We start from the raw sequence: 70,988 nt of genomic DNA, 5'->3' as shown, positions 1-70,988 counted from the left end.
GCTGTTACAAAGTTAATGTTTCCTTGATTGTGGCGTTGATTGAGCTCCAAGATTGTACTAGTTGATATATTTCCATGAATGGCTGTAACTGTTGCTTGTGACGACCTGGATGTTGGGTCGTTGGTACGATCTGATGTTGTGGGACGAGCTGAAGTAAGACGTCCTGCCATGTGGACACGTGCTCTGTAGTGTAGAACGGAGGGTACTTACAGTGTACAACAGTTTGGCTTGCACTAGAACAAACTACTCTTTAGAACAGCAATATAACTCTCTCTAGCGGCTATAGTAAGAAGAGAAGAAGAATAGGCTGGGGTTTGCGAGTTTTGTTTCTCTAGATGTGTGAGTTGTTGTTTCTGGGATCATCTCTATATGGATGCATGGTCCTGAATTTATAATGGTAAGGTCGTCGGTTTTCCAGATATGAAAATGACTCATACTGTTACTCTAAGTCGGTTTCCAAAAGAGATAAACATGGAAGAGAAACCAACTTGAAGTAGAACACCGAAACTTGCTGCTGAAGCAAAAGCAAAAACAAGTTTAGGCAATTGATCAATCCACTACCCACTAGACGCAACAGTAAGCCCAAGCCCAAGCCCAAGCCCCACCCGACGCGACTCGGTGCGGTGCGGGCAGGCGCGCGCGCGTGTGACTTTGGGTGAGTCCTCCCTCCTAACACAAAAGCATTTGTACCCTAAGGGCACGCCCTTATGGTAGAGGAATTCCTCATATACTTCACTTGCTAGTGGTGGATAACCAATGTGGGACTATCTTCAATGCACTAAAGTGGAGAAAACACTCTTTGTTCATCTCCTCTACTTTGTACACACACACTAGTATTTAGAAATACAATAGAGATTCCAACAATCCCCCACTATTTCAAAATACTAATAGTCCCCCATTATTTTGGAATAGGATATTATAAAAGAAATGGGTTAATGAAATGCAAGAGAGAATCGAAAAAGCAATGCCTAAGATACTGGTGTTTTACGGGCTTGAACCAGTCATAGGGTAACATGTCTTAGAATACGTGAAAGTGGTGGATTAAAAAATCTTTGAACCAACATTCCCTTGTAGTAAAATAGATCACATGCACCCACATTGCTCTTTCATTATATGCCTGTTCTGCGGTGTTACGCTTTTTGGCCCTTGCGCTGCATGTGTTCCATGAATGCTCTAGAGTATTTGCCTGTATACTCATAAGAACCAACCCAATTCTACATTCACGTAGGTGGATATCCGTCAAGTGTACATTGCAGTTAAAATACACTATCTCATTATAGAATGGACTATGGATTCCAATAAGAGTAAAATAACTCATCCTTACTCATTTCAATTCAAGTTATACCAAATATACAAAAATACTATCTCGTCATAGGGTGGGACGTCTCAAAAAAGATGATAGCATACTAGAGCGACTAGGTGATTTGTTTTTCCCTTTGAACCTACTTCATGGGATCTCCAATCACATAGGTGGGGTTACCGTCAGTGTCGCCCTCTATCTTAGGCAAAAGTCCCATCCCCCTCGATGTTTCAACCACTTGCCTCCTGCTAAGCGGTTTGGTCAGAGGACCGGCCAAATTTAACTCTGACCTCACATAATCTAGAGCCACAACTTTAGATTCCAGTAGCTGCGTTACAGACTATAGTCTCAGACGGATATGTCTGCTTTTCCCATTATACAATCTGCTCTTTGCCTTTGCTATTGTGGCCTGATAGTCACAATACATAGGTACAGCTGGAGGCAGTTTTGTACCAATAGGAAGATCTGCCAAGAGGTTTCTAAGCCACTCAGCCTCAGCACTTGCTTTATCTGAAGCAATAAGTTCAGACTCCATGGTTGAACGAGCTATCAAGGTCTACTTAGAAGATTTCCAAGCGACTGCACCTCCACCAAGGGTGAATATATAACCACTAGTGGACTTGATATCATGAGAATCAGATATCCAGTTTGCATCACAATAACCCTCTATCACAGGTGGAGTTTGTCTAAAACGTATACCGTAATTTATTGTTCCTATCAAGTACTTGGTTAGTGTTATTAGTAGGTATATGCACAATCCTAGGAAGAAACATTGGCAAGCTGTGAAATGGATTCTACAGTACATTCTTGGTACTGTAGATGTTGGTTTGAAGTTTGAGAGGGATACTAGTCAGCTCTGTGTGGGTTATGTGGACTCTGACTATGTAGGTGATTTGTATAAGTGTCGGTCTACTACTGGGTATGTATTTATTTTAGCTGGTGCTCCGGTGAGCTGGAGGTCTATTTTATAGTCTACGGTTGCATTTATACATGAGATGAGAATATATGGAGTGACTGGGGCTATGAAAGAGGCTATTTGGTTGTAGGGTTTGTTGGATGATTTGGGAATTGTGCAAGATCGACTTAAGATTCATTGTGATAGCATGAGTGCTATATATTTGGCCAAGAACCAAGTTCATCATGCCCGAGCGAAAGCACTGTTTGATGTCGCGGTTTCACTTTGTCGAGAGATTTTAGAAGAGGGTAATATCTTACTTACTAAGATAGACACCAAGGAGAACCCCACTGATATGTTAACCAAAGTGGTTTCTGGAGTCAAGTTCCACCATTGCTTGGACTTGATTCGTATCCTTCATTTGAGATGATTTGCCTCTTATGAGCATATGTGAACTATGATTGGCTTGATCCCGTTTAGAGGATACGTAGGCAACCATTATGTGGTGCAGTCGTTGTTGGTCCTTCGGGACATTTGCTTGGTTCTTCGAGACATTTGTTTGTTTTGGTTTGGTGTAGTGGATTGGCTTGCTCGAATTTGATAAATTCTCGCCGAGGTGGAGAATTGTTGGGATGATGGGCCTAATGGGCTTTTGGTAGCCATATGCCGAAATGAGCCAAAATTTTGTATTCCTCCGAAATTTCAGCTACACTATAAAAACAAAATTAGGGTTTTAACCAAAGGGTGATGAAAGATTTGTGAGTTCTTCTAAAAGGGGACTTTGGGTGTTCTATTGAACAAGGTGAGTGTGTAACACTATTTGATTCTCTCAATTTGAAACTTCTTATTTGGTTGTGGATTAGGCGTAAGCCAAACCATTTAAATCTTTGTGTCTCTACGTACTACTTGGTTGGTTATTTCTTGCATAGTTGATACTTTGTTTGCTTTGGTTGGTTGTGATTCACCACTCCTCTCAAGTTGTTGTTGTTGTTATCGCCATTTGTAGTTGTTATCGCTTCCGTTGCATAACAGATGTTGACGATGATTCTGTGGATTTTCTCTTGAGCCGAATTGGTTATAGCGACGAACTGCCATCAATACCTAGCAATCTTTCAAGTGAAGCGCGAGATTTTATGAAGAGATGTTTGGTTAAGAACACATCAATTAGGTGGAGTATCGACGACCTACTTAGTCATTCATTCCTTGTTGTCGACAACAAGAAGAAAAAAATAGAGGTAATGCAGAACGAGGGGTGGCTTTCCTTTGGTAGAAAAAAATAGAGGGAAAGTAGAAGCAGCATTTGGGATTGTTCTGCCTCCAAGGACCTCTTTGGTGCGCTCCTAATGACTAGTGGCTTTCCTTTGGTAGTATTTATGACATATACAGGCCTAAGGCTGCAACTAACAACGTGCAATGTGTGAGATGCAAGAAGAGAAAGATAAAGATCACTAAGCTTTTCTTATTCATTAATAGAGTTTTACAATGTTCTCTCCTTCCTCTCTAGTTTACATGTGAGAAAGAGAAAAATAAAGTGTGGGAAATGAATCTGGTCCTTTTTTCTTCTTTTTACATCTAGTCCTTTTATAGTTTGCTCCACATGGCTTCATCCAATAGCTTTGTCACGTGTCCATCCTTGTCTCTTTCCTTTATATCTAAAATTTATATAAATATATCGGCTCTCTAGCTGATATTGTATTAGAAATTAGTGAAATAATGGTGAATATCGGTATATACGATATTTGGCTACCACATCGCTCCCCCTCGAAATTTTCAAATTTTATAAGTAAAAATTTGAAGATTTCGAGAAGCAATAGAAAATAAACTTGAAATTCGATTTTATATATTTTTATTATTTTTTTACTATTCACCCGACACTATTCATCCAGTAATGTGCATCCGCTAACACTGCACATCCGATATTGTACATCTGATACTATATATCCGATACTGTGCATCTACCGATACTGCACATCCGATATATCCGATATTGTGAATCTGTCGACATATATAATTTTGAAACGAAATTTTTCGATACACCAAAAAAGAAGGAGTATCAATTGATACTTAATTATATAACTTTGAAATGAAATTTCTGATACCAAAAAAAAAAATATCAACTGATACTTATATCATATATAAACTTGAAAAGATTTTTTTTTTGCGATACTATATATGAATTTTTTTGACATCTGAGATGACATCTTTGTACATGAAAATTTTGACATTTGAGATGACATCTTTGTAAATGAAAATTTTGATATCCGATATGACATCTTTGTACATGAAAATTTTGATATCTGATATGACATATTTGTAAATGAAAATTTTGATATCCGATATGACATCTTTGTAAATGAAATTGTAAATGAAATTTTTTATATCCGATATGACATCTTTGTACATGAAAATTTTGACATCCGATATGACATCTTTGTAAATGAATCTTTTTATATCCGATATGACATCTTTATACATGAAAATTTTGACATCCAATATGATATATTTGTACATGAAAATTTTGACATCCGATATGACATATTTGTACATGAAAATTTTGGCATCCGATATGACATCTTTGTACATGAAAATTTTGACATCCGAGATGACAACTTTGTAAATGAAAATTTTGATATCCGATATGACATCTTTGTACATGAAAATTTTGACATCCGAGATGACAACTTTGTAAATGAAAATTTTGACATCCAATATGACATCTTTGCTAATGAAAATTTTGACAATGTGCTTAATATCAACATTTCTGCCGATATCAGGGCTTTGTGTGCCTAATACCAACATTTCTGCCAATACCAGGGCATTATGTACTTAATACCAACATTTTTGCTGATACCAGTGCTTTATGTGCCTAGTATCTGCCTTGGATTTTGATACTAGGGTTTTTGACGATATGCCTGATACCAACACGTCTGTCGATACCCGGACTTTATGTGCCTAATACTAACATTTCTACCGATACCAGGGCTTTATGTGCATGCCTAATACTAATATTTCCGCCGATACCAGGGCTTTATGTGCCTAACACTAACATTTTTGCGGATACCAGGGCTTTATGTGCCTGGTATTTGCCACGGATTTTGATACTAGAGATTTTGACAATATGCCTGATGCCAACATTTCTGCCGATACCAGGACTTCATGTGCCTAATACCAATATTTTTGCCGATACCAGGGCTTTATGTGCCTAATACCAACATTTCTGCGGATACCAGAGCTTTATGTGTCTGGTATCTGCCACGGATTTTGATACCAGAGCTTTTGACGATATGCCTGATGTCAACATTTCTGCTGATACTAGGACTTTATGTGCCTAATACTAACATTTCTGCCGATACCAGGACTTTAAATTGAATTTGATTTGAATTTGAAATAGAGTCCGAAACAAGATTTTGTTAATTAAATTTTTTGAATTTGAAATAAAATTTGGTTTTCATAAAATGAATTTTTGAATCCGAAATAGGATTTTGACAATTAAATTTTTTGAATTCGAAATAGAATTTGATAAATGAACTTTTGGAATTCGATAATAGAATTTGATTTTTATAAAAGGAAATTTTTAAGCTCTTCCTCCAATCTCAAGTGATCGATCTATATTGACATTAAAAAGTCGACCCCAAGTGATAATTTCATATCGGTATTTTCTTCAGCTTAAAACATTAATGAAATATTAGAAATATAATTTTTGTCCCCAAGTGGTTTATATCGGTTCCAAGCAATTAAATGATATCGGCTTCAAATGATTTTTCATATTGGTCCATCTCCAAATAATTAAATGATATCGGTCTCCAAATTGTTGCAACTCTATATCAGCAACCAAACCATGTGGCAAGCATGGACCAAAATATCGCCGATATATCCGATATATCGCCGATATATATCGGTATTTTGGTACACCGACATCGATATTTCCGACATATATCCACCGAATATAGAATTCTTTTTTTCCGATATATATCGAAATTTTCGATATGAAACTTTATATCGCCGATATAATCGATATTTCTGATATAATCGATATATATCGGTTGACTTTTTGACCATTTTAAAATATAAATCTGATATTTCCAATATATTTCCGATATATATCCGATATTTCCGATATTTCCAATATTTTCGATATTTTAAATAGTTTGGACTGGTTACCAAAAAAAATGAATATATCCGAAATATCCGATATATTCGATATATATCGGTTTTTGGGTACACCGATATATTGATCGATATCGATATTTTGGGCCTTGGTGGCAAGTAGTTCCAAAATTCCAAAAAATCGATATCCCATACGTCATTTCACAAGTAATCTCATCCGAACTCATCAGTATCGAAGTTGGGCTGTTGGTATTTGATAAGTATCGGTATCGATATTTTGTTGTTGGGATTTTATTGGTATCGGTATAGATTGATTTCTCCTGCTAGCTTGACTCGGTATCGGACTTTCCTCAAATGATTTTACTGGTCTTGGTATCGACTTTTCTCATGTCACTCCAGCATCGATATAGACTTTGTCGATGCTCATTTCCTCTTTCTTCTTTCCAGAGAAGCAACACACAATTTAACTTCCAATCCAAATATGATTTTTTAAATCCAATCCAACTTCCAATCAACGAAGCAAAACAACTACAACAAGAGAGACCATCTGAAGATCGAAGCAAATTTTCAGCATATTGTTTTCTTATTCTCTATTATTGTGAGCGGTTTTGACCACGAATCGAAATTAAAATAAAAAATAATGAATTGAATTTATTTGTGTTCCATTAGTAATTTTAGAAGCAATTTCTCTTTCATAAATAGAAATAGCGAGGAAATGAATAAATAAAATCCAAAAACCTATCTTTGAAAGTTAGTTGTCTTGATCACTTTTGAAGCTTTGTGAAGAAGTTCTCTCGGTGAAAAGTCGGAAAAACTCAATTGAAACCAAACGATCTCCTTTTCATCGAACATAGATTGAAATCGAAGAAGAAGAAAAGAAAAGTTTTCTCTTTCTTCGATGCGACGCCAATATGAGATGCAAGAAGAGAAAGATAAAGATCACTAAGCTTTTCTTATTCATTAATGGAGTTTTACAATATTCTCTCCTTCCTCTATAATTTACATGTGAGAAAGAGAAAAATAAAGTGTGGGAAATGAGTCCTTTTTTCGTCTTTATACATCTAGTCCTTTTATAGTTTGCTCCACATGGCTTCATCCAATAGCTTTGTGACATGTGTTCATCCTTGTCTCTTTCCTTTGTACCTAAAATTTATATGAATATATCGGCTCTCTAGCCGATATTGTATTAGAAATTAGTGAAATAATGGTGAATATCGGTATGTATGATATTTGGCCACCACACAATGCAAGGTTGGAAAGCGAAGGAAAATAGCAGATGAGGTCAAAGAGGTTAACTTCGCCACTCTATCGTCCTTCATCCCTTCTTATTATATTGACAATGATAAGGAGGCGAGAAGCTGGGAAAGCATACAAGACCAGAGTGTTATCTCCATTTGCTATTGCTAGATTAGTGATAAATATCTAATGGGGGGCTTAGGCAGCAACAAAGGAGTTGCAACAACAGGACTGAGACCGGGTGAAGTATGCAGAAACTGTTGTACATTCCACAACTTAAATCACCATAAGAAGGAATTGTTTTGGCATCCTTACAGAAAGCTACCTTAACATTGCGGCAGCAGATTGGGCAGTAAGGCATGAAGGAAGACTAGAAAAATCAAGAGAAGATGCTGGTGGAAGGAAGATCCATATGCTGCATACCTGCATTGGTGGGAGAATCCTTATACAGACTATTATAGATTTACTAACATGTAAAGGAATTCAGATTATAGCAATAATTATGTTGAATATGTATAAAGGAAGAAATTTTATAAAGCTATGCCTTAAACTTGTTTATTTTGGGATTGTGCCTTTGGCTATAACTCCACGCCATGTACTTTCTTTTTACCTATTAATCCAACTTACTGTTTACTTAGGATGTTCATAAACGTACTCCAAGGGATATGGAACCTTCCCAATAATTACTGCAATTTCAGGGACATTTACCTCTTGCATTGTGTAGTACTTGTTGGGGAATAACGATACCAATCGATCTTCACTACACAGATAACTTGTAATATGAACACGTACACTACTACTCCAGACAAATTCTAAATATCCACTACAACCAACCAAGCATGCCCAACTCTCTAAACAACTATTAAAAACAAATAATAATACAAAGAAAATATAAAGCATACCACAATACAAAGATGTGCCATGGTTCGGCCAATGATGCCAACTTCCACAAGAGCTAATCCTTTTATAACGTGGGAAGGAAGATTACAATCACTCCTCTCAAGTCTCTCCACCTTACTAAATCACTCATCTCTCTTTATAGGTTTTTCTCTCTGCAAATGTTATCTCTCAATCTTGATTGCTCTCAAAATTGGGTTTCAATTTTCGTGACTCCTTGTGTTAGGTTTTCCAAAACCTTGTTTTTGGTTTTATACTGCCCTTTCAATTTCGTGGTTACTATAGCGAATTAGAAACTGCAAATATAGGCATAAGCGTGGGCGCGCTCTCGGTAAGGCCAATGTCGAGCGTGCACACCCTCAAGTGCCTGCTCCGTTTTCCAATAACACGGGCGCGAGCACGCCTTGGACTTAGATCAATCTGAGCGCGCGTGCTCAGACCTTTTCAAGCAAACAACACTTCTTTCTCTCCTCTTCTTCCTCATCCTCATGTGAGGGATAACTCCAACAATCTCCCCCTCCCGAACAGTGAGGGGGGATACCTCCATGCAATTTCCAAATTAACAGGAAGAGTGTGCTACCATTCCGGCGGTAGCACAACAAACATCAAACTTACCTTTCATGAGTAGTGGTCAAAAGTACTAATATAGAGATTGAATTGAAAAACAGTTTCCAAACACTGTACATCAGGAAGTAGATAAATGAAGAAGGCACTTGTACTAAAGAAGTGAATAATAGGTACTGAGCTTTGGTAGCTTTTAAAACCATCTTCTACCACACTTTGTTAGCTTTTTCTATGTATTTTGCAGAAGTACATAAACATCTAAGTTGGATTTCCTCTTTAAGCTTCAGGGGATGACAAGATTTTCTAATGGACAGACAACAATAGGTAGGGTGAGGATGGTGATCAAACTTGATTTTACCAGTACATGCATAGATTTTTAATTTTCTATTTTAGGAACCTTTGCGACTTCTCTAGATTTCGATAGATTTATCCTGGCAAACTTAGCTAATTAGTACTCCTTACCTACTATTCGCTTTACTACTCTAAGTGCAAGTGGTTTGGTTTAATTTCTTTTTCTTCTACAGTCATGACTCAGTTTACATGCTTCATATTAATGTTAGGCTTCTCAACAGGGTAAATTACAACTGTTGCATATTTGGCTTGAGTGGAAAGTGCAACTGCTGTGACCCCAGCATTGCTACTTGCTTGCCTTCCCTCAATACGCAATCTCAAGGAAGAAATTACAAATTTCTAAGTGTGTAACACTATCTCTTGCTCTCATGTTTCAAAAACCAACTCCAACTGTGACTCTCGCTTGTCTGTAACCTTATCTCCATCTTGTAAGTTGGTAGAACTACATCTTCTGTTAGGAATATACAACTTAATTATACTTACTCTTTACTAATTACCAAACTATACAAACCTTTTGTCTTGTAAGTGTCTTGTACTTCTTAATTAAATCCGAGCCTAGTGTAGAACTGTAGATACACTATGTCCTTAAGACAGATTTTCCCCCTCACGGTGCTTGAAGGTTGATGGAAAACTGTCTCCCAAGATAGAACGGATTTCCTTCTATAGAAAGCTAGCACTTCAATTCTATAGAATCAGCGAACACAACATAGTATTTGATTAAGAACAGAAGGAGAAGAGAAAGATCAGACCTCTATGTGATCTGGTGTGTCTTTCTCTCTAAATTCATCAACTATTTATAGGTGAGTGGTGCCTCTTCGAAATAACACAGTGACTCTTGGGAAAAAATAAACAACTCTTTGAAAAGTCACATGTTTCAAAAAGACACACCATTTCGGCATAAATCACTGTTTCGAACCAGTGCCTATTTTGAAAGGTCACACCTTTTCGGCATGATGCACTATTTCGAACCAATGCACATTTCAAAAGGTCACACCTTTTCGGCATAATACACTATTTCGAACCAGTGCACATTTCGAAAGGTTGCACTTTTTTGGCATAATGCACTGTTTTAAACTAGTGCATCCTTTTGAAAAGGTTTTTCTCACTTTACATACTGTTTCAAGAGAAACCCATTTCATCTCAAGTGGAGTAACTTGGGAGACAAATTACTCATTCATATCTCAATGCATTTGTGCAAAGCAAATCCATTTTTCTAACATCTTCCTCATTACAAATTCAAGATCAAGACCTCTCTGTTTTAAAGGAGGAGGAGAGGAAAATGCAAGGAATGAAAATGAGAGGGCACTAGAGGCCTTGGTTTCGAACCCCGCTATACACAATTGAGTTACTCTCTTTAAAAATAGGCTTGCGGGGCCCACACATTTTTGGGCAGGTGTTGACTAGCAAAGTCAGTAAAACCTCTAGGTGATGATACTAGAGGTCGGGCTCGAACCCCGCCAAAGATCAAAAGAGTTCTTGATCTCATTTAAAACAAGCTTACCAATAAAAAGAAAAAAAAAAAGGGGGCACCGGTCAATAAGGGGCATAAGTATGAACTATGAAGGCTCCGAAAATGCATCATATATTTATATCGTATGCATGTTTACATATATCTAAAAGGAAATTTTGTTTCATTACCTTGAGTTGTTTATGCATGGCACACATTCAATCTGTTGCCTTGTATCATATGGAAAAAGTGTGAACTTGTCAAGTTCATTCAGTGAGTCTGACATCTAGAAACACACAACCCGGTTTGAACTCTTTGTACATCAATAGAACCAGTTCTTGAAGACACTTACATATACTAGCTAGGCAATTTTAACTCGTCTCTCTATTCTATCACGAAACACACATTGCCAGTTTGCCACCATAATTGGACATAGTGAAACCATGTTTTAATATGCTTTTGCAAGTTGTTCACTAGAGTCTTTCCCCTTTGTATAAATAACGAACTGACAACTACTTATCTTTGATTCAGTGTTTAATGGGTAGAATTATTTTCGATTACAATAATCTATCCTACATATTCAAAACAGAGTTTGATCTAACCACAACATGCATAACAAACACGCGCGTAGACTACTATACATTTTATATATCATCAGTATAAGTAAATCACCCTCACATATAATATGTTTCTAGACAATTTTGATCAGTAAACCAGCTTAGTTTAGAATATAATGGCTAAAATTATCCTTAGACTCCAGTAGTTATAAAATACTAGCCATGCAAACCGGCCCTATAGCCAGCCTGTTAATTAAGGTTTGTTACTTTAGGTCTTTATGTTGGGTCCTGTTATTTTGTGGCCTTTTTTTTTTTAATAGTTTGTATGGATAGGCATGTTAATTTAAACCTTGTTAATTTGTTTTTCCGCAATCTCTAGTTCAAGTTTCTGTTTAGCATCCAGTTGCTTCTCTAGTTCCAATATTTTCTTGAGGCGACAAATGAGGATTTGTTTGGGTAGTAGAGTAACAAACATGAATTTAACCTTCCGAACTTTATGAAGGGATAATTGATAGCAAAGATGAAGAATACTACATTGTGAGCATGTGAGACCTCTCTAGAGATTCTCCAAAATTATGGTGGAGTGTGGGCTCTCTACCTTGTGTACTAAATGCAGGCCTATGAGACCACCAGCGAGCAAAGAATACTCAACTTCATTCATAGTAAACTTCATATTTTTGTTTGTTCTTAATTGCACAAAGCTCACACAAAAATGTCTAGTGACTATTTTGAACAAAAGAAGAAACAGACTTGTGACAAATCAAAACCATGGAAATTATTTTGAACATACGCTAAATGGACGGAACATGAAATTTGGTGGCTTAAAAAGAATATTCATTCATGAATAAATAAATAAATTAGTGACTACATGCATTTGGCGGGTTGCACATAAATAACAAATGTTGTAATTGATCACATTTCATAACAACATGAGAGTGAAAAAAGTATGTACAAAATCCAACATTGTAACACACTCAAATCATCACCTCATGTTTGCATACCGCGAAGAATGTCAATGAAGATGTTATTACGGTAATGCTTGTAACCACAGAGCAAATTTAACCAAAAGCAAACTAAAAGGGTATGAAGCCACTGCTCTTCATTGCTTATAGCACAGTCAGACCGTTGAAGACATTCCCATTCTAGTAGAAAGAACCAATCAAAATGTTGTAGCTATGTACTCGGCAGATCTTCATTACTTCCATAGGCAACATAGCGTATCCTTTACTTCCCATTCAGACAAAGCACAAATAACAGCAGTGTAATAGTACAACTGAGATATTTGTTCTCAATCTCAACTCCCTTGATTCTATCAATGCTCTTCCATAAAGCCCTTGAAGATATGTATGTATGATCTATATGAAACAACAACTGGGCTCATCTACATCTCCCCACTTCTCTAGGATTTCAATAGTTTTTCTTATGTGCTACTCAGTCCTCACCTGGCCTTCCCAATAACTTCTCTACAATAGATGTTCATCAATATTGTGTAAGCATAAATGTTAGGGTGAGGGGTGAGGGGCTTCAAAACTTTATCAGATATAAAACAAACTCTTAACAAAAACACTTGATAAATCACTTCTAGGAAAATTTCATACCTTTCAATCCAAATTTTATATAATCGTTTTGTAGAAGTTGCTCATTCTGAATTGACTATATTCAAGGTATTCAAGGGATACATCATTGGCATGTAAGTGGGGTTTATAGACATTGGATTCAGAATCAAAGAGTGCAATTCACATAAAATCCTAACTCAAGGCTTCTAAAGATGACGGAATAATAAAATTATTCCTAGCTCCTAATTAAATTGCAATTGTACCTTGACAGTTCGTTCCTTGGCCCGATATAAAATTTGTATGGTAGACCTAGTTCGTCCACAACATCCTTATTCATCAAAAGCTTCTTCAAAAGCTCATCCCAAAATTTCAATGACTCCTAAAAAGAAATGCATATCTTGGTGTGTTTACATTGCTTCAAGTAACAGTGCAATTTGGAGAGATTCTTAATAAGTGATGAGTGCTACCTTTGCTACGGAGTGGTCATGTCAGAAAAAATAAAATAATTAAACCGGTATAATAATAATAATAAATAAAAAGTAAAATTGGAAACAATAAAAGGAAAAATACACAAATAAATTCGATTAGTTTAAAATGTTGAAATATCTATTCCCAAATTTTTTCTATATAAAAAAGCAGACCATCACTGATCCATTTTCTTGGGACTACAAAAATTTAGGAGGAATTAAAAAGAAAATAATTAAAGTATAAAAAAATTCAAATTTGACTTGAGCTTTAAGTTATTGGTATGTCGTCTAGGCATCCCCGGTCTAGCCAACCAATTGATGCTTTGTTTCAAGTTTGTTTCAAACAAATTACTTGATTGCAAATGCATGAACGACTTAAATACTTCTCCAAACTTATTAACGGAGCATTTCACTATCACACAGAATCCATATGTTCTTCATAAAAATATTTCATTAGGCTTGCAAAATCGTTGCCAAATGTTTAGGCCAAGAAACATCTATTACTGCATTGCATTTTACTGTATTGGTGAAGTACATATGAAAATATGCCCTCGACATTTATCACATATAGACAACCACCTAAGTATACACATGTGATACTTCATAGAACATCACCATAGCAGGAAATAATGTAAGTAAAAAATTAAAAAAAGAAGAAATCGTAAAAACTTGCACCAAAGAGCTAAGGGATATGTGAATGATAAGATTGAAAAGAGTTATACCTGGAGAAAGAAGAGATCAGCAAGGACAGGATATAGAAAGAAAGAGCGGATTAGGTAAATACCAAAATAAGGCAACATCCAAATGAAGGGGATGGTACTTGGATAGGTAACTGGTGACTTATGACTGTACAAGTATGTTGTTACGGAGAAGTTGATATATGAAACTCAAAAGAACTATCCTCGTTGTTGACATACAATTTATGCCACATTTTGATAACACAAAGAAATGAAGGGATGCAATGAATATGCTTCATACAAATATAAGCAACATATAAAGAGAGGAATTTTATGCAACAATGAAATCGGAACCTCAGCATATAAAAGATGATGGTGCTCTAGTCTGGATATCATGACGAAGTGTCCTGTCTCACTTGCTTGCTCTTGTAACGCCTCAATCCAAAGACGATCAGCTGCAGACCCTTTTGCCACAGTGTGAACGCAGATGAAACCCTACTACATAAATAAAATTCAGTCAGGTCCATAATATTTTCCTAGTAAGCTAGGTTCCAGAAAACTATTTATATGTAGTTATGAACATATTGTATGTTCCCTATGAGGGAAATCACCTCTTCGGTTCGTTTGATATCCATTCCAAAACGACTTTCACTTGGCTCTGGTGTTAACATAATAGGAATCTCTAGAACTCCAGGCAAAAACCATAGACGTACTCCTTGCACAATATTGATGGTCGTGTTGAAAGTTTGTTGTCTGCCCCAAGTCATTTCTCATCCAACAGAATTACTTCTCTCCTTCAATACATTAAAGCATAATTAAATAAAAAAAATCGCCAAATTTCAGATTGAACATTTAAGTTTAGAGATGTGAAACCCATATCCGACCAACACTAAAATCAAAGCTTCAGCTTGTACTAAATATCCACAGCCACACATTGCATCGAGAACACGTAGAGTCCCTTTAGTTTTCTTGTAGATCTCAATTTCTTGAAAGAATAGTGAAAAATAAGATTGGGTGTTGATTGAGATAGAGAGAAGATAGTTGATGAAGACTTGTTGAAGGTTTTGCAGGAGTTTAATTATGAAGAGTTTCAATGGAACTTGTGGAAGGCTTTTTGGATTTTTAGGTTTGGTAGTTTGAAGTCAAATGGTGTTTTTCGTTAGTAGTAGTCGGATTTTTGGGTTTTTAGGATTCCTAGTTGAAATTGAAGTTTTTTTTTTTTTTTTTTTAGATTCAAAATTTGTGTTTGAATGATTCGTAGTTATCAGCTTAAAGATTGGGTGTGTAATTATGTTGTTCTTATTATACTAGCATTTCGCCCAGCCCATAGCCGGGATTTTTTCATCCAAGAGGATGGGCTTGCTAAATGAATTGTCGTGTCCAAAAAGATTATCTGAAATAGAATAGAATAGAAACACGTGTATTCACATGCGAAAATGGAAGCGACCCCGTCAAAGGATTTAAGGATGGAATTTGCCGCTAGTTGTGTGGCATACTGTGGTGCAGATTTAAAAGCCCTATGCATTGAAGCTCATTCAAAATCAAGGCAATAAGTAGTCATATAGTTACTAATCGAAGGTTCTAAAACTTCTAAACAAATTAAAATGCATGAACATTCCTAATAAAACTTGGCATAATGATAACTCTTTAAATAACTAATAATTCCATGTAACTCTATTCTATTCATCGTCACTAATGTTGATTATGTCAGAATCTTCATCAGTTGTCGCGTCTATTTGTTTGTCTTTATCATCACTTATGTTGATTGTTTCAACATTAGCAATTGATGTTCGCAATTCTCTGTTTTCTGTTTCAACATTAGCAAGTGTTGTTCGCAATTCTCTATTTTCTTGTCCAATGTGCATGATATCAACATGTAGGCCTTGATTTATTTCATGAAATTGTTCATTGGCTTCTTGAAGATGTTTGATTTTCTTTGTAGCTTCTTCATGAATCTGACGTAGATGATTGATTTCGCTCCTTGCTTCTTTAAGTTCTGTGAAGTTGAAATCTTTGACTTCGAATTTGTACCATTGACATAGTGATGTGAGAGCGGCTTGTGCAGCTTCATTCTCGGATTTATTCTGTGTTTCTTCAAGAGTTCCATAGGATGTTTGCAGGGTTGAATCTTCATCTTCATCATATTCGTCACAGTTTTCTTTAAATATTCCTTTTAGAATAGGAACATCTATTGTTACAGTTGATCCAAATTTGTCACCCTTCACTTTTGTTGTGTAAACCGGTGGTTTATAAATATTGATTTCCATCAGGATTTGAATCAATATTGCTTTCCTTGAAATAGAAAAGATTGTATTATGATCCATATTGCTGCATATAAATTTTAAAAAAATTAGTATGTTATCTTATGACTAAGTTACAAATTTGAATGTAGCTAATGTGTTAAGATGATAAATCATGCTCACATATGATGATTGATACCAATCTATGTGATAGTGGTGTAGTTCAATTCAGATAAGTGATATATGTACTAAATATAACAATAAATTTATAACAGAGCAATAATCAAGAATTCATAAAACAATAAATTTATATGTAACTTTGAAAGTTTAGTAGTTTACCTAGGTGTTGAAGATGGGAGATAGAAGTCTGCAGTTGTTTGAATGTGTTATTGATTGATTCTCTAGTATTCATAAGTTAAACTGTTTTGTTTATTTAGAATACTACTACTTTGAGTGTTTTATACGGTGTAAAGTTATTGTTTTAGTGTGCTTCTTTATTGGTTATGGTTTATCCAAATAATAAATTTAGGTGGCTTGAACTTTTGGGCGTGGGTTATTGATGGTGATTTTTTTTTTGGTTTATCCATGTGGAGTCGCAATAGTCTCGGAGTAGAGTGCTTTCCTTGTCTGTGAACCCAGCATTTGTGCTCAATGACCAGAATGGCTCGACAGCAACTTGGTCCTAAGTATGTTTCACCATTTAGAAAGAACAGAACTACCTCACCAGTGCATGCTCGAAGCTCCATTAAAGATTTCCAACACTGGTTTTGTTCCTCGAGTTCTAGTCGAGCAGTTAGAGTTGAACCGGAGGCCAATGGTCGTGCTTGCACAGTCATGGACACTACAATAGTCCATGTTAGTAACACTACTGCAAAGAAGAAATTCACTTGCTTGGAACAAAATATTCACTTCCTAAACCCTAGCTTCACTGTCAAAATATTCATGAACCCTCTATTGTAACATCACTATCATACATCCGCGAACCGCTTTTACAGGTAATTGGAGTGTGCTTGATAGTAGTATCACCTGTTACATGTAGTCTAATGAAGTTTTATAATTTCATTTTTCAAATTTTCAATTCTACATTACCTTCGAAGGAGGATTGCAGATGCAAAGGACCTTTGGAATGGTGTACATCATGTGTTGTGACATGTATGGACAATTCTCTGCATCTCTCAGTGTCAAGTATGTGTTAAAAAAAGAGGAAAGAGAAAAACATTGTTGTTCTTTGAAATTTGTTTTCAGTAGAGAAAATGGTCATGGAAGTTTGTGAAATTTGGTATGCCTATGCTTTCTATATTTAAGCTCATTTAGTACTTTATAGGTGGATCCAAAATAGCTGTGAAAAAGAGGAAGATTAAGCAAGGATCTTGACATCCTTTATTAACAAATTTTATAGAATCTGAATATATTTTCTTTGAGGACCTGGTTTTTGGACGATTACATTGTATGGAGGGAGCAAGCAATGAATATCATATGCAACAATTTATTACTGTAAAAATTGATTAAAAAATGAAGCCATAACTAATTCATCAAAAAGTCAAATTAATGAGATACTACTCAAAAGCCATAACAACGCAAACAACATTAGCCTTAGGGGAAAAAAAGGGTGCAAAACTACATTCACAATAGCATATTTAGAAATACCTTGCTAATTAGCCCATCATCAATGACAGAACAGCTAATGCTCTTGTACATGGCTCAAACAAAGCTTCTCTTAAGCTAACACTAAGCTGCAAAAAGCGAAGTGTTATTCAACCATCGAAAGGACATAGGAATTCACTGCCAACAGATAAGGAACAACACAATGAGTGGGGAAGCTTTTGCTTTATATAGAAGATGTTCAGGGAAGGAAGGTAAAGAGACAGAAATATTGCATTTTTGTGTTGCTGTTACATAGTTTTGGAATTTCATGAGGCTTTCAATAGTTCATGCATGTAAAGCATCATAGTAACTCTAATCAGCAATCATAACGTATAATCATGCGATGTAGTCCTCTAGCTTATCTCCCTTAATTAATCCTAAATAAGAATATGATTTTGCTAAAGTAAAATTAAAATGAGTAACCATAAGATGTACCTGATCTGGTCGAAAAACTGGATCAAGATACAGTATCAAAGCTACACCAATTGCTTGCACTGGTGCCTCCCTGGTGTTCATGATACATGGAATGAGCTTCTCTTTGCACAAATATACGCCATAAAATTTCATACTGGAATGAGAAACGGAAAGATTGTTGTAATCAGCAAAGAAGATTCTTATATCTGACATCGATTGTTTGGTGAAGCAATTGATACTGCTTCGACATCGACATCGTCACATGTAAAGCAGGTTGACAGAAGTTAATGCTATTGAGGTTGTTTTGAAGGATTTCAGATTTTGGAATCCAATATGTTCAGATTATGGCTTTAGAACTTCAGCCTTTTACATTCTATTCTTTAGTGTTGTCTCTTTCTCTATTTGTTGGAACTGCCGAAAGATTTGGATAGCTAAATTTGCATATGTCAGTAATGAAAGTGTGTGTGGGTCTACGACAGTTGATTGCTTTATACTACTGCTTGTGGATTGAAAACTATCACATAGCATGGCACTCAGAAGTATTTTTACCTGTAAATGTTAAAGTTGATATGAAAAAAAAGGAGAGTTGAAGAAATCAAGGTATATACTTAGGTGCTGATTTTCCTTATTCATGGATTTCATTCCCCCAATTTTTACTATATGTATACATATTCTAGTCCAAGTCACAAACACAGTGTATTGTGAGTAATATAGTGTTTGCACCAATATTGAAAAATATTAGTTTCATAATGAAAAGTTATAAGGGCTTTGTGGAGGATCATTCCCTTCGTAGTTATATCGGTAACTCGGCTAGCTGGACATAATCAAACATATTCGAGTCGCAATCATAAGGTGTAGACTATCTTAAGTATCTGTGTATTCTTCTACCTTCAATCTATGCAGTGACACGAAGATCCGGTTCAAGATTTCTGCAACATCTGGAGCATTTATCAACAGCATAAAGGCAATTCATTATACTTTTCCTTACATAGCAGAGGTCACTTACTTTGGTTGGTTTGTTTCTTTGGCTCGCTACTTTTCCTTTGCTCCTCCCAAACGAATTTTCTTGCGTGGAAATGAGTGATATTTATGTTAGTTGAGTTGTGTTTGGTATTTGTTGAGATATGGTATTAGTATATTACTCATTCAGTAACTGCAACTGGTAATGAGTAAAACTCAATTTGTGAGACTTCGGAATGTAGTCTTGTTTGGTTGAAAATTTGTCTATTTAGTTAGTATGTTGAATGTCTTTAAAGTGTGTTTTTCAAGACCGGGTCTCTCGCAACCTCTTGGATCCGGTTTTAAGATGTTTATGCGCCACATCCAAGGACGAGTTCGGTGAGTACTTGACAAAAAATATTAGCAAGTCCAATGCACATCGACTAATAAATTGTAGCATAACTTATTATCCATTCAAAATGAATTCCTATTTTTGTTCATCATGCATGAACAACACAAACACAATAATAAATTGTAGCTTATGATCCAATGATAACTAATTCTTAATGTCCACTCAACTATTGAATTATACTCCTTTGAGTAGAAACTATCTTCATTCCAAGTGATTGTCCTGTTGAAAAATAATACAGAAAAAGTAATTAGATTTCCATTTGTTTTATTTTGAAAGATTAAATTTACTAAGACATTTAATATATATAAATGGTTACCTTGAGATCTAAAGTCTTGCAGACTTTTTTGGATAAGGGGGTTTCTTCTGGAGGTTCTGTCATAGATTTTTTCCGGTTTTCCATTGTTGGTTTTTCAATAGCAGCTATCTCTGAGTTTGTTTCCTGTATTAATAGAGAAATGTTCCAACTGTGTATATAGTCATATGTAATAATCATATGTATAAATTCTGAAACGACATTTAATGTATATACATACCTCTTCATCATTGCTCATAGGACATGCGTACAAAAGAACAAACGATTTCGTGTTATAATTGTTGCTGTTATTGGATTCTTTCATGCAAAAATCAAATTTTTTTCCAACAATGCTTTTCAATATCTTCTCTATCTTCTCAAATAAGAAATTATTAGTGGTTTGTTTAAAGAATTGTAATATATTGTTTTAATTAAAGATGTTTTTACCTGTTTTTCAATTTTATAGAGTTCATCTTCCGAATGTTTGATCATGACTTTTCCTATATTTCCAAATGCAATTGTGGTTGTGTAACTTTCATCATCTGTGATCTCAAGTTTTAATTTATACCTATTTTTCAAAAGTGAAAAATTAGAAAAAAATAATAATAAAAAAAAAATAGCACCTAATTGATTAGAATAGACATGTTTTATAGTTTTCCTACATAGTCATACCTTCTGGAATGTTTTGGATATTTTTCACATCTATTGCACCAAAGCCTGGAGTTGATTTCTTCAAGCTTACTGACGCAATTTTGTAAGCTTTATAATACCATGGTAATATGTCGTCATTTAAAATCTTAGAAATCTTTTGCTCAAGACGGGAACGACTTTTCCTTTTTATGAAAAATCAAAATAAATTGTATTAACAATATTATATGATATAAATTGTTTAGAGAAGGATGATAAGTAGTTGTTGTTACCTTTACAGGGTTATCTTGATTTATGATGTCAGTTAAGCTCTGTATCTCGTCCCCTGTTTTTATTTGTTCTAAATCGTTTTTTTTTTCTTCCTGTGCTTCTTCTTTTATTTGTTGCGCTCTGCATGTTTGGAAATTGTTATTACTTTTAGAAAAAGAAAATCAAATAAATTGAATACAATTAATATGAAATTTTGTTACCTTTCCATGATTGATTCAACTTCAGGTATTTGCAAGTTTGTATATATTTTTGTTCCAAATGTTGATTGGAGAAAATATCCTGTGATTTTGGTAAAGTTAACTATCATGAATGCAAAGAAATAGTATTTTGTAAACAAAGAAGAAGATGATTACCTTTCCAGTTCTGTACTGAAGTTGATGTTACTATTAACACATAATTTTTGTCCGGTGAATGAATGAAGTCAGTTGGAATCTGATCCATTGCACTACCCCACAATGTGACTCTAAGTACAGTGTTTCTGCATTGATAGTATGAAGAGTAAGAATCTGTGTAAATAAAAATAAAATTGAACTTGTGAAACATAATATATATTATTTGTTATACGTTGTGTCTGCTATGATTATATCTCGTCTTTTCCTTGTATTGCCTCCTCTTATGGTTGATGTTTCAACTGCCTTAACCTTCAGTAGTAGTCCTACGACATCTGCATTGTATACAAAGTTATTGTCGTAGTTGTTTTGGTTAAAAAAAATATATAGGATTAATGTAACGTATTACCTGTAAGGACTATGTTGTCCTTGTTTGAGTCAATATCATTTAAAGAAGTGAATGAAAATAGGTTTTGAGGAATCTGCACATCGTGATTGGTGACAACTTTGATTATAGTAGTGTCATTTAACTCGAGTTTGTAATCATGCGGTACAACACGGTATTTAGGTGAATTGTCACCAATGTCAAAATTTTCAATAAGTAATAGTGCATCTGGTTGCATATGCTTTTCAAACTTCTTTGTTAATTTCACCCCATATTTAGCTTGAATTTGGTTGCCCTGTATAATACATAGAATATAAATTTTTTATAAACAACAATTAAACAATAAATAGTAAATCTAGTACTAATTAAGCACATACCTGTTCGTCAATAAGAAGGACTTCTCTGTGTTTGATAGCTAGGTTTTTAGAATAAAGATCATCCCACTTTCGCACGACCCTAACTTTTAATTTCCAAGCAGTTTTTGAACGGTTGATGGTGTTCAACATATGGTACTGAATTGTCATGTTTGTAACCTTGTCACAAATTGTATAGAAGATTAGAATATTGGAAACACGTCAACAGTTATAGTGAAGGTATAAATAAATTATTCTATACACATTTACATAACCATTGCATATGTAGTTGAATCAATAAATTTTTTTGTCTAAAAATTATATAATATATATGAATTGAATATTACCTTGATGGAGGCCGAGATGTTGTATTGAGTTGAGATTTTTGTTTTCTTTGCTTGATTATGAAGATTGATAGATATATTTATAACTACTACTTTGAGTGTTTTATCTGATTGTAAAGTTATTGTTTTAGTGTACTTCTTTATTGGTTATAGGATTGGATCTAATCATAAGTCTGTGTTTATTAATTTTTTGGCGTGGGTTATTGATGTTGATCTCTTTTTTAGTTTATCCAAATAATAAATTTAATCCAGCCTTAGTTTTGGGCGTGGGTTATTGATGGTGATTATTTTTTTTGGTTTATCCAAATAATAAATTTAGGTGGCTGGGACTCTTTAGTGTTTTATATGGTGTATAGTCTTAGGTAAACTCTTTGTTTAGCCAGGCCCATAGCATTGTTTGCTTAGCATTTATGAATTTGGGCTTTAGGCCTTCGTCCAAAGAAACCCATAGCATTGTTTGTTCAGCGGCTCGTCAAATTGACCAAGGAACAGAATCTCCTTTCCAGGACATAGTGCTTCCTCCAATCCCATCCTTCTCAGAGTTCATTAAGAAAGGAAGAGAGGGCGGATCAAACCCCTCGTCAACATCTTCCAAGCGTTTAACTACATTACAAAGGCATGCAGTGAAGAGAAAGAAGTTGTAATACAATTAAATGGATTCATTTGCTTTTTGAGTTCCAATTGGTAAGATATAGGATGAATTAAAACTTCATTTAGATGGTTGTAAGAAGAATTTGGATGTTGTTGTGGAATTCTTCAAACTGGCCGATTCTTGGTGAAAATATAGAAAGAGCTGATCGAGTTTCTCTAGACTGTAGCTACCTTATTGAACTTACTTAGAGCTAAGTAAGCATCACTACTATGGTTCTAACAAAATTAGCATGGGCTTCGGAGGAGTTTCTTGATCAAGAGAATATACCTTGTGAATAGTGGGCACTACTTGTTGGTTGGGAATTGAGACAACTATGGTCACTTTGTGGAGCTTATATCATTTTCTCTATACTGAATATGATGCTTAGTTTTTGTTGGACATATTTGCTGGTGCATCCATGGCTACTCTTGAACTTCAAGGCCTTGCTTTCTTGATTATGGTAATTAAGTCTTGTAGCTAATGAATTTCATCATTGTATAGGTAACCTATCTCTCTGCTTGCTTATGTGCCTAAGAAGATTAATTCTTGTGTATGATCACATGGTATGGCTGTTCATGGTTACAATTAGTTGTGAGCAAAGAAGTTCGTGATCACTCATTGTCATTTGCCAACAGGGCATAATTTTGCACTTGGGAGCAGCGGTACTATTTTCTTTCCTATAGTAAATGTAAGTTTTATATACTGTCAAATATACATTGCAAAAAGAATGAAAGAATATAGAAAAGAAAAATATAGGTGATATGCTTGTGTTTAATTTAAAACAAATAAAATAAGAACTGTGCTTCATATATTCTTGACGACCATGATGCTATAGGTAACATCTTAGATCCCGAAATCCATGAAGGCACCCTCGCATGTAGAAATTTTTGTCATTTATATCCATGTGCGTAGTTGTAAATATCTTTAAAAAAAACTTTTATGTTTGTCTTGTTTACTGTTCTCTTTGTCATGGGAGATTGTTGAATACTACGGATAGACTATGTTTTTTGTATGTTCGTACAAATCACCGTCTCTATTGTCCAATAATATCTTCAGTCCTTCACATGAAGTTACACGCGAAACAGCCACATATAGTTGTCCGTGTGAGAATACCTGATTTCTTAGGTAAACTCCAACATTTGTCAGCGTCTGTCCCTGGCTTTTGTTAATTGTCATGCAATAACAAAGCTTTATTGGGTATTGTACACGTCGCAATACAAAAGGCCATTTTTTTTATCAGACTTCATCACAATTCGAGGGATGGTGTGTCGATCTCCTATGTTACTTCCAGTAATGATCATAGCTTCAAGCACAATATCTGACAATGTAGTGATAATAAGTCTTGTTCCGTTGCATAGTCCCTTGCTTTGGTTTATGTTTTTGAGAAGCATTATAGGAGCACCTTCTTTTAGTTGTAAAGAATGATTGGCCATACCTGCCAGCTGTAAAGTGTTTAGGAATTCAGTCGGATACAAAATGTGTTGATTTCCAATCCCAGCATCTGCTACACATAACGTGTCTGCACTTAAGAACTCATGTGTTTCGCCTGGAACAGAAGAGAGAACATATGAATTTATTTCGTCAGCTGATTCATTTGTAGGAGTTAGAATGCACCTATCTCTCAAGTACCAAGCTTCAGAATATTTTTTGGAAAAATCTGTGTAGATAGTTTCCACAATTTCATTTATATCGTCTCCTGTTGAATGAATTATAAGGTCTTTTGGGATTTTCACCCAGCTAGGTTCTTCTCCTTCACACAATGATCGACTTGGAAGTTTCCCATCATCAATATCCAGTATCCATTTGTTGAATTCAGCATCTGATTTGCTAGAGTCTTTATTACGCAAACGCATATTTATGGTAAGTCGAAAAATCCTGAAGTGGCGCCATAAATACGACCTATTAATTGAAGTAGACACAATTGTTTCTCTTGATCCTTTCTCTACAACAGGCAATGTTTGTCTGAAGTCACCTCCAAAAACCATTGTTTTCCCTCCAAATGGTTTGTCCTTTGATCTTATATCAATCTCTGACATTATGTCTCTGAAAGTGGCATCAACAGCTTCAAAGTCATTTTTTTTACTCATTGGTGCTTCATCCCATATGATTAGATCAGTTTTGTGAATCAAATATGCCAAGTGGGTGTTTCTACTAATATTGCAAGTGCTGAAGTGATCTTGTTCAATTGGAATTTTAAACCTTGAGTGAGCAGTCCGTCCAACTGGTAAAAGAAGTCTTTGCTACACTGATGAAGCCCACAGCAAGTACTATCTTCCTTTGTGACCGCAACCTTGCAATTAGTGTATTCCATAGATAAGTCTTTCCTGTACCACCACTTCCATATACAAAGTAAAGACCTCCAATATTTTCCTGGACTGCATTCATGACAACATTAAAAACTTCTCTTTGTTCAACATTCAATCCAAGATGAAGCTGCTCAAATTGTGTGGATAGAGTAGCACAATCATAATTTAACTCCTCTTGTATCAGTCTGTTATCAAGTGCATTTGGTTTTGGAATATCAAAACTAAATTCTTTTAGAGTTCGGCCGTTTTCATTCATTAGAATCTCAACTTCACGAAGTGTAAATTTTTTCAACTCTTCTTGAGATAAGGTTAGGTTATCATTACCTTGCTTTACTTGCTGTAATCCAAGTATATCGTCTGAAAGTAGCTCCCAATTTTTATTCCACAATTCAACCGAATTTGATACCTCCTGAGAATAATAGAAGCGTCACAAACAATTGTCGCAATGAGTTACTATTAGACCACTTTTCCGCATCTTGAATTGCTTTATGCCATTCACCGTCATCTTGTAGTAGGCCTAGTGCACTACATGCTGATTTGTAATCTGGATGAGTTATGCCATTCACTGTTCTAATGTCTTCAAAACTTTTGGCACCCTTGACTATATTTAGAAGCATACGCATGTAAAATCTTTCACCTTGTGTTGGATGTGCATAGTATATTCTACCAATTTTTAGTCCCTGTTCTCTTCTTCGTCGGACTGTAGAAAGTAAATTGTAATAAATCAGGCTTAAAATATAGTTCAAATATAAAAAAACTATTTTAGAAGCTAAAAAACAGTTTTGTACAAACCTTATCATCTTTGTGCCACACAAATAATAATGTAAAGTTAACATACATCAAATGTCTTCCTTTCTCATTAACTTGATTAGTGCGCATCCACTCTGTGAACATAGTCTTCTTTGATTTGTCTCTTTCAACAATTTCAAAGGTATCTTCATTATCATGAAATATAATATTTTGATCATTCTCAAGATGGAAATTCATCCTTTCAACAGATGGATATCGGAATTGAATGTCAAATTCGAAGATTCTCCAGCTTCCTTCTGAACCAGACACATAACGACAGTCTAGATAGTGCTTGATCTCATCAACTTCATGAATTGTTTTTCTTTTATTCTCATCATATTTCAAATTTTCTTCAATGATGCCTGTAGCCCTATCTTGTCCTTTTGCTATATACTTAAACAGATATTTAACCATTCGTGTGCGGTTGCAATACTCAACGTTGATGTGGCACTGAAATTCTCTATTAAGCGCTTGGTTGTAAGGAACAACCCATCCATTGTCGATTTCAACTGGGTTTTTATCACCTACCATGGCAGTTCGCTTGTTGTTTCTCCTTCGATACCATAAAGAAAACCTTTTTCATCAAATGTTGTTTTCTTTGCAAAACCCCTTTGGATAATGTCTTGAACATTTTTTCTTATCATTCATGCACGAAGAACCCCTTTTCTTGTTTCCACACGGTCCATGAATCATTTGCGGACTATAGTTTCATATAGCAAGGGTCGCTTCTTTGTCCGGGCAATTCGTTGATATTAGTTTGTCTATATCCATTCCGTTTTTTGGCTTGTCATCTGGATGTAGAAAAAGCAAAATGTGGGCATGTGGCAATCCTCTCTTTTGAAATTCTATGACATACAATACTAACAAAAGAATAAAACATAGAATTTGTTAGTAAACAATGGTTATGTAGCAAAAACAAAAACATGGAATTTGTTATGCAATATTTATAAGTTCTATAGTAATAAACATAGATTTTTTTTTTATAAACATATCATTCATGATTACTTTTTTGTTCAGGACTACGCCGACTTTCAAAATAAGTTATACAAAATCTATCCAAGTAATATGAGTTGATCTAAACAGGCACACTTTCTTAGACATTACTATGGTTACATTGTTTGATTACATACCTGCAATTACTCTGCCAAAATGTTCTCCTTTGCGCAATTTTTTCATTATACATTCCAATTTTAACTTGAATGCTCTACAACCAACGTCTGGAACGTCATGCGGATTTAGGCCAGGGTTTAGTTCTAGAAAGCTTTTAATTTCATCCCAATTTGGATTGCAAGTGATTGTTATAAAAAGATCAGGTGGCCCAGGCCATCTACAAATGGCAATGGCATCCTGATATGTCTGCACCATGTATCTGGGACCTCCTGTAAACGATGATGGAAGGATCAAACGCTTCCCAATTGATGTTGCCGACGTATCACCTGCAATTCGAAGTGAAGTTAGGTAAAATTTTATAATGTTTTAAATTAAGGTAAATGCTATTTATTTGTTCTTACTATAATACCTATTGTTACTGCATCCATCAAATTACTGTACAATTCAGATCTGATTGTTGCTTGGTTCATACGGTACCAATGTAGACGCTGATCTTCCATACTTGTATAACCGTCTACGATGAAGGATAGACGAAGACGCCCACCAATCCACAATGTAGGACCTTCTTTAATTCTTTTTTGCAGTCTGAATGCATAATATTCCCTCATGGTAGCCATATTCTTTGTTTTCGTATCCGTATTCCTTGTATTCCCTTCAGTTTCACTCTGACTTTTACTCCTATATAGGATCCCTGGTCTATAACCATCTTCACCACGTGGGAATAATATAGGATACTGCAAGGCCATAAATTTGGGATGTAACTCATTTATTCTTTCAAGTCCACCACTTTGTGTTTCAACAATTATATCTCTATAATCAGTAACATCAAATCCATCTCCCATAATCAAAGCCGCTACTTCAGTTGAAGTAGGCAAATTATATTGCCTGCCATCACTTTGTCGATTATTAATAAGTCTTAGACGAACTGGTACCATATCATCCTCTTTAAATCTGTCTCTTGCCATTTTAAATGACTGTACAACTTTATTGTATTTATCAAACATCTGTATCAACTCGTCAACAATTGTTGGATCTGCACTTTCTTCGTCTGGAGGTATAGCTTTCATTCTATTGCATCTTTCATTCTCAGTGTCATAGATTTATAATTGAGCAAACTTAGGTGGGTGGTTTTCAATTGGTAGAAGTGAACCAATTTTATGATGATTCTGGCCGCTAATTCTGAAGGCATAAGGCCCCCCACCATTGTTTAATGTTTTGTCTATTTCTCCACCTGCAGAAGTAAATTGGAACATGCAGTTGTATGTTCGTATACACCTTCGAAAATGTGAAGATCTTCTTCCTCCTTGTAAGTCCATAAGATGTCTTAAAAATGTAGGCATCGTCTCCAAAAGTGGTAGCTGAACTTTTCCATTCTGACAACAAATGGAAAATGTTGGAAAAGCTGATTTTCCCTTATTGTTTCTTTCACCCTCCCACACAATTGCTCCACAGTAAGAACACTCTCTAGTAGGTGGTCCAAAGTTATGCACACCTAAAAACAAATAGCAAACTTTAAAATATTTAATATTAAAAGTTTAACAGATATATACCAGGTTAGTTCAATTCAATGTTGCATCCAATTTTCGATTTCCCGTTAACTATTCTTTGAGGTTTGTTAAATGCATTTGCATTAAGTTTCCGATTTCCCATTAATATTCTTTGACGTTAGTTCAATACATTTGCATCCAATTTTCCGATTTTCTCATTAATTATTTTTTGAGGTTGGTTTAATGCATTTGTGTACAGTTTCTGATTTCTTGATACTTATCAAAATTGGTGTGTAATACCAACTTCTATTTATCGTTATGTACTATCCTCAAAGCAGATAATAAGAATGTTCATCGTTAGCTAATTCATGTTAGCACGTAAAGAGCATGAGCACTGATATGTTTATTAATCCAATGACCATTTTTCCAAAGAACTCAGGTACTCTTCTTCATGGTTTAATATTTGAAAACCATCAGAGACAAATGTGGAATGTGGTCCGTGATAGAAGGCAAATAAATACTTAATTTACTAATAGTGCAATTACAAAAACTACATACTAATTTCCAAACTATGTTTTGGGTTTTGTTCTCAAAAGATATATGTGGGCATAAAGGAATACCTAAAGATCAAGAATAGTGCTCTTTTCTCTGTTTCGTCTTCAGAGATCTTGAGCAAACCATTTTCCGTATACTTTACCAGTAGCCAAGCTATATCCAATAATATAAGCATATGCCATGATATAAGCTATTTTCAACTTAAAAAAAGTAAAAAAACTTCGGTGCAAACTTCGCTTTTTAGAACTATGCATATCCAGACACACCGTTGCCTCCCCTGCAAGGACCAACAGATGACATTCCACATAAATGCGGGACAAGATCAACATCATATGTGTTGTCATCGAGTTGAACTGATAAGGTATGCAATTGGGAATCAACAAGTAATTCGGACGTGCCTTCTAAATAAAGATCCTACTACAATTATCAGGCTCAAAACGAACCAACACTCCAACAGAACTGCCAAGCGGGGCTGCGTCAACACCCAGGCTCATTACCTTACAATCAAATATGATATATTATACTAGCTAGCTAGAGCTAATGTATTTAAATATGGTAATGCAGTAGTGGTTAATGCAGTAGTGTTTATACCATAAATCTATGGTATCCATGTGGTTTACCTCATCAAAAAGTTGTATATAGTTACAATATATAGCTATATACTCATATGTGTATAGAGGAAGGGTGTATGGACTGTATATGTGCATAGTATACAGTCTAATTATAGTCCACAATTTATGTGTCTTTATGATAGCAAATCATAAAGACTTGCAACAAAAGTTTCTAAAGTGATATTACATTTTCAACATTAAAAATCTACTCGACATATTTCGACATCGCTAAGAGAGAAAAAGGACAGGAAACATTACACTGTGATCACCATAAGCTAGAAAATAATTTAACTGACTGAAACACACAAACTTGACAAGTATCAAGACATATTATAAGTCAAAACATAAAAAAGTGTCATACAAAAACAAATAAACTAACACCAACTTTCTAACACTCTTCAGCCTTGGACTTTGCTATCCATTTCTGTGTTTGCAACAGCCACACATTTGCCTTTCCTATCCATACTCTAACATATTACTCCTGATGCAGGTTTATTACTGTCAAATCAAACATAAAATATTCAATTCAGCCAAAACATAAATTAGGAGAAAGAGAACACCCAAGTCCCCAACACATGCACATGTACAACTCAACCCATTTTGTCTCTTAAGTATCTTAAGCAATTGGACTAAAACAATATTTGACTAAAAAAACTTACCCATCCATGGCGTCTACGATAGTAGATAAATAAGACTACAATGAATATGAAACCAAGAGAGCAGAGAGCGAGGACTATGAGTTTAGGGGAAATGGGTTTGTGGCTGGAGGTGTAACGAATGATGAGGGAAGAACTTCTACACTTTCACTCAAACAAACTTCAAACATCATAAATTCCTCTTTTTTTGTGTTTAAACAATTAAATCTCACTTCACGACGTCTTCCAATGACAAATAAAATAAATGAAATAAACCGAAAAAACAAAATTGAAAATAAGCAAAGACCAAACCAAAATAACATAGCCCATTTCAAAGCCCATTTAAAAGCTCATAGAAAATTGTTTACAATATGTTTTATTTTCAAAGCAGTAAATTTACATCAACCCACTTATTTAACATTTTAACCTACTATTTAAATCTACTAATGTATGAAAAGTCCTAATAAGTGCAAGTTTATACATCAAAGTTAAGATAGTTGTTAATCCTAATAAGTCAAACAACCCACTATTCGTTAGACTTAAAAACCAAACTCATGCTAAGTATTCCCTGGTATAACAATGAGAACTTAATTTAGCCTTGCAAAACACTATTTATGTTTTACAAACAGAGAAGTTATATGATAAAACAGAACATGTGGATAACAATTACACAACTGAACTGGAGAAGACAAAGAACCGTCCACTTCATTTTTTTTTTGAAAGCCAATATAATATTCATATTTCATATATAGCTCTACATAGTTACTAATAATTTTCATAATAATTTAATATACTCAACCACTCTCTGTTTTTCCATAATTTTTTGTCATAAATCAAATTAATTATGTTTGTTAAGCTATTTTTTTTTTATTAATACTATATTGTAGTATTAGTGTTGACATCAAAATTTGAAACACTACAATATTCTATAGTTAAAACTTTTTGACTCATAATAGTTCATGAAATCGATCCCCGTTCGTTGAACGGGTTCAAAAACTAGTATTATTATGGTTATACACATAGACTCCTTGAGATGATTCATGCAACTATACAAAGGAGAGGGGGGAGGGCGGCGAGAGAACATGTAAGCGGTTGTTGAAGGAGATCTAAACCCTCGGTCCTTCACATCCTCAAAAGTCACAAAGGCGCACACACAAGACAGTTTTACGACCCATGGTATTAAAGTTACTCCCTCAAGAACGAGTCTTACTGTTATTTCAAGGAAGTGACATTACAATACTTCTTTGTAGATACGTTTAATGAAGACACTCTAAGCAACCTCAGATTGTGATCCATCCCAGAAGTTGGTTGTGTAATGATTTGCATTCTATATATATATTGTTAAACTATCTTTTGGGTTTACTCCATTTCTTCCCTCTGTTCATTTTCTCCGAAACCGACATATCTCTGCCAATTCTTAAAAAATACGTCTCTCTTCTCTCTCTCCACAAGCATCAATTTAACTCGCTATCGCTTCTCAGATTCGGATTTCTTTCGGCAAAGTCAAACTACTCGGTGGTGGAGCCAATGAGAAAATCGAACCTCATCTTGCATCTTCTTCATGCCTTCTTCAAAGGTAAACATCTTTTATTTCTTGATATGCTTATATTCCATAGTCACTTGGCCGACTGTTAAAACTAGCAAACTTACCGAACTTTGTGTACTACACTCTACAAGTTAAAACTAGAGTTAGCAGAAACAGAGAAGAAAACCAAAGATGGCGGACCAACCTCAAAACTCAAACCCACTTGACTCCAAAAACCTAAACAACTACAACGTTGTAAATAAACTGGGTTCATCGTATCCGGGTCAAAAGACCCATTTCCCAAACCCACGAGAAGCAGAAATACCAGATGCAGCAACACGAAGAGAACAATGGAGGTTTGCAGTAAGACAATATAGTAAATAGTATTCTCATGCTTAGGGTACTGCTATTATATTCTAGATGGGGTGTCTTTTTTTGCACTTGGTTGGTTCATTAAAGGTTCTAATCCACTTCTTTCTAAAAAAGAAGCACCAGCTCATCATCATCACACTTCTCCTCCACCTACTAATCAAGACCAATCTTGATGTTTCTTATTGTGTAAGGCCATTTTTGCAAATACCCTTTTCTTCAAATTTGTTATAATAAGGCCTCTGGGTTGGTTCTCATTGGTCTGTGTTAGAGTCTATGTGTAACTCAATGTGTTACACGTACTATCTAACTTTATAACTAAGCAGCTTAAGAGCTCAATAAATCCAACAATGAATCCCCACCAGTCGATTTCATCTAATCAAGCACACCATACGGAAATCTTAGGAAAAGAAGATGCCCAGAAGTGTAATCAAACTTCCTAAAAACTTCCATCTTTTTGTTTTTTTAGTTAAAATTACTATTTGGTTATTTTTTTTGGTTATGTATTTGATCTAGGCTTTGTTTTATTTTCTTTACAGGTTTGAGTTACTAGCTAAATTCTTTGATGATAAGCAATTAACGTATCGGTTGTTAAAGTTGAAGGGCACATTGATATGAAGAACTTCACTAACATTTGCCCGAGTGTTGGATCATTATCAGGCAGGTATTTTAGTTGGGTTTTTTTTATAATTTTCGACGGGCATAGATAAAATTTTGATTTTGATTGTGATTCTGTATTTTGTTTTAGGAGGTTTAGAGCATCTCTAGGTGGTAGTAAATTCAGTCGCATCCTTCAAATTTGAAGGAATGCGTCGGAATTTGCCGAAATTCCATCTTTAGGTGGTAGCATTCGTGGTCGCATCATCTGCTTGTTCGCATTCTTGTTCGCAAATTTGGCAATTTGGATGCGGATGCGGATGCGGAGCGACATTGGTAATGTCGCGCGCCATTGCAAATGTCGCCCCAATTTTTTTTTACTTTGACCCGGCACCATGAAATGATGTAATGCCGCACGCCGCGCCACTACTAATGTCGCGCGAGTTATTTTTTTTTTGCATTTTCAATTTGGTGCGACAGTGGGAATGTCGCGTGAGTTTTTTTTTCAACTTGGGGGCGACATTGGTAATGTCGCGCGACAGTATAAATGTCGCGCAAGGTAGCCCTATTCCAAATTTGCGAATGATATTTGCGACCACCTAGAATTGGTCGAAATTTGCGACCAGTTTCTTCATTCGCATTCTTCAAATATGAAGAGCATGCTACCACCACTTAGAAATGCTCTTAGTTATAAACATTTAGCACAAATGAAATACATTTTACCTCGGGCTATTGAATTGAAGAGGGTTAATGTGGTTGATGAGCTTAGGTGTTGCACCAAGTCTGATATTGAGGTTATGTTGCTGATTGATGCGGTGGAAAGTAATGGGAAAGGGAAAATAGGAGGTGGATATTCTAACTTGAGCAAAGTGTTCCGAACTCGGTTTTTGGATTTTGTTAAAAACCAACCCGAGGTAATGATTTACCACGTTGTTTATTAATTATTTTCATTCGAGTTTAAACATTGTTGTGTTTGCGATTTATAAATAAAGATTTTTGTTATAAGAGAATTGTTGTTGTGGTGTTAACGTGTCTTTGATGTTATTGGACCATAGAAAGGTACATGAAGAATGTGGTGTTAGGACATTATCGGACATATCATCTCATGATGTTATTTGGACATGGCGTGTTGTTTTTTAATTTAGTCTTGAAATTTTGTAAGAACTACTTAAGTACTTATAATATTTGGTTAAGGATATAGTATTGCCTCCATTTAATGATTCAGTGCATAATATTGAAAAGTTATACTAAATGTGAAGCATGTAATTGTCTACCTTAATATTTGATTCCTTGGTGGGGGACTTCCAGAAGAGGCTTATGATCTAATTTGGTGAAAACAAATTAAAAGAAAGGGACACATGACATGGGAGATAACTTTGTTTTATAGGCCTTTAATAGCATGCCACCACGTACTTTGAAAAATGGGGGAATGAAGCTCCTGGAAATAGAAATGATAAAGGATAAGCACCAACAGATAAAGAAGAAAAAAACACCACTTTGAAGATTTTAGGCTTTCACATATGATTTAAATTCTTCTTACTATTATTTTGGTACCAATTTTATGGGGTTGAGAATTGAGCAACAACGCTTCAACCATGAGATTTTACATAGCATGCTTTGAATGTGCACTTTTTCTTTTGCAACTCCGGTATATATGCAAGTGTTTTCTTTAAGCTCACTGATATGATGGTAGGATTGGGAAATCAATAGCAACTCATAATGGTTTCCTCAAATGATTCATGGGTGTCTAAAGATGATTGAAAACTCTGAAGAGCAACTCTTTGTAGTGACATATGAATGCAACCAGCTCGATCGATATCACCTATGAAAGCTTTGAAGCTTCCTAACAATTACAGTTTGCAACCACAAACAGGGGATTACTTCTTATCGATCTCACATATTCAACATCAATGGTGGTGAGTTAGCAATGCTTCCAATGCATTTCCTATATGTTAAGTTCTTCGCATATATGGTGAAAGGTACCTTGAAATCAGGCTATGGTCTGCTACAATTTTTTCTATGAGAAGCCATGTTTAAACATTAAATCAAAGGATATATCATGTTTATTTGACCTTGAGTTTGGTATTTGCGTAAACTAAAGTTTCCAATCTCTGTCCTTTTGTTGGTTAATTTTGTTCTAAAGAATCACACTTTTGAATTTTTACGTGCTTGATGTCCTTAGTTTAGATTTATTATTCATTTCTTTTGTTATGATTTTCATCCAGGTAATGGTGTAATGAGCAAATGACAAGGTTAGGACATTGTGACCACTGTAACTGGTATGTGGACACAATTGTTTAATAGAACATATGGTATGCTCTACTTTAGTCTGCTTTAGATATAACCCAATTCCTTTCAATGTGTACTTTATATATTTTATCAAAGTAGGAAATAACTAAACCCTTCGTCAAAAGTAAAAAGTACAAAAGAAAAACGAAAAATCCTTCGTACGCTCTGGCCTCCCAACCTCTCTGTCTCATCTTCCATCTACATGCCCATCTCTTATTCTTCCAAAATTCAACAAATCAAAACACCCCTATCTGTGATCTATGGAGATTCCTTTATATGGAAGCAACTTGGTATCGATGCAATTATAAGTTCCAAATTATGCATGGACCAAGGGCTAATTGGATGATTTTGGGGCTACTGGAATATTAATTGGTGTTATGAGATTAGTGTTTCCATGGGGTAAGGCGGTGATTACTCTAGAAGATACGCTAATTCTGGATGGACTTTCAATTCTTGGAGCATCGATACGTAGTCCTCTTTCACAAAAATTAGTTAGTATTGAGAAACACTCGGTAGCTTTTAATAAAGAATTTACTTAAGGAGCTTTTATGTTTTTACTTAATTTGTGTGATAGAAATTGTATCTATATATATACTGAGGTTGTGCATCATATATGTGATTAGACAATCGGTGTTACTGCAGTGTTAGATAATGACTTATGTAAGATTGTGTAGTGCCAAATATAATGGGGATCTTACACTTACAGTTTTAAAAGCTTAGCACTAATCCTATGGTTACTCCAAATGGTAGGGTATGCAAATTTAGGCTAGACTTCATGTCATGTTATCATGAGAAACCAACTTGATGGCTTTCTAAATTACGTTTCACAACTTAAATACCATTTCATAATTTTCACACCCATTACATGCATCATGCCAATAATGTCAGATTGTATAGTTTACGTAGACCTGAAAAGTTAAACACTTAAACCCAAATAACCAATTTGTCGCAACACTCAAAAATCCCTTTCTTCCCCGTCCATAACCTTTTCTTCTCCCCACTTACTGAATGTCCGGGTTCAACTCCGTGAATAACCCCACCAAATTATCTCAAAAGGTTTTTGAGCGTTAATTGGATTGAATTGGGTTTTGCATAGAGAAAAAATAAAATAAAAATAAAGGTATGGTTTGCTAACTTGAGATGTACGTAATAATTCTAGGGCTTATTGCTTCTCCAATTTTCATCTTTAATTCTACTGTATATAGTATTCGATAGTTAAAGCTTGATTTCCAAATATGCTTCGCACACCTCATATTAATATGTAGTTTGGATCATCTATCAATCAATGATAGTCAATTAATTACCATATCTATTGAGATTTTATTTGTTCTTTCATAAATTTGGTTATCTCTGGATTGATTCGAATATATTGATTGTTTTTTTACTTTGTTTGGTCTTTAAAACCAAGGCGCTAACAGAAGCTTACTATGCCAAAAAAATCTTCAATGGTGATTTTCCCCCCTCCTTATATTGTATACTTTTGAAAGCAAGTTTTTTATTATTTATTTATATTTTCCTATTTTGAGTTTTTGGTCGTGGGTTTTCTCTTCTTTGATAGTATATTTTTTTTCATGATTGCATTTGTTAATAGGTTTGAACTTGCATCACAACAGAATTGACAGGTTCTTTTATTACTGAGTGTTGTATTAATTGTGGAAGTATATTGCAAATGTATATAGAGAAAGAATAAAAGGGTATTCAATACTTTTACATTCTGAGCTACTGGGATAGTATGCATGTAATATGCCCACTTAATTTTGAGTTATCTTTCTCAAGTAATTTTAGTTCCTTCCATTTTAACATCATATTCTTCTTATGAGTTTCACCAAGCACGTAGCACTAGAAATTTTAGAACCAACTTACAATTGGGTATATGTTCCAACATCGTAATTCATTCTTCCTTTGTTGTTCTCCAAAAAACCAAGCCACTACCTATAGGTAAATCTAATCTAACAGTGTTTTAGTTGTGTAGTTGAGCCCTACGAAATTGGATAGTATCCTTAGATATATATTATAGCTCTACCCTTTTGGCTCTATTTTTTGAGCGTTTTTAAAAAGAAGTTTAAACATCCTTAAAAACGCAAACCACCTAAAGCCGACTCCCTAAACCTACTCTCTCTTTCTCCAAAAAAAATACTGTGATGAAGAAGAAGAAGTCGATGACTCAATTCTTCACCCAGATGATACCATGACGTTAGTGATAAAAAGTAATTGTATCTTATCCTACAATTTTAAACCCTACAAAACCTTATTGTAGCCTTTCTTTTCAATCGTTTGGTCTCATTCTCCATCGCCTTTGCAATTGTTTCATACTCAATTTTCTATTTAATGACTTATCTGTTATTATAGACTGTGTTATTATTTGTTGGTTAAAGGCTGAATTTTTATGGGATGGATATTTTTAGGCCTTCTAAAGGTATTCAATTTTGAAATTTTCATTGTTACAATTATCAATTCGACAATCTTATTCCAACCACAATAGTTTTGATTCATGTGTTTTCACAATAATTCTTTTGCATTTTCAGTTCATATAATGTAATCTTTTGTGCATGCATGTGCACTGTCCAAACTTAAAAGAATGAAAAATTATAAAGGCTTAAGTATTGGCCTTGATTTTCTCGGGATCTGTGCTAATATTTTGAGTCTTATTAACTTAAAACACTTTCCTGCTAATACTTTAAGAGTCCTAACCACTTTCTTGCCTAAAAAAACACAACACTTGCGCCCAAAATTTGCAGACCCTTTTTGTCCTTTTTCTTCTCGCCATCTTCACGCACTTTCCTGCTAGCCAAAACTTCCCAACCCTTTTTTCCTTTTTCTTCACTCCATTGTCAAGTTCAACTCTTCTCCATAAAAAGGTCCAAGTTCAACTCTTCTACTAACTCTTCTACAAACTCTTTTCAACTCTTCTCAAGTATTCTTCTTAAGATAACAGGTAACCTCCAAACCTCCAATTCTATTCTAATGATTATAGTGCTTCTGTGTTTAATTGTTATGACTTTTTTTTTTTTTTTTTTGTTGATCATATTCATAAACTTATTTTGTTTTGTATTGTTATATACTTTTATATAATTGCATTTTTATGACTTTTCCTTTTCTTTTTGGTCATCATATTCATAGACTTATTTTTGATGATCGAAATGTGTTTGTACAAATGTCAATAAGGTGTGGTGTTTGTGTATGTGCATGTTCATGTATGCATATGTTCATTTGGTATTAGTGTAACCAATCCCTTCCCTGTTGTGTGCATGGATCTGCAATTTGCCTTAAAATTTAATTATTATTATTGCCTTATTTAGTTAAGCTATCATTCCTTTAATTTGGCGGTATTGTTTGTAACATTAACTATCGTGTGCAAGTGATCGAATCACAAGTATTGCATTATGACCACAATGTAGGACCACAATGCTAATGTATGTTGTTCTTTTAAATTTACACTTGAGAAGATTTTTTTGTGCGTCTGTGTGTCACCTTCTTCTTTTAAGATGTAGATGGATGATAAAATTTATTGTTTATGTAAATCAACACACTGGATGTGAGGCTTAGTGATTGAAACCTTTTGATCAATCATCTAATGATACTTTAATAGTAGTTGTGACAGAGACCGCATGTTCTTAACATGTATCAAATCCACATCAATTCCTCTCTGTCTCTCTCTCTCTCTGTTTAGTCTCAGAAGGTTCATTGCTACTACCAACAATGGCATCTGAGTCACATGCAATACTTCCACTTCTTATATTTAGTAGAATTTCAGGTTCCACTACATCTTAATCTTATGAGAATTCAGGTCGATTCAAGTATCCTACAAGCTTTGGTTTTCTATTTACAACTTATAGGAACAATATGAATGCTTGCAGATCTGATAATGAGAGGTGGGATTAACTGAAGTTCATATGGAGAGTCAGAAGAGCCTTAATATGTCTATACATCCCTTAGACAATCTCATCTTCCTTTCTTACTAAGTGGCTGAATATTTGATTTGGAATGGTTAATGACTAGGAATTCCTAATTTTTAATACCCATGCATTTTTATAAAAATTTACAATGCCCAATTTTTTATGATATTTTCAGGATATACCTAGAACTCTTTAAAATATATATTTTGTCTCATGACAAGATTTACACCTTAGTTACCCTATGATTCTCTTGCATTTTTTATAATTGTTTCTCTTTCAATTTATTGATATTTGAATGCATGTGCTCGACTTAAATTAGATACTTTGTTCTTTCATTTATTCTAGATTTATTACTGCTATCATTATATATATACTAAATTTACATCAAGTATATATAAGGTACCAAACCAAGCAGGTGAACGTATGAAAATATCACCTTCTTCCTGTCACAGACAACTTTCTTAAAGTCTCAAGACTGCCACCTTCTTCACCTTCAAATTTTGGTGATAATCCTTACAAGCGGGCAGAATTGAAAGTAAATGCACGTCTGCATCTACTGCTCTTAGTCACCCACAACATTTGTAGGAAATTCAAGATATATCCTCGATCCGTTTGACATTTAATTTGTAGGAAATTCAAGATATATCCTCAATCTGTTTCATATGAAGGACAGCCAACATAAATATTAAGCACGTCGCGATATAGCCTCTATGTTAAAAAGTAAGTCTGTGATTAGGCCGACAATAACTCATCACTCATGACTCACTCACTCACCCCTTCAGTGAGTTAAAAGTTTGAAAGAAAGTCGACCAAGGTTGTGTCTTAATTAGCTTTAGTCATTTACCCAATTTTAATGAGAATCTTTAGAATCAATTAAAAAAAATTGGGATAAGCTGAATAATCCAAGACACAGACACTTAGGCCACTGCCTATAACTTGATCTAATAGTCCAACACTATATTTTAGCTCAATAGATACTTTTAGGTTACCTGTATAGAGAATGGATTATCTCAGTCAAGGTTTACAGGAAAGAGAATAGTTTAATTCATTTAAAGTTTCGTGTGCAGGAAAGAGAATCACAATTACACTGCGACCATGTTTTCAACCACATCATGCGGGATCAAAATACGGATGTATGTAATTGTTTGTCCTTTTTTTATTTTTTTATTCTTTTAGCTTTTAATACTTTTACGTTTTCACGAGAAGGTCAGGAGAGTTGTTCCAGGGAGAAAATTTACGAATTCACCGGATAATTGACGGTTCTTTTCTAAAAAAATAAGTGATTGACTGTTCAAAGTACTCTATGCCTTTCAGTTCATGTCATAGCACCTTAGGTTAGTTTTTATGCTTTGGACAGGATATGCTTTGCTGTAGGCTTATACCTGATGTACTTCTTGACAAGTTTCTAATAACATGGGTCTATCGAGTTTGATGAACTATATATTTTTAGGAAATAGATAATGTCCAATAAGTCTAATTCTAATTGCAAGAGGGAGTATCAGAGTAATTAGTTAGATTTGGTTATGTTGTAATAATTTGTTCGTTAACATTGAAGTTTATAAGGACCTATATGGGTTCGTGTGACAAGCAAGGGTTTCCAAGATGAAGAAGAAATTCCCAACTCCTGGAGTGTCCATCTCCTGCTACATAGAGGTGGCGTCTGTGCTGTTATAGAATAGACTTCACATTACAAGTGGAGTAGCGTGAAAAGTTGTCATCTACATAAACAAGTGGTCTGAGCTTTAAAGGACACAAACATGCTGATCATCACATACAAAGGTGAGCACGATCTTCCCAACACAATCACAGAGACTGCAAGTCTTAACATTTTCAATCGTCTAAATTTGCTTATTCTGTCTTTTCTTAAATATTGCTTGAACTGTTATATTTATCATTGGTATTTTATTTATGGATGCGTACATTCATATAGTGTTGATCCGATATGACGGTCTTGACATGTATTAACCGAAGCATTGATACGCTTGCTCACTTTGTCAATTATTAATCATTGGCACCTATAATTAGCAATGGTCAAAAGGCAAGGGCCGTTTATTTCTCTGAAGCAATGTCTAGCATGGACTGTTATATAGTTCATTTCTTTATTGGCCCTAGAATGTATGCTATTTCTATGTAGGTTCACGGGTCCTTTTTGAATGCCATGACATATGTATGCAACTGTGAAGGCAATGAATCTTGACATACTTCTTTTAGTTGCTAACTTCATTTATTTTCTTACACACGATATAGGATATGAAACTATGTAATATGGTAAATACTCTTAAGTTGCAATGATTCTTCTTTAGGGCATTGGTTTGGACAAATGATTCGAGTTTCATAACATTTCTCCCTTAGTTAATAAATATTCCAATAATGTAGAGTAATTAAGTGCTCAATAATTATATGAAATTGCTTATCGTAGTATATTTAAATTCTTGACATTCTTTACTAATGGTAAGTGAGTGTGTGTGCATAGCTTCTAAAAACAAAATAAGTAGAAAGAAGTTGACACTGAATACACTATTGGGTGAGCGAAACTGAACTCATGTGGATAGTGCTTTTTCTATAGTCTATATACCACAAGTAGTTTCACCTCCATTTGTGAGGTTTAATATTTTTTCTTTCGTTTATTTTTTTTCTCTTTATAAAAAAAAATATATATTCTTAAACAAATTTCATTCCAAGTTTCTGAGGCTTTACAAATGAACAGAGAAGGGTTCCAAAGTATGCATAAATACGTCATATATTGATTGAATGAATGTAAATAGCAGTCCCTTTTGGAGCTCATTGGGCTTCTTCACATCAGCAGGGGATTAAGAAAAAAATAGGAAGTAAACAAACATTTACATCGAACAAAACACTAAAAAAAACTCAATAAACCCCTACGTACTAAATTGTGGGTTTCCTCTCCAAAATTAAAGTTAAACCCAAACAACCAATTCGATCACAATACTCAGAAAGACCCCTTTCTTTGGTCACAACACTCAGAAAAACCCCTTTATTCCCCGTCTATAACTCTTTCTTCTCCCCTTACTTACTGGATTTAACTCCAGTAAAGAACCCAAACAAATTATCTCTAAAGATTTTCATTTTTTTTTACAATCCTGAGAAAAATTGAGTTTTTTTTTTTTAAATATATACTGATGAAGAAGAAATCACCTCATGGTTTGGCAACGAAGAAGATAATCTTTAATTTTTAATGGCCTTTACTCCAAACTCACAGATTCATAGCAAAGCAAGGAGATGTTGGTCACCAAATTTGCATTGACGATCTGCAAATGCCTTTAAGATGTTGGGTGGCTCTCAAGGTAATAATGTTAAATTGAAAACTTAGGTACAATGTTAAATGTTAAGTTGTACTTTGTTTTTTTTCCTGCTCTTCTTCCAAACATGTTAAGTAGTGTATTACTCTTACAATGAACTGCTACATCTAAACCCACAAGGAATTTAACAACATATTTGTTGTAAAATATGTGTGAATATTGAGTTTCTGAAACAATCAAGTAATCAACTATATTGGTATATCCTCAAATTTTGACCAAGGGATAATTGTTCATCTATTCATCATGCACTTAGCTAGATTCACCTTTACTATTTTTACAGTTGGTAAGGTGTAGAATCTGTAGTTCTCGAGATATGACGAACCTTACGAAGAAATAACATATATGACGAACCTTACAAAGAGATAATTAACATAACACCCAATTAACTTTAAGACAATTAAGCAATTATTAAAGACAACTAGCTTGAAGCAAAAGTCTTCGGAGCGGATAATAATTACTTGAACGTTTTGAAGCTATTCAAATTGGTTATTTTGAGTGAGCCATATTTACATGTATAGAGTATTTTTATTTGATTTAGTGTCTTGGACATGACAATATGTACGAATTAAACCTAGGTACCTATTTTTCCTGCAAAACACGCCTTATACATTTGTATGCCTTAACTCCCTTTAAATCTTACAATTAATTGACTAATGCATACATAGTCTATAATACAAAATCCTTAAAGAAAAAACTATTATATATACTTGCATACATGACGAGAACTCTTATATGTAATTTGAGCATTGATAGCGATCTGTCTTGATTGTATATTGTTATGTGTTTTATTATGAAGGGTAATGAAAGAAACAATGGGTCTTACTATTCCTACTGCTCCGTTAAACTCTATAATTAGACCTGAATGTAAATGGAAAAACTGAGGGTCTCGGGACACCAAGAATCGAGTTAGCTAGAATCGGATTGAGGAAGAACAACTATTATAGAATTGAGCAGAATTCACTAGCTAAAATTGATCTATTCTATTAATGTTGGCTAGCTATGCCCATGTTTTATGGATGTATCTTGCTTTTATTGTTACCGTTAATTAGTAATAGAAAACTTAACATTTAACAAATATGGGTTATTTTGCTCGATTGTTTTCTTTTTTGGGATATAGTTGTATGTGGCGAGACAAGATAGCTGGATCGAGAAAAGTTATTATTTGATGCTTTCATTTGCAATGTGTTGTTGCAATGGTTCTTAGTTTATTCGATGTGACTACCCAAACTGTTTTTATAGAGTTCTTGGTTTAGTGAATTTTCTCCTGATTGGACAACCTTTCTTCCGGCTTGGTATAACATTTGTGTTGTGCGCCCTATATCAATGCTCACGCTTTCAACCTAGAATTATGTTTTGTTCCTCATCGTGGATGACAAATGGATTGACATCTTGGAAACATGGACCAACTCATTCCTCATTGCTCACTTGCTTGCCCGCAACATATGCCCATATCATCTACATCAAACCCACCAGGCATGGCCATCTACCCCACCATGTATAGTACGAGTAGTCAGTTCATTACTAATTAAGAGCCATTGGTTAAAGTAGGATCTCCATTGAGGCGCATGTCCGAACATGGGTTTATGTTCTTCACAAGTACATGCAAGTGATTTTTTTTTTCGGGAATTTATGTTCTTCACAAGAAGTGCTTTGAATATTCATGTGCTTTGTTAAAACCTTAAATTTGTGCTTGCATTATGCCTTGAGTTTTCCCTGTTACTTCATTCTTCTTTAATCTATTATTTCATAGCACATGGTCAAATTTGCACTTTTGAACAAATTGCTCATACCTATGATTAGTGATATAAATTGAACAAATTAGGCCCGTAGAAACGAAGTATACACCATGGTTTGCATGTACCGTAGAAACTGAATTAAAGACTAAAATTATAATTGGTATCTTCTCAGAAGTCAAATTGCTTGGAGGAGACACAGCTAAAATGTATGGCAAAATCTTTTAAAACACTTGAAACACAGGCACAGGAGTTGGGTGGGCAGTTTACGTGCAAAAGTTGAACTTCAAAAAGAAAAATATAACCACCAGGATGCTTTGGCCACATGCAAGGAACTTGAAGAACAGTTACAATGGTTAGAATAAACTTATTTTAGTGAATTCCTACGAATCATCTGAGTCAATATTACTAGGCTTACTTTGTTTCAGTCTTGGTAACTGATTGCTCCATAGCGATTGAGAAATATATGTATAGCTTCGTCCTTTTTTAATCTTAAACTTTCTTTGCCATGGGACAAGAAAATATATAGTTTAATTTTTAGAATTTTAGACCAATCACTGCATAAAAAATAAAAAAGAAATAACTAAATCTTTAGCATTGCAGCATGTGGTAGTGATTTCACTATGTGGGTTAGCTAAGTTTCTCATTTTAATTCCTCTATATTTGTTTATATATATATAGCTTAGCTAACTTGCATGTATATCTCTTTGATTCATTGTTGAAGGAAAATAAAAGTAATAGTCTTAAAGATTATTTGAATGTTGTAGGCGGCGTGTAGCATTCATTCTAAAAAACCATATCTAAGAGTTGCAAGGACCAAATCTAAGAGAAATGGATTCAGCAACCATAGAGCAACAACCATTAAGTATTTGTTTTGTATAATATTGTAATTTGGTGACATTGTTTGTTCTTTAAAAACTACTTATTTTGTGATTCATGTAGAGAAGTTTTTTCTGTAATAGTAGGAAGTCACGTTAGTTTACTCTCAATAAGTTTACTTTTAGTTAATTATTAGGGTGCTGAGGTGCAGAGTCTAACTTATGGTAAGGACAAGTTCTGTAATGTTAGCTAAGGACAACTTGAGACATTCGTGTGAGTTACGAATTTGCTTTCTTTAATTTGGTTGTCACCATCCAGGTATGCAATCACAAGTGCGTCTATCAATCTGAGGGTCAAATTTCTAGAAGAGTTGATAACATTCTTTATCTTACATGGCAATTAAGGAAAACTGATTTTTAGGATGTGGTTGAATGGTAAACACTTCGCTTATAATTAAATTAAATCCTTTCCATCTCATTCAAAGAGTACAGTATATTAAACCCTGTAAATGAGTTATCTGAACTCAAACATTCTTGAAAACGGTATGCTATTATGTCTATCACCTTTGATAAGCTTCTGTTGTCCCATATTCTCCTACTGCAGATGAAGTCAAAAATTATATGTTAGTTCTTTATTTCTTATGTTACTCCGTTGAAAGGCATCGAATCTCCCTTCTCTCTATCTTCATGTCTCCTTGCTTGCCTTTTGAGTTGAATTTGATGTTTGGAACTGATGGTGCTTCAAATGAAGGTAGCACTCCTCCATGGCTCCATCTCTTCAACCGCCATCATAATCACCATCTTATGTTGAACAACAACTACCAAACCCATTTATCAATTAAAGGTAATCTTCAATGCCCATTTTTCAAATATTTTAATTAATGTAGTTTCAGTTATTTTTTTTATAAAGGTTTTCAGTTATTTCAAATACCCATTTTTCATTTAGTTATATATAATCTCCAATGTCATTCAATCTTACTCTAATGTCTCTGTAATCTGTCCCCATAACTAGAGTTTAAACTTATGGTATTCTTGAAAAATCTGATAATAAGAGTTTACTTTGTCGGATTCTTTCGTAGGCTTATACATTATTATTTTTAAGGTTTTGTTTAAACCTAAAACAATGAGAAGTGAGACTTGCTAAAACTTATTATATTCAATAGAAATTATAGTAATAATTAAAAAAATCGATAAGAATCTCCACGTAGGCAAAGCCTAGGTGTTTGCGGACAGTCCACCGCCTTACCTTGATAACGCCTTTGACAACATATTTGGGGAGAGGTACTCATCTTCTATCTATATCCAATGAGAGAGTTTGTATATCACCTTGATAACGCCTTTGGTGGCATAGCTGGGGAAAGGTACTCATCTTTTATCTATATTATCCAACAAGAGAAATTTTGTATATGCATGTAGTTTGTTCTGATTCCATCGATCACAACTTAAGGCCATATTAAACCTTTTAGCCTTGGCTCTTCAACTAGAACATAGACTGGGCTACCCTTTACATATAACAAAGCATCACTAATTTCTCTCCTCCCAATTTCTACACATACAAGCTACAACATTGATCATGGCCTTCCACTTGATTCAAAAAATAATTGATACTCTCTCTCATCCCATCATTTGTACATTCTTAAAGCCTCAGGATCCCTCGAACTAGCCATCATATATACAGATCACTAATTAACACTTATGGTATCATTGGTTGGACTGGATGGATTGAATATATTTATTTTGGTTTTCATTACAAGTAAGCACTTATAGTATGACTATACTACTCTTGATGGTTAGATCTTCCTCAATCTCCTTTTTAAGTTAAAAGCCGGTACTTGATTCATATTTAGTGAGTTGTAACAATTGCTCTCACATAACCTATTTCCTACATATGATTTTCATACTTTACTTCTTCGTTTCACTTACTATATATACCCTCCTACATTGTTTTGTTTTATGGTTACATAGAAGCTTAAAGCAGATTGATCAATAAATTGTGTGCACAAGCTTCATTGTTACATATGTGTTGTAATGATTGATAATGAACATTTTGGATATGATGTCCAATTCATCTGATTTGTTTTTTGTTGTTTTAGGAGTTTAGGTTGCTATCATGGGCTAAGTATGTTACAAATAATCTTCAAAGTAGATTGCAGGAATGTAGTTAAATCTATACGTTGTCTTCTTCAATGGGACTGAAGTTCTTATACATATTTTGCATGATTACAAGATTTACAACAGCTTGGAGGCTTGCCTTAAAATGAAGAAATGGATGATCACGCACTCACTCACAAACACTACTATTTGATGCAGAGTTTCGAGCACTATTTGATTGCACAAGGGAATTAATTAGAACATTACAATTGGTGCACTTCAGATTAATGTCTTCGATTCTATTGTTGATTTGGTTATTGATTTAAGTCGGAATTTTCCAATGATTCATACCAGTTGGTGATTGGTACTTTTCTCCAAAAATAAATCAAATATATATGATATGTTTTCAACTATTTGATTGCCCATCAACAAGCTGGAATTCAAATTGTCATAACTCAATAAGGTGCACACCATTTACTGGGGTGGGGTTTCATATGATAATCAATTTTTTTATAAAATTTTGGCAGTGGTCTATAGAATAACGTATTGCATTTGATCCAAAAAAAAAATGGAAAAAAGGAAAAGAAAAATGCATGTGGGATATGATTGTTGCTTTCCCATTACTCAAAGGAAATATAATTTATTGTTAGTTCCATGTATCATATCTAATCCATTTCTCACAAAAGTAAATTCCAAATCAGTTCACATCTAATGTAATGATACGAGCATACAAACAGTATGGTTTTATTTCAAGCATTCCACAAAATTATCACATGTCATTTCAAGGCCAGACATTTTAAGTTATTTCTTGATTCCACATAGTTAAAACCATGTATAATTGTATTTTTTATGTTAAGTTATTTTCTATAGTTCTATACTTACACTCTTTGCCTTATTAGAGAAATTTTTCAATTCATCAAAACAAATACGTTATTTGTAACGACACCGTTCGTAGGACGGGTTCGAAAGCTAGTGACTTCTAATATTAGCATAAGGGGACAATCACCAGAGAGCAAACAATCTATAAATTGAATTTTATTTTTATTTTGCTTACTTCTTTAATTTAACATATTTAGATATAATTTATTTAATATTACAATGATAATTTGGGGATGTAGCTCAAATGCAAGAGCGCTTTAACTGCACTAAAAACTGAAAATTGGAATCCAAGTGATAATCTTAGCTTCGTCTTGAATATATAGTCTTATCAGTCAACAAAATAACAAACATGATATTATAGACATGCTTAACTTCGTAGCTACAACCATACACTTTATATAGATCGATCGGAATGATTTAATTTTCAATAACAATCAAACTCCTATCACCGCCTATCTTCTTCAGGCTTACCAAAACACTTACATTACCAAGAACAACCAACCAATTATCAAGAGTACCAATTGGGCTAACATAGGCTCAAATTGGGTATTATATATCTACATATGCATTTTGGGTGGACGTTTACACGCACCCACCGAGGCTTTGGGTTTGTATATATATATAGCCCCGCTCATAAAAGAACCTTAAAATAAGTACCAAACTAAGTACCAAATCTAAAACAACCCACAATTTCACATATAAAATTATTTAAAACCTAATTTTTTGTGGATATGATCTACTAACTATAAAGAACATCTCTACAAAAATTCAACTCGTTTGATATCCTCTAACTTAGATAAAAATTATTGTCCACTTTTGAAAAATATCTAACGGTTCAGAAATGTTGAGTTTTTGCAATCATCTTTTGCCAATGTTAAAAATTGTCAAACAAGTTGAATTTTTGTAGAGATGATCTTTATGGTTAGTAGACATATCTTGATTTACAAAAATAAAATTGGATTCGCAGTGACAATAAAACAACAACTAAACTAGTGGGCTCCTACACGACCATGGGCTTGGACTCGACTAAGGGGCACACACCCTCAACATCAACAACATACTAATGTTCTACATCACTGGGTCTATTAATAAATGAGTCAACGAGATAATTAATAAGAAAAATAAAATATTGATTTTACGTATGATTGAGTTATTGCATACGAATATTTATGTATTATGATGTATATGATTTATTAAAAAAGAATATTTATGTACTTTGTGTAAGTTGATACTCACGAGGGATGAATGTACTCCTTGGATGTGATTTTCCTTGTTCTTATAAGTAGAATAGTGGTTTTTAAGTAAAATATTGGCTTTATGCATGAGCAAGTTGATGGATATGGTGGTATGACATGAATGTTAATATTGGTGATATATTATGATATGATGCATATAATTTCTTACAAAGGAATGTACGTGAATGTGATTAGCGTGATATGATGGATATGGTGGTGTGACATAAATGTTAATATTAGTGATATATTATGTCGATTAAGTAAATATATATATATATATATATATATATATATATATATATATATATATATATATATATATATATATATATATATATATATATATATATATATATATATATATTAGTAGACATATCTTGATTTACAAAAATAAAATTGGATTCAAGAGTGACAATAAAACAACAACTAAACTAGTGGGCTCCTACACGACCATAGGCTTGGACTCGACTAAGGGGCACACACCCTCAACATCAACAACATACTAATGTTCTACATCACTTTGGGTCTATTAATAAATGAGTCAGCGAGATAATTAATAAGAAAAATAAAATATTGATTTTACGTATGATTGAATTATTGCATACGAATATTTATGTATTATGATGTATATGATTTATTAAAAAAGAATATTTATGTACTTTGTGTAAGTTGATACTCACGAGGGATGAATGTACTCCTTGGATGTGATTTTCCTTGTTCTTATAAGTAGAATAGTGGTTTTTAAGTAAAATATTGGCTTTATGCATGAGCAAGTTGATGGATATGGTGGTATGACATGAATGTTAATATTGGTGATATATTATGATATGATGCATATAATTTCTTACGAAGGAATGTACGTGAATGTGATTAGCGTGATATGATGGATATGGTGGTGTGACATAAATGTTAATATTAGTGATATATTATGTCAGATTAAGTATATATATATATATATATATATATATATATATATATATATATATATATATATATATATATTGTGATATACCCATGATGGTTGCAGTGAGAGTGAAATAAATGTACACTTTAAAGAATTACGTTTGGGAAATCTAACTTTGTTTTGCAGGAGGGTAGAACTTATTAATTTTTTATGCAGAGACGTTGTCCTATCCTGACACAACATGATAGATTAAAGGTAAGGTATAATTTGTGTGTTTATTAGTTTGAAATTATGTATAGTAAACTTGCTTGGAAGAAACTACACACCGTCTTGGAAAATGAAATTATCTTGTCTTCCAAGTTGAAATAGTTGGTGACATTATATTTATTTATTTGAAAGATTGAATGTGGTACAATATATTTTATTTTCGTCTTACTCATACCAGGAAATTCAATTTGTTGACCCATGTTTACTTTCTTGTGCAATGTGGGTGTGTTCTTGGGAACATAAATGGTGGAGTGCAGTGGATGAGGACGCTTGATTTGGATTTGTTCTTGGAGTTTTTCTGGTTTAAGTTTTCAGGAGTGGATAATTTTGTTTTGAAACAGATGTAATAGAGTTGGTCAGATTCTTTTTAATTTAATAATGTGATTGAAGGATTGTACGTTTTGGTTTTTATTTGATCTCTATTCGTAATGTTGTGTTTGATAATAGGTTATTAGGTTTTCGTTTCACCCTATGTGTTTTAGATGATTGAATAGGGTGACGATTGAGATATATATATCCTGGATAATTCTTTGTTTTAATTGTCTGGAAATTTGGAGTGTGACAATTTGCCTTATAGAACTCTGCTAGTATATGCATTGGTGTAGGGACATGACAAAGTTAGATCTAGGGATGCATAATAAGCTGAAGCCAGAGCTATCCTTGAAGGATTGGACGCATAAAAAGTGAATTTTTTTAGTATTTCAAACTACTTGTGAGTGTGTGCAAAGTGGAGGAGAAGAACATAGTGTTATATTCACTTTTGTGCCTTGAAGATAGTCCCACATTGGTAAGCCACTACTAACCATGTATGTATATACAAACTTTCTCTACCATAAGGGCGTGCCCTTAGGGTACAAAAGCTTTTGTGTTAGGAGGGAGGACTCACACAAAGCCACAAGCGCACACGCCCGCTTGCACCACACCGAAGTGAGTTGAGTCGTGCGACCTGTCGGGTCGGGTTCGGACTTGGGCTTACTGTGTGTGTTATTGGTTAGTGGGTAGTGGCTTGGCTAATTGCTTAAACTTGTTTTTGCTTCTGAGCACAATTTCATATTTCTATTCCCAGTCGGTTTCCATAACCTATTATGTTATGGAAACCGACTGTGACCGAACTCACCTCTATATAAGTGGTCTGTGCGTCTAGATCAGAACTCACTTATAGAAACATATCTCGCACAAAACCCTAGCCTCTCCTCTTATGTTATCTTATTTCTATTAGCTGTCAGAGAGTGTTATATCGCCGTTCTAGAGAGAAGTCTGATTAATGCAAAACCATACTTTTGTAACCATTGTATCATATGAGGAGAAGACGCCACTTTAGCATTTCTGTACCATTGGAAATTGCGAAATCTTTCCTTAAAGACAGTGTAATCCACGTCTTGGTTGTCTACTGTTCCTGCTGTCCGCGACTCTTTTCTGTTTTCTTAATCCGGTTCTAACAGTTAGCACAACGGTTGAAAATTAATAAAGTGGCAATATTGTTAGACTGTCAAATCCTTGTTGCTGCTTTAGAGTGTAGAGGAACAATATTTTCATGAGGAGCAATTTCTATAGTTCATGATATACACTCATTATTATTTCACTTAGTTGAGTGTAAACTTTACTATGTTAGTAGGACCCTGAAATTTCGTCGCCCATCATTTAGCTTTTATAGATAGACATGCCCCTCTATATTTTTTTTATAGACTCTATTTCAGCACGGTCTTTGGTTGAGTTATCATCAAGTATGTAATCTATAATCGTAGGGAGTCGCCCCTTTTTACAGGCAAACTCCTATTTGCTATTTTTTTTTTAAATATATAAAAATGACTGCCCTAGAGAAGTACGAGGAGCATTTCCATTTATTTTTGTTTATTTTTTTCATTTCAATTACCCAAAAGTCCACAACCAAGAGTCCTACAAAAGTCTTTAACCAACACACACAAAAAAAACTAATATAAGATATAGATTACAATCCAACGGTTGAAGCCCATTGGTTCGTGTTAATGTGATATACATTGGCACCATCGAATCAACTCACTCCCAAATAAAAGCCCTTCCAGAAACCCTATTGTTATTACCTCTGCCCACTCCTTTGTTCCGGATCCGCTGTTACCTTACTCCTCCTTTCTCCAAACGCAAAATCAACAATGGCTTTGGTAAGTTTCGTTTCTCGAGACTTCTTTATACCTTACATTATGCCATCGTTTCGTATTGCTAATGTTATTGTGGGTTTGTTAAAAAGAGATTCAATTCAATTGACCTTAACGACCTTTAATTTATGGCATCTATATAATAAGATACGACCTTAAAGCAACTTATATGAAATTTTGGGATCTTAATAGATTCACCCTTTTAACGTATTGGGTTGGTAGAATTTATATGCTGAAGATTTATTTTACGATGAAGGGTAATATTGTACTTTAATGATATCTGGAAATTGTGTTTATTAAGTATTGTTTTTTTCATTATTTTATTGTTGGAAAGGATTCTAAACCTTTTATATTGTCTACCTTGTAGGTTTTGCATTCCGCAGACGAGAACACCAATGCTTACAAGGCGCTCATTGCTGCGGAGTACGCTGATGTTAAGGTTGAACTTGTCAAAAATTATGTATATGGTGTATCGAACAAAACTCCAGAGTTTTTGAAGATGAACCCTATTGGAAAGGTATATATTTTGAACTAGTTTTGGTTCTGTTGTTCACAGTTTATATTGCTTGTACTAAAAATGTCCCATCACATTCAGGTTCCTGTACTGGAAACACCTGATGGTGCGGTTTTTGAAAGTAATGCCATAGCACGTTATGGTGAGGAAATAATAATTGTTTAAATGTTTACTAATCTCATTAAATTTGCCCAGAAAAGAAAAACTCTTACGTTTTTGTTTTTGTTTTTGCTTTAATGTTATGTTTGTCACAGTGACTCGCTTGAAGGAGGGCAATCCTCTATATGGTTCTTCTCTTATTGAATATGTAAGATTTTATAATCTCGTCCTTGGTTGCTAATCCCTTCACCTCAGAATGTTTATTTATGAAATCACTAATTCAACTTATTTTTTGCAGGGACAAATTGAGCAATGGATTGATTTTTCTTCAAACGAGATTGATGCCAATATGAGGGCTGGTTATATCAAGATATGGTTTCGTGTATACATTCGTCCGGTTAGTTAAAGTTATAAACACCCTTTGTATAAAATCCATCAGTCAGCTATCTTCCTTTTTTTTCAGTAATCTAATATAAGTTACTTTCCATGCACTCTCTCATAAAAGGTCGAGGAAGCAGCAATTGAGGCCCTAAAGAGAGGTCTTGGTGCACTGAATACACATCTTGCTTCTACCACTTTCCTAGTTGGGCACTCGGTGACACTTGCTGACATAATCATGACATGTAACTTATCTGCTGGATTCACCTTGGGGATGACTAAGAGCTTTACGTCGGAGTTCCCTCATGTTGAGAGGTACCTTTGGACTATGGCTAACCAGCCCAATTTTCACAAGGTGCTAGGTGACGTTAAACAGATAGAAAGCGTTCCGCCAGTTCAGTCAGAAAAGAAGCCCGCCCAGCCAAAAGAGTCTGCAAAACCAAAGGTAAAGAGTGAGTCAAAGAAAGAGGCCAAAAAAGAAGAGGCTACCAAGCCCAAGGCAGAAGAAGCTGCAGAAGAGGAAGAGGCACCCAAGCCTAAACCAAAGAATCCTCTTGATTTGTTGCCTCCGAGTAAGATGATATTGGATGATTGGAAAAGGCTCTACTCAAACACCAAGACCAACTTCCGCGAGGTTGCCATCAAAGGTATTTCTCTTGTGTTTTCCCTTTAGTGCAACTAGTTTAGGGGTCAGGTTCCCAATGATTCAGCTTGGACAATATCTTGTAGATTTGGATGTGCTCGCTCCCAGTGATGCCTACTGGTTGAAATAACACTCTGAATTCGTTTTGAATTTTGATACTCGCCGAGTTAAGGTGGGGAACTAGGGATCAATTCTCCTTGTAAAAACTGACTTAAGTAAGTTTATAATGCTACCAATATACTGAATAGTGTTGTGGAAAGTTTATAACTCGTTTTGAATTTTGATACTTGCCGAGTTAAGGTGGGGAACTAGGATCAATTCTCCTTGTAAGGACTGACTACTGTTATCCAATGATTATCATGCAAACAAAATTAAAGTAAAATTACAGTGTTTGATAGGAAAGGTACATGAAGTGGGCTGGGTGGACTTTAATTTGTTTTTTCTGTTTCTAGTAGAACCCATTGCATTTTAACCTAAAGTAGTTGGTTATAGATTTTGAAATCCCTAAAATAGCCTATCTGAGTTTTGTATAATCCAGTAGTTATGAAAGATCTTTTATTTTACACAAATCTGCACTGTTAGCTGTGATTTATTGTACCGGATGATACTTCTCAGCTTTTTTTTATTTTTTTTCTTGGTTCTTGCAGGTTTTTGGGACATGTATGATCCCGAGGGATATTCTCTATGGTTTTGTGATTACAAATACAATGATGAGAACACTGTCTCATTCGTCACCTTAAACAAGGTTGGTGGTTTCCTGCAACGGATGGATCTAGTCCAAAATGCGATTCGGAAAGATGTTGGTTATTGGATCAGAAGCACCCTTCAAAGTGAAAGGTTTGTGGCTTTTCGAGGGCCCGAGATACCCAAATTTGTGATGGACGAGTGTTATGACATGGAACTGTACGAGTGGACCAAGGTAGATATCTCCGATGAGACCCGAGAAGAGCGTGTCAGTCAGATGATCGAGGATCAAGAGCCCTTTGAGGGAGAAGCACTCCTGGACGCCAAGTGTTTCAAATGATGGATCCACGCCCTTCTTTTGGAATTACTACCAGTTTGTTAGCCTTTTATGTTGTGTTATTGACTCAGAAAGTCAGAATGGTTCTTCTTTTGTTGTTTGCTACTAGACTCTAAGATGTGCAATTACGTAAAGGTTTTGATCTCATGAAGAGTTACAATTGTCTTATTTTGTTGGTTATGTTAAAATCATCTTTGATTTCAGCCTTGTAGGTTAATAACGGCATTGGTCAGACGTTTTCTTCTTTATATTTTAGATATCGATCTAGGATGCTCAAATGGAGTATATCGCAACTGTAAAGGTGTGATATGATATTCCCTTACAAACAGTCTCTGGGGACTGGTATGAATGGATAGGTGAGACCGAGTTCGGCTTTTGGAGCTTAAGCGCCTCACGATATCTTGCTCACGGGAAATTTTGGGCTCGAGTAGAATCAGTCTGGCGTAGTTCATAGGAGTGGTATTTATAGAGATTGAGTGTATCCTCACCTCCACGCGTGTAGAGGATATCACCAGCGTGGGGGTGTGGATCATGGGGCATGTGAGAAATATCTACATAGGTCCATTGCTGTGATGATGAGGGAGTGATACCGAGCAAGTAGCTTGGCGGCCGTGATCGCCGGATCGGTCGGGATTAGTGCAAAGTACTCGTCGGTCATGATTGCTTATGGATAGGGAGTATGTGTCACCGCTGATGTAGTTCAGCGTGATGATGCGATCATGTCTTGTGGGCGTTGTTGGCTCGTGGATGCGACGATATCGCAGTCGGTGCCTTAGTTCCACTATGCTAAGCGCGGCGTCTGTATAGAGAATATCACTCCCACGCCCCCTCTTAGTAGGTTGTGAAAAGCGACCTGGCGAGAGAGAACGGTTAACTTTGGCGTACTATGTGATAGTGGGGATCGCCCCACGATCGATTGTAGAAACGACTAGTGCTAACGGCGTGAGTTGGTTAGTGTGATCGTGTGGCGGTGTGCGGACGTGGCGAGGATCCGGCGATTCGCGACAAAGGCGTGGCGCCCGTTTTTTCGGGATGTGAAAAGACAAGGCGATTACTTGGAAGTCGTGTGGGGGCTAGGGCTACGGTGTAATCATAATGCCTTGGAAATTGGAGGCGGTTGTTCAAAAATCTTACTTGCTTGGTCGAGGCTTCATTTGGCTGCCCGTTTGGTAGAAGAACTTCATTAAGCGCATCAACCCTCGGGTTAGTTTTACGCCATTTTGAACCCGTTTCCCTTGTTTAGTGTTAAGCTTACTTGCTAGTGTAGTTAGGGTGCTCTGTTAGATACCGGTAGCTAGGTTTGTTAAGTTTAGAGGAGAAGAATGTCGGATTCGATGACACTCGTTCGCACGAAGTCGCGTGAAGTTTCCCTTGGTTGGGAAGAGGAGGAGGAGCGGATGAATCGGTTGGTAAATTTGGGTGAGGAAGATAGGGGGGGGCCGAGGTGAGTGAAGAAGCGATGCTCGACCGCATACGTGGTTCTTGACGCGTTAGACGCCGGGGCCAGCGGTGAGAGGTCGGCCGGCGGAGTAGCCGCCTTTAAGTTGTGGATAAACACGCCTTGAGGCGTTTCCATATCGAGGAAAAGATATGGTATAACCGTAGAAGATGCGGAGATCCACGAGGCGACCGGCGTCTGGTCTTTAGCGATAGATGCGTCCCGCGCACCACAGGGGTGATCGTCTGTGAGGGGCAGCTGAGGGCGCACATGACGATACCCTTTTCGAAGTTGGTTTGTCAATTTTTGAACCGCTGTGGCAAAGCGCCTGTGCAGTTCGTGGGTAACACCTGGCGGTTGTTAAAGGTGTTCGACCTGTTGAACGCCAGCGGTGAATACCAGATCGAAGTCGCTGATATTATTGAGCACTTCACTTTGAAGCGATCTAGGGCATACAATTTTAGCTTGCAAACCCGAGCTACTCTGTCGCCCGTTCTGGATGGAGTGAGTAACGAGTCTTGGGATAAAAGACCGTTCCTGCTAGTCGGTAACTACTGTGCGAGCGGGTTCAGTGTGGACAGGAAAACGTGTGATTTCACTGGTGGGTACCAGTACGCTTTCTTAGGTTTTCGGCGATATCGATTGATTTTGTATCTTGTCGAACATTTGTTGTTTTGTCGTTTGTCTGCGGATACCGACGACCCACAATGACGAACCAAGCGATGTGTCGAGATTATTTCGGTGACTTCGGAGACGAAAATCGCCAAGTTACCCGGAAGGTCGCCGAAGTTCTTTAAGGGCGTGGAGGCCACTGTCGTTGGAAGAGAAGAGAAGCTCGAGAAAAGTAGGGCTCGTGGTAAAGGGGCGTCAAAGTGCGATGTTATGGAAGCGTGGAAGTGATTTGGTGACCGGGGAGGATAGAAACCGGGGCGTCTTGGGGTGAAGCGACCCACCGAAGTCTTTGGGGCCTCGGTGCAGGTCGGGCATGGGTCGGGGAGGATGCTCCGCTTCGGCGTTGAGGGCGTTCCTTAGATGTTCGGATACCGCACGCTAAGGCGCGAGGGTGGCCGGATCGCCTGAGGGTGGTGGTGGTCGCGAATGGGTGGGGAGGCGGCTTCATAACCGAGGTCGCCGGCCGATGCCGCGTTCGTTTAGGCGAGGATGCTGCTGGAGGTTGCCCGAGAGGTCATTCGACCGGGTGGTTGGAGATGCCTCGAGGCAAGATGAAGGGAAGGTTGGCTCGAGAGGCTGGTAAGGGCCGTCCGATCTTGGCAGGGCGAAATTTGGAATATGACGATGTATGTTGATGAAATGCTTGGGAAAAGCTCTGTGAAGAGGTCGGTTGCGGCTACAAGTCCGCACCCCCATACCGCTTGCTTGCTAGAAGGGATGACACTTGATGGTGGCGGGAAAGACCTTGACTCAAGGAACTAGAGTCGAATGTGAGAGCGGTGGATAAAGGCGATTTGCACTGGTAAGTGGAAGTGTTATTGCGATTGTGTTATCCCTTATTGTGGCCTGCTGTTGCTTATCGTTTGTTTGCGGTAATATGTGCGAGCTGCTGCAGATGGTTGCGGGTATCGAAGCCCGAAGACAAACTGCCTTGTTTCTTTGAGATGGAGAAGTCGGAGGTTGAGGCCTTGAGGCTTGAGGTCTCCGATCTCGAGGCGATATCTCAATCGGAGAAGGTGGAGCTGAAAGCTTATTGAAAGGCGCAACTAGTTACTTGTCTCGGAAGGGCGTCGGTGAACGAAGCGGAAATTTGGCCGGGCATGAGGTCGATGATCGAAGAAGAGAACATTCTTTGCTATCGCTTCGCTACGACGTTGTAAAGCTACTGCAATGGAAGGCGAAGGCGGCCTATCTTGCCATCCGTCTTTGAAAATAGAGGCTGGGGCGAGGTATGGCGACACGCCCGAGAGCCGGCTTCAAAGGACCGCAATAGATCGACAAGTCGACTTCGCTCGAGGTCGGTCGTCGGCCGGATTCGCGATGTCGTTCTTGCTCTATTTGGTGAGGTGGTTCGCGGATCAACCTCCGTCGTTGGCGATGCAGGAGGGGCGCTAGCTGAAGCGATATTGGCGTCTTCGGTGATCGAAGCTGTTCCCAGTCTTTGGGCGTCCCTACGGTTGAAGGCTTTGAAGATGTTGTTTGAAAGTTGAATATACGGTTTTGCGTTTGTAGCGGCCTCGGCCTAAAACAATAGGGCATTTTCCGGGGTTACAGGCGGATTCGTCTTTTCTTTAATGCGTGCTTATGATCGCGATGTTTTAGCTGGCTGGATTTTTACAGGTAGACCAGATTTCGGCTTATCTGGCGACTGAAATCGGTTGTGGTCTTCGGTTTGCTAAGCGTTTTATATTAATGCCATGTTGTTATCCGTTGTTTTCTTCTTTGCGTCTTGTATATACGTTTGATTTGTATGCCCCAGGTTGGTCGACTTGTATCAATCTTGAGCTGTGTTTGCGTGAGGTCGGTGTTAAGCGTCCTCGGTTATTTTTTCGATATTGATACGGCGGGCGTCTGTGAGCAATGGTCACTTCCATTTCGATCGCGTGCTTAGCGCGTGTCGCGGAGATGAAACAGTTTGCGAAATATGAAATGATGGTTGCCAGTTGGATTGGCGTTTGGCGTCTCGATGCCTTAATGAGCTGCCTCGGGAAGAGACGTTTCTTTTGCATAAATAGAAACTGTTCGGGGAGAGCGATGGCATTTGGGCTTCCTGTTGCTGCTGTCTTCACTCCGCTGAACGTGTTTGCTTTTGGTGGTCATCTTCTCAGGTATGGTGGTTCTGTTTCTCTTTTGATCATTGTAAAGGTGTTATCTCTTCCTCATTGCCTCTGTTTTGCTCTTTGTGCTTTAGCCATTCATATGGCTCGTTATTTACGCTTTTGGTGTGGGAGAAGGCGATGGCGAGAGAGCTCTCCCTCTGGCGATGGAGGAGATGGAATTTCATCCACATGTGCCACGGCGACCGTGGCAAGAGGAAGCGATAGCAACGGGGTCCAAGAAAGCTAAAAGCGGCCGGAGGTCGGGCGAGCCCCTGGAGGTGTGGTGATCAGTCGCCCCCGAGAGGAGGGCCTCCCTCGGGTCGCCCGAGCGGATGGGCGACACGGGCGGGGGGGGCCACGTCGCTAGTGGGAGTTTCGCCTCCGTTAGGGGCGTGGGGGCGAAGTTCTTCGTCGGGAGGTCGGGGAAGAAGCGTCTTTGTGAAGCGTTCGGACTGCGGCTTCCACTCTGCGCTATAGCGGCGAGTCTTCCGAGGGTATTGTCTTTGGGCGGGGACAAAGGCTGAGGTCGAGGGCGGCGACATGGATACGCTCTTGGGGACCATGGACATGGGAAATTTGTCACGGGTGAAGTAACATTTGTTTGTTAGTTTCTCGGTCGTTTCTTCGATTGATTTTTATTGCTCTTTCGTACTTGCGGTTTCTTCTTTGGTTATGATAAGTTGAAGAAGCGTTGTCAACGCCTTCGCTCTCGATGTTGATGCCGAAATCGAAATTTGGGATGTCTGATTTGCTTTCGGGTAGGTAAAGAAGAAATTTGGAAGCTATGTCGGCTAAGTGTCGTCTTTATGGCGGATGAAAATGAAAAACTTAGCTGCGTCTGTTGTTGACTTGCAAATGGAGATCCGGAGGTGACCGATGTCTGTGAAACAATGCGGAAGGGTTGCTTTCGTAAGGCTCGAAGCAGCGTATACCAGCACTTTGTAGTGATGCGCCAAATTTGGGCCGAAATATTGTCGGTGAAGAAGGCGGATGGTGCTTTCGAGGCGGTATCGTGTTGTTCTGCGGTACCCGGATATGTTCCCTCAACCGGTATTTGTTCACGAGGATAAACATGGTCGCTCCGTGATCTTTGATTTTGTTTATTGGTGAGGATCGTTTTTGATTTATGTTTTTGATCGTGTGTTTTCTGTGCCCTATGAGGGTTAAACATTAGAGCTGCATTTTCGGGCTTGCCCGAGCAGTTCGCTTCTTTTGATTTTTGGAGAGCTGGTTTCCACTTAAGTGGCAGTTCGCTCCCTTTGGTATTTGCGATTCGGTAGCCGACCTGGATTTTCTGGGTAGACCCAGCAGGTCGGTGCTCTGGATCGGATTAATATTGTATATGTTTTGGTTTGATTTGTTTCACGGCTTTGATTCTGCGTTACGTATTTTGGTTCTGAAATGTATTCTTGCTACATGTTGTGCTGCTATGATAATGTATGGGAATCTGTGAAGCGTGTGGCGTTTGATCGTTTAGGGCCGAAAAAAGGGGCTTTGCCCCTGTAAGTTCGTGGGCTATGGTGCTCACTGGGAGCGTTCTCGCTTAGTTGAGTCGAAAAAGTGGATGCCCCCAGCTTAGGGAGACTCGGAGAGGCGATGAGCCTATGAGCTCACGAGGCGTCCTGGCGTATGGCTGGTGTTTAGCCCCCGAGGGCGTTACGCTCTGAGGCGTTTCGCTTAGTTGATTCGAAAAGTATATGCCCCTGACTTAGCGAGACTTCGGAGAGGCGATGAGCTGTAAGCTCTCACGAGTCTGGCGGCGTATATGGCGTGTTTAGCCCCGAGGCGTTACGCTCTGAGGCGTTCACCGCTTAGTTGATCCTAGAAGTATAGGTCCTCAACTTAGCGAGACTCGGAGAGGCGATGAGCCTGTAAGCTCCTGAGAGCGTCCTGCGCGTATGAGCGCGTGTTTAGCCCCTGAGGGCGTTCTGCTCCTGAGAGCGTTCTCGCTTAGTTGATCCTAGAAGTATAGGTCCTCAACTTAGCGAGACTTCGGAGAAGCGATGAGCTGTAAGCTCTGAGGCGTCTGGCGGCGTATGGTGGCGTGTTTATACGAGGGCGTTACGCTCTGAGGCGTTCTCGCTTAGTTGATCCTAGAAGTATAGGTCCTCAACTTAGCGAGACTTCGGGAGAGGCGATGAGCTGTAAGCTCGAGGCGTCTGGCGGCGTATATGGCGTGTTTAGCCCCCGAGGCGTTACGCTCTGAGGCGTTCGCTTAGTTGATTCGAAAAGTATATGCCCCCAACTTAGCGAGATTAGGAGAGGCGATAGGCCTGTAAGCTCCTGAGAGCGTCCTGCGCGTGTTTAGCCCCTGAAGCTTGCTCTGTGGGAGGTGTGGTTTGGAGATGTGAGTAGACCCGCCATTTATGATACCTTCTTGATTTTCTTTCATTTGAACTTTGTTGTGCCTGGGAACAGGAATTACAATGCGTAATACAACTATTGGAAAAATTGCTTTAACAAGTATGTGTTCCAAAGGTCGTGGCGGCATCTTTCCCTCTTGGGTTTTAATCAATCTGGCGCCATTGCCAGCGACCGTTCCGCGATGTAAGGGCCTTCCCATGTTGGTGCTAGTTTAGCGTCGTCTTGAGTTTTCTTCAACCACGAGATCCCCTGGTTGAAAAGATCGTGGATGTACTTTCGTTTGTTGTAAGATCTCTTGAGGACTGTTGGTATTTTGCCACTCGGACGGTACTGCTAGGTCGCGCCGTTCTCGAGAAGGTCGATCTCGAGCTAGAAGGCCGAGTCATTAAGGCTGTTTCGACAAGTTCGGATCGGGTTGTCGTGATTGTCGATTCGGTGGGTATGGCGGACGTGCCATAGCATAGGGAGAATGGTGACTTCGCCCGGTGCTTAGCGAAGCGGTTTGTAGTCGCGATGAGCCAGTATGTTCTCCGGTGATTGGGCCAGCGGCTTTTGTTCTTTTCAATTTTCTTTTTCAAATTCTCGAATGGCCTTATTCTTCGGCCTCTGCTTGTCCATTACTTTGAAGCGTCTTGTGGTGTAGAGAATGCATGAGCGATCTTCCATTTGGCGAAACTCTTTAATTTTGTTTTGCCCTTTGGCGGGAGCCATTATCCATCACCGGTGTATGTGGTAGGCCGAACGGGTGATGAGATGAGTCCAAATGAAATTTCGACATGTGATTCTTTGGCGTGTGCTAGCGGAATTGCTTCAACCCACTTAGTGAAGTAGTGCGTGGCAGCTAGGACAAAGCGGAAGCCGGTGCTCTTCTGAGGGATGAATGGTCCCATAATGTCCATGCCCCACATGTGGAACGGCCAAGGACTCGCAATGTTAATCAGTTCGCGAGCTGGTTGCATAATGTTGTGACCAAATGTTTGGCATTTGATACATTTGAGGACATACGCTTTAGCATCGATCTGCATACGAGGCCAGAAGTACCCTTGGGAGATCGCTTTGTGGGCTAGTGACCGACCTCCGGCATGGTTGCGCATTCTCCGCCATGAATTTCAGCAAAAATTAGGCCTGGCCTCGGGTGATACATCTCGGATGAGGTCCGCCCGCGGATTTCGCGGAATAATTTGTCGTTCACCAAACAATAGCTCGTGCTTGGTGTGGAACCTTCTTGGCCTTTGAGTGCGCTCCTGCGGGAGTGTGCGTCTTTGGATATCTTGTATAATAGGTCTGCATCCATGAGTGACTTCGTCGATCTTGAGAGTGGGACGAGGTCGCTAATTGTCAAGACTTGGTCCGGCTTTTGGTAAGCAGTCGATTCGACTTCGCCGATAATCGGTTGTCGAGGGACACGGTTCGATTAATGGGTGGCTAGATATGCCAAGCTATCTGCGTGGCGGTTCTCGTCACGCAAAAAATGGAATAATATCGACGCTACGCTAAATGGCGGAAGCAAATTGTTAACAACTTTGAAGGTATTTTAGAGGTTACCTTCATTTGGTAGTGTACTCTTTTGCAACTGGTGAGCGACCGATTCGCGAGTCACTAAAGATTTGGATCTCCTTTACTCCAATTTGGATCGCGTAGCATTCCCATTATTATTAGTGCCTTTACTACTCGCCGTTGTTTGGCGTTCGCGAAGTCTATCGAGCTGCCGCTTCTACCATAGCTCCCTCGGGGAGACTAAAGGCGATTCCATACCACTGCCTCGGGGTTCTTTGGAACCATCGGCGTAGAGGGACGGTTGTTTTGCGTGTTCCCTTTCTTGGGTGCGACCTCTGTTTTGACCTCCCGATTAAATTCGATCAGCTGGGAAATCTGCTAGGAAGTCCGCGAGCGACGACCCTTCCGTGATATGCGCGGGACGAAGTCCATATGGTGTTCGCCCAGCTCTTCTGCCCATATTGCCATCCTGGTAGTCTTGTTGTCTTTGTGAAGAATCCTCTTCAAAGGGAGATCGCTCAGCACTTTGATTGGATGAGCACGGAAATCTGATCCTGAATTTTCTTGCCGAGTATAACAAAGCAAGGACCGCTCTTTCTATATAAGAGTAGTTCTTCTCGGCTGGAGTGAGTGTCTTGCTTGTGAAGTAGATCGGCCTTTCTGAATTGTGTTCGTCCTTGAACAGGACCGAACTGATGGCGAAATCGGATACCGCCAGATAGAGCCCCAGAGTTTCTCCGTCGGTTGGTTTCGCGAGGACGGGAGGTGTTGTGAGGTACTCTTTGAGGGTGGCGAATGCTTGGTGGCATTGATCGTTCCATGAGAATTGCTCGCCTTTTTTGAGTATTTGTAAGAATGGTCGGCACTTGTCTGATGCTCTGGATATGAATCGGTTGAGTCGTGACCATACGACAACTTTTGTATCTGTTTCTTTGTTTGAGGGTCGGGCATGTCGATGAGCGCCGAATTTGGTCTGGATTTGCTTCGATACCTCGTTCGCGAGACACGGTATCCGAGAAATTTTCGGAGGGCGCACAAAAGACACTTCTACGGGTTCGGTTTCATTCGGTTAAATTCGTAGTCACGGAGAAGCGCTTGCTTTCGAGGTGGGTGAGGTGGTCGGTGCTTTTTGCTTTTGACAACCATATCGTCAATGTAGACCTCCATGGTATCACCTAACATGTCTGGAACATGTTAGTTACTAGCCGTGATAGGTCGCTCAGCGTTCTTTAGTCGAATGGGAGAAGCGTTGTAACGATAAGTTCCTTGTTCGGTGATGAATGATGTCTTTCTCGATCTTCTTGACTAGTGGTATCGATTGTACCCACTATCTGGCGTCCATGAATGATAGCGGCTTCGTGCCCACAAGTCCGGTCGACTCGATCGGGTCGATTCTTGGTAGGGGAAGCTGTCTTTTGGAGTTTCTTGATTGGCGTTGGTGAAGTCGGCGACAAACGGACGGTGTGCCATTCTTCGCGGAATTTGCCACTATGTTGGCGATCCACTCTGGGTAGTCGACCTTGCGGATGAAACCGACTTGTTTGAGCTTATCTACCTCGTCGTTGATTGCTTTTTGAAAGCGTAGTGACAATCGTCTAGGACGTTGTCGAACTGGTTTGGCACCAGGGTTGACGTTTAACCGGTGGCATCACGACACTAGGGTCTATACCAGGCACATCAATATACGACCAAGCGAACACATCTTTATTCATGGACAGAAACTTTACAAGTTGAGCCTTAAGTGTGGGGTCGAGGTTGGCTCCCACATAGACGAGTTTAGGGTCGTCTTCGGTTCGAGTTCACTTGTCGCTTGTCTTGAGTCGGTGCTTGGCTCAATGCGTTCTGCAGCGCGCTCACGGAGGATTGTTCTTTGTAGAGTACGTGCTAGTCTTATTGGTTGGTTGGTTTGTAGTCGTCGGAGGCTGGGGCGTCCTCGTGGTTACGACAACGACAATGGTCGGGCGTATCGCTTGTTGGCGTGACAACGAGGGGCTGAGGCGATTCCACGCTTTCTTCTTACGGTTGGAGGAGGCGGTGGTGGTGTCCGCGAGACTTTGCTTGTTCGTGATGCTTTCAATGGGGCGACCTCCATGATTAAATTTCGTTAGTGCTTCTTGCTTTGGCTTTGGTATGAGATCGAGAGCTGGCGAGTGGAAACTCTTGTTGGATCCCCAGTTACGTTTTTGTCTTTCGCTCTCACCTCGACCACTAAATCTTTAGCCATTGTATAACTTGTGGGTTAAGTAGGCGATGGTGATGGGAGGTTCGGTGACCTTGCTTCTGCGATGATTTGGTTACAATGATGGGCCTCGGTGATTGCCGAAGTTCCATCATTCCCCCGGGCGGAAAAGCGGATGACTGATGTAGCGTGGAAGGTGCGGCCTTTGCATTTGATGTATCAACGTCGTCCTAGAATTGCGTTGTAGGGCGACTTGGTATCGAGGGCCTTAAAAAGCGTGTTGAAGGCGACTTTGTCTTCCGGGATCCCGGAGGCCGGGAGGATGATATCTCTATTGGGTCGGCTCTGGAGCCGTTGAATCGAAGAGGGTGCAATGGGGTCTATGAAGACCGACTTTGGTAAGTTCATCTCTTGGATTGTGTGGTAGAACGAGAATATCGCCAAAGCTGCGCGAGTCGATCGAGAACTTCGCAGCCGGTCCGATCAGCGATTTTGGCGTGGACCCGAGAGCATCGTTATGTGGGAGGCGGACCTTGTTGAGGTCGACCCTCGAGAAGGTGATGTCTCTGTTCTGCATGCGATTGCGTGGCGCGGCTGCGGCTTCGTGAGGAGAAATTGTATACTTCATGGAGGGCACCCTGGCGCCTTCTTTTTCCCGTGAACTTGAGGCGGAATCATCTTGGATGGTGATCGTGTGGATGGTTCTGTCTTGGTCGCGACCTACCGATGGTTGGCGGCGATCGATAAGCGTTCTGGGCGTCACCGGTATGGCGGCTTTTGAGGCCTCGATGGCTCCGCCGTGGTGGGGACTGCCGTGTTGTTCGGGCGGGCCATCGGCTTGTGGCGCAGTCGCCCGTCGGGTATACTAATGTATGCTTGATGTGGCGGCCGACCCGGATCTTGTAAGTAATGCTTGAGCCCCGGCATACGTCGGTCACCGTGGCAATTAAGCGGTGGAAAGCCTTGATAGGCACAGTGCAGGCGTCTGGCGGTTGTCTTATCTACAGTGCGTAGAATGCGGCCGCGCGATCTTTTCTAGTATGGCGGGAGATCGGTGGCGTGGCGCGAAATTCGATCGTTTCTTGGTTTTGGTGCGGGCCGGTTGCCCTTGTTGTCGGGGGCGGCTTCCTAGAGGATGTTGCTACCAGTAAACCTCTCCCTCTTACCAGCGGCTTCTTCTTCGGCGTTTACGCTTTAGCAAAGCTTCTTGCGGTTTGATGTATTTATCCACTCGGCGTCATTTCGCCAGCGTTCGGGTTGGTCTTTCAAGAGCGACCTGGTTAGGTCGGTCTTACGGGAGCGGCAGGCGGTTGTGAAAGCCACTGCGGCAAATGATTCCTTGAGTCCGCTTTCCATGTCCAAGAGTTCGGTTTTGAACCGGCTTAAGAAGGAGCTGTAGGTTTCCTCCCTGCCCAGAGTGAGTTGGAAGAGTGAATTGAGGTCACCCCTCTTGCGTCTGTTTATTATGCGTCTTGGCTTGCGAGCAGTCGGTAAAAGGCGTTGAAGCTTCTTATAGATGCAGTTCGAGGGAGAAAAACCAATCGAGTGGGCGATCCTTCAAGCTTCTTTGGAAAAGAGCTGCATCGTAGATGGTCGAACTCGGTATTTGTATAAGCGCAAGGCTTTGAGCATATCGTGCTATATCTTTGGGCTGGGCATGTCGACCGTCATCTGATTGAAAGCGTGGTTGGACAAAGTCGGAGGTGAGACCTTGTGAAGGACTTGGCGTGAATGGAAGCGATAGGTTTTCGGCATTTTACGCACTATTTGAGTGGAATCTTTCTTGACCGCATTCTTGTCGAGCCTTTGATTTAGCTTCGGTGATTTGTTGGCCCGGCGTTGATAGCGTCGTCGTCGGCGGTGCCGACTAGTGGGCTTTGTGTATCTACTTGTGCACGTAAAGGTGGCGTTTTCTTGCCCGAGTTGTGCAATTTGTTCGTTCATGGTTCCTAGGCGGCCGGCTAAAGAGTTGAATTGAGCCGAGGCTTGCCATGCCGTGGGCTTGAGAATCTTTACGGTTTGGTTTTGCTAATGATTAGTGTGAAAGTGGTTTGGTTTCTCAAGTAATCGAGACCACGAGGCGGCGCCAATGTAAAGGTGTGATATGATATTCTTTACAAAAGCGGTCTCAAGGAATTTGGTATGAATGGATAGGTGAGACCGAGTTCGGCTTTTGGAGCGAACTGCCTACGTATCTTGCTCTGGGGGCTGGGCTCAGAGTAGAATCAGGTCTGGCGTAGTTCATAGGAGTGGTATTTATAGAGATTCGGTGTATCCTCACCCTCCGTGTAGAGGATATCACCAAGCGTGGGGGTGTGGATCATGGGGCGTGTGAAATATCTACATAGATAGGTCTGGCTGTGATGATGAGGGTGGTGATACCGAGCAAGTAACTGCGGCCGTGATCGATGGTGATCGGTCGGGGATTAGTGCAAGTACTCCGTCAGTCATGATTGCTTATGGATAGGGAGTATGTGTCACCGCCTGATGTAGTTCGCGTGATGATGCGATCTGTCTTGTGGCGCGTTGTTGGCTCGTGGATGCGACCTGATATCACAGGTCGGTGCCTTAGTTCCACTATGCTAAGCGCGTGCTGTATAGAGAATATCACTCCCCTACAGCAACTTGTAACGTTGATGACTTGATTGAGATTGAATTGAATAACTAATGTGGGATGCTTACAGTTGTGTAGGATTGTAAGATACTGGACGTTCATTTTTTTTAAAAGAATCGGAGAATTAGTCTGATAAAGGTTGCTCAACTTGCAGCTTGAGAACAAATTTGACGAGTGGGTGGGTCTGCCCAATTCGTATGAAAACAATTGTGTGACAGGAACCGAACCGCCAATCTTGTTTTCGTCAAAAGTGTGTTTATTTCCTTGAAAATAATGTCGTCAATCGAACATTCGAACAAAAGAATGTCTTTCAACTCATGCGACCCATAAACATGCCGATATAAATCGAACTTTGATGCCGAAACTTGAGAGGAATGATTTCGCATAGGGACCGCACGTGATGGTGGGCGGACAGTAAAGTTGTATTAATATCTGTTGCCTTAGAAATAATAATAACATAGTTTCTTTCGCCATAAAACAATTTCAGGCAATTAATGTCACTCACAAGAGAAGATATTTATTATTCCCAGATCGAAATGCAAAAGATGACAAATCGGAATTCGCTATTCTTCTTCAGTTTAATTTATCTACAATTGCTGTCTTCAGGTTCGAATCTTTAAATCATTAGATCTCTCATTGATTTATTCATATTTAGTCAATTGGTTTTTTAAATATATATTTATTGGAAGTTGCATGTATACTTCATTTGAGATTTGTTTTAATTGGTTGGTTCTTGACTTATTGTTGAGTGATACAATTAAGTTGTTTTCGTTACGAGACATTTTATGGGTAATTATCTGTGTTTGGTAGAGTTATTCAACATTCGGAATGGAAATGTTATTCATGGCTTTGGCTTACCATGATGGATCATTAGGTTTTTGCAGCTGGGAAATTGTCCTCCCCTGCCCCCGCCGGAGAATTCGGGTTGTGTGGTTTATTCAGCTTCACCTACTGGACTCAGGGGTTAGTGTATTGCGGAAATGTCTAGAGAACCTCGTGGATTATTTCATTCGGAATGATGCTATTGAGAAGTGCAAATAGGATCTGAGAATGCTATTGAGTCGTGAAGCTTCCGGACCGGTTTTCAAAAATGGTTGGAAGTTATTACCGTGTATAAGATCTGAAGAGCAATTTAGAGGACTTGAACTACTATTAAAATTAACCGTGGAGTGGTTAGAGACTTGAGGAATTCAAATATGAAGACACTTGGGAAACCTTAAAATTAAAAGTTTCTTTCTTGTTGCTAAATCTGAGTGTCTCTTTAGAAATATCTATAAGCTGAATTTGTTCTTCTTTCTAATAATGCAAAAGTATGCACTGCTTATGACCAGTCAAGGAGTTAGAAGCAAGTAGACAACTTCCATCGGGACTACAAACTCAACCTACTTTGGCAGCCTATTGTGCAATGATATTGTGCGTCATTGCCGCCACAGCTGCATAAGCTTCTCACTGTTCTTGAGGTTCTCAAGTGTTCATAGGAGGTTCTTTTGGGGGGAGATGTAGTTTTAATTGATTTATCACCAGGTGTTAGATTTTGCAGTTTGTGAGGTGCTATTTGTCTACCTTGTTTGCTTATTGCCTGCACCTCTTTTCTCACTTCCCTGTGCACTTCTGCTTTCTCTTTTCAATGAAATTCTGCTGCAAAAGATCAATATTCCAATCTGCACATTGAGGGAAAGAAAGAAGCTTTGGTGGGCATTTTCTCCACCTGGACTTGATGGAGGAGATGGCTAAACGGGAAGATGGGAGTTTTCTATTAATATTTGTGTGTGTTGGATTGGGCTCAAAAGTTTTCTAGAGAACAAAATTTTCTCTTCAACAACCCACCTTGTTTATCGTCACACTGATAAGGACATAAGATCTACGGGGTGCCCTTCTCTGGAGTCTATGCAACAAAGATAGAGTTAAATTTTCAATCATTGAATGTCTTTTGAAATGAAGTCCTTGGCCATATAATCCTTGCACTTATGAAAAAGACTCAAATAAAGGGATACGGTGATTATGTGTTGAGGCGAAGTGGAGAGGGATTCCTAACAGAAGAAAGTCCCCTAGCCATCCTTATGACACCAGATGATCTTTTTTTTTTTTTGTACAAATTTTAAGATGTTTCCCTTGAAGTTGTGTTTCACCTAATTTTGCTTAGTATAGGCATTGGCATGTGTATGACTTGATGGGAATAGGGCTTGGTTAAGATATCTTGCATTTTGCAAGTTCTTGGAAAATGTAGTTTCTATAGGATTACAGTTTCTCGGTTTCTCCAGTTATCTATCATGTGTAAAAGTATATCCAATGATTTGTGTATTAGTATGATCGTTTTGTTGAAAACAACGTTCATTGATTCAATTTTTCATTTTCTTGGTCACCGTTAAAACAACATATGCACTTCTTCATTAAAAAAAAGATTCAAATGCATGAAGTTTGTGACTTCATGTATGAAAATATTCATATATGCGCCCTTGTTTCTGGAAATGTATTGTCGTCTGACATACTTTGAGAGCTCTATAATCTGTTTTAGCCTCTCAAAAGAAATTATACAAATTTGTCTTTGATGGTATTTGGTTCTTTTTGTTGGGTTCATCAAGCATGAGGAAAAACATAATCTACTTGTTTTTGGACTTTCAAAATTCATGGTCAACCTGACTTTGAATTGATATGGATTTTTTAGAGACTAGGGTTCAACGACTTATGTATGAGGAAGCATGTGCTTTGTGTAAGTAGGTTTATTTATATGCTTCATTTCGTTAGGAGTTGTATTACGTATTGTCAGGGTTGGCTGATGATCCATCTAGTTGAATGATAAGCTAAAAGCCAAGAGCGGAGGTACTTCTGGTGGTAGTGTTGGGCTCAGGGTGGTCATCATAGGCCTTGGACTTGCTTCGATCGTTGGTTTCTCTGTACTTCTCTTCAAGATATGGCAGAAAAAGAAGAGAGAAGAGCAGCACGCCCGTCTGTTGAGGCTGTTTGAGG

The 70,988-nt window shown here is 37.6% G+C and overlaps 5 protein-coding genes and 3 long non-coding RNA genes across 9 annotated transcripts in view; 4 read left to right on the top strand and 4 right to left on the bottom strand.

The window, feature by feature from the left end:
- Positions 1-19,904: 19,904 nt before the first annotated feature.
- LOC147491256 (replication protein A 70 kDa DNA-binding subunit B-like) lies at positions 19,905-22,425 on the bottom strand. The gene is made up of 10 exons (XM_086567214.1): positions 22,328-22,425; positions 22,005-22,160; positions 21,652-21,922; positions 21,478-21,577; positions 21,267-21,391; positions 21,114-21,192; positions 20,443-20,563; positions 20,237-20,368; positions 20,020-20,142; positions 19,905-19,922 (listed from the first exon to the last, which is right to left on the bottom strand). The coding sequence occupies exons 2-10, from the start codon at positions 22,149-22,151 to the stop codon at positions 19,905-19,907; spliced, it is 1,116 nt and encodes a 371-aa protein (XP_086423340.1). The 5' UTR covers positions 22,152-22,160; positions 22,328-22,425.
- Positions 22,426-24,145: 1,720 nt separating this feature from the next.
- LOC147491255 (ATP-dependent DNA helicase PIF1-like) lies at positions 24,146-25,042 on the bottom strand. The gene has a single exon (XM_086567213.1). The coding sequence runs from the start codon at positions 25,040-25,042 to the stop codon at positions 24,146-24,148; it is 897 nt and encodes a 298-aa protein (XP_086423339.1).
- A 106-nt stretch (positions 25,043-25,148) lies between these two features.
- LOC147491254 (uncharacterized) lies at positions 25,149-26,581 on the bottom strand. Its single transcript, XM_086567212.1, has 2 exons — positions 26,054-26,581; positions 25,149-25,670 (listed from the first exon to the last, which is right to left on the bottom strand). Exons 1-2 carry the CDS (start codon positions 26,579-26,581, stop codon positions 25,149-25,151), a joined length of 1,050 nt encoding a protein of 349 aa, XP_086423338.1.
- Positions 26,582-26,758: 177 nt separating this feature from the next.
- On the bottom strand, positions 26,759-28,705 carry LOC147491253 (uncharacterized). The gene is made up of 3 exons (XM_086567211.1): positions 27,570-28,705; positions 27,181-27,486; positions 26,759-26,910 (listed from the first exon to the last, which is right to left on the bottom strand). Exons 1-3 carry the CDS (start codon positions 28,225-28,227, stop codon positions 26,759-26,761), a joined length of 1,116 nt encoding a protein of 371 aa, XP_086423337.1. The 5' UTR covers positions 28,228-28,705.
- Positions 28,706-34,143: 5,438 nt separating this feature from the next.
- LOC147491252 (uncharacterized) lies at positions 34,144-42,989 on the top strand. Of its 2 annotated transcripts, XR_015199823.1 has the most exons (5): positions 34,144-34,855; positions 35,165-35,218; positions 40,192-40,257; positions 40,680-40,903; positions 42,345-42,989. It is a non-coding gene; the product is annotated as an uncharacterized LOC147491252 (long non-coding RNA). The 2 variants fall into 2 exon arrangements; XR_015199824.1 differs by lacking the exon at positions 42,345-42,989 and having other exon boundaries at positions 40,680-41,053.
- A 611-nt stretch (positions 42,990-43,600) lies between these two features.
- LOC147491251 (uncharacterized) lies at positions 43,601-47,497 on the top strand. The gene is made up of 2 exons (XR_015199822.1): positions 43,601-45,839; positions 47,223-47,497. It is a non-coding gene; the product is annotated as an uncharacterized LOC147491251 (long non-coding RNA).
- A 4,871-nt stretch (positions 47,498-52,368) lies between these two features.
- LOC147491250 (elongation factor 1-gamma-like) lies at positions 52,369-55,361 on the top strand. Its single transcript, XM_086569323.1, is given in 9 exon segments — positions 52,369-52,509; positions 52,871-53,020; positions 53,099-53,159; positions 53,272-53,324; positions 53,415-53,513; positions 53,622-54,141; positions 54,785-54,914; positions 54,916-54,980; positions 54,983-55,361. Coding segments are annotated over 9 exon segments (1,266 nt in total). The 5' UTR covers positions 52,369-52,500; the 3' UTR covers positions 55,162-55,361.
- Positions 55,362-68,375: 13,014 nt separating this feature from the next.
- The window catches only part of LOC147491249 (uncharacterized), a 3,179-nt gene continuing 566 nt past the window's right edge, over positions 68,376-70,988 (top strand). Inside the window, exons 1-2 of the long non-coding RNA XR_015200233.1 lie at positions 68,376-68,627; positions 70,789-70,988. The exon at positions 70,789-70,988 is cut by the window's right edge and continues 84 nt beyond it. This is a non-coding gene — a long non-coding RNA (uncharacterized LOC147491249). The remainder of the gene's footprint in view (positions 68,628-70,788) is intronic.

This window comes from Coptis chinensis, chromosome 6 (assembly GCF_015680905.1).
Source record: "Coptis chinensis isolate HL-2020 chromosome 6, ASM1568090v1, whole genome shotgun sequence".
Lineage (NCBI taxonomy): Eukaryota > Viridiplantae > Streptophyta > Magnoliopsida > Ranunculales > Ranunculaceae > Coptis > Coptis chinensis.
The sequence above is the reverse complement of the archived record's forward strand: the minus strand, read 5'-3'. Positions and strand labels throughout refer to the sequence as shown.

What these genes read in the sequence shown, in the direction of transcription:
- LOC147491256 (XM_086567214.1), bottom strand. Translation starts at nt 22,151, where the DNA reads ATGACAATTCAGTACCATATGTTGAACACCATCAACCGTTCAAAAACT. An exon ending in TTCAGTACAGAACTGGAAAG is followed by an intron (nt 21,193 to 21,266) that starts GTAATCATCTTC and finishes CCAAAATCACAG; the next exon opens with GATATTTTCTCCAATCAACA. An exon ending in CTATGAGCAATGATGAAGAG is followed by an intron (nt 20,143 to 20,236) that starts GTATGTATATAC and finishes CTATTAATACAG; the next exon opens with GAAACAAACTCAGAGATAGC.
- LOC147491254 (XM_086567212.1), bottom strand. Translation starts at nt 26,581, where the DNA reads ATGGTAGGTGATAAAAACCCAGTTGAAATCGACAATGGATGGGTTGTT. An exon ending in TGTGGCACAAAGATGATAAG is followed by an intron (nt 25,671 to 26,053) that starts GTTTGTACAAAA and finishes TATTATTCTCAG; the next exon opens with GAGGTATCAAATTCGGTTGA.
- LOC147491253 (XM_086567211.1), bottom strand. Translation starts at nt 28,227, where the DNA reads ATGAAAGCTATACCTCCAGACGAAGAAAGTGCAGATCCAACAATTGTT. An exon ending in GATGGATGCAGTAACAATAG is followed by an intron (nt 27,487 to 27,569) that starts GTATTATAGTAA and finishes TTCGAATTGCAG; the next exon opens with GTGATACGTCGGCAACATCA. An exon ending in TTTTGGCAGAGTAATTGCAG is followed by an intron (nt 26,911 to 27,180) that starts GTATGTAATCAA and finishes TTCTTTTGTTAG; the next exon opens with TATTGTATGTCATAGAATTT.
- LOC147491255 (XM_086567213.1), bottom strand. Translation starts at nt 25,042, where the DNA reads ATGAGTAAAAAAAATGACTTTGAAGCTGTTGATGCCACTTTCAGAGAC.